Source organism: Vigna angularis, chromosome 5 (assembly GCF_016808095.1).
Source record: "Vigna angularis cultivar LongXiaoDou No.4 chromosome 5, ASM1680809v1, whole genome shotgun sequence".
Lineage (NCBI taxonomy): Eukaryota > Viridiplantae > Streptophyta > Magnoliopsida > Fabales > Fabaceae > Vigna > Vigna angularis.
Window position 1 is genome coordinate 1215159 of NC_068974.1, and position 72089 is coordinate 1287247.

At 32.9% G+C, this 72089-nt stretch overlaps 4 protein-coding genes across 6 annotated transcripts; 3 read left to right on the forward strand and 1 right to left on the reverse strand.

Annotated features, from left to right (window-relative positions):
- The first annotated feature begins 8943 nt into the window (after window positions 1–8943).
- On the forward strand, window positions 8944–16289 carry LOC108340063 (protein DETOXIFICATION 43). The gene is made up of 13 exons (XM_052877861.1): window positions 8944–9291; window positions 9462–9638; window positions 10072–10193; window positions 11219–11572; window positions 12335–12519; window positions 12669–12804; window positions 13864–13960; window positions 14041–14141; window positions 14386–14549; window positions 15153–15341; window positions 15433–15528; window positions 15690–15811; window positions 16073–16289. The coding sequence occupies exons 2-13, from the start codon at window positions 9562–9564 to the stop codon at window positions 16113–16115; spliced, it is 1686 nt and encodes a 561-aa protein (XP_052733821.1). The 5' UTR covers window positions 8944–9291; window positions 9462–9561; the 3' UTR covers window positions 16116–16289.
- Window positions 16290–25796: 9507 nt separating this feature from the next.
- Window positions 25797–32014, forward strand: LOC108339092 (protein DETOXIFICATION 43-like). 3 transcript variants are annotated; one of them, XM_052877886.1, is made up of 12 exons: window positions 25797–25970; window positions 26483–26604; window positions 27309–27602; window positions 28061–28245; window positions 28381–28516; window positions 29490–29586; window positions 29667–29767; window positions 30011–30174; window positions 30774–30962; window positions 31051–31146; window positions 31576–31697; window positions 31883–32014. In XM_052877886.1, exons 1-12 carry the CDS (start codon window positions 25894–25896, stop codon window positions 31935–31937), a joined length of 1638 nt encoding a protein of 545 aa, XP_052733846.1. In that variant the 5' UTR covers window positions 25797–25893; the 3' UTR covers window positions 31938–32014. The 3 variants fall into 3 exon arrangements, with proteins under 3 accessions (XP_052733846.1, XP_052733848.1, XP_052733849.1); XM_052877888.1 differs by having other exon boundaries at window positions 28064–28245; XM_052877889.1 differs by having other exon boundaries at window positions 28115–28245.
- A 14504-nt stretch (window positions 32015–46518) lies between these two features.
- On the forward strand, window positions 46519–52714 carry LOC108339093 (protein DETOXIFICATION 43-like). The gene is made up of 12 exons (XM_052877881.1): window positions 46519–46639; window positions 47216–47337; window positions 48069–48386; window positions 48579–48733; window positions 49049–49184; window positions 49470–49566; window positions 50219–50319; window positions 50408–50571; window positions 50891–51079; window positions 51600–51695; window positions 51791–51912; window positions 52594–52714. The coding sequence occupies exons 1-12, from the start codon at window positions 46557–46559 to the stop codon at window positions 52670–52672; spliced, it is 1662 nt and encodes a 553-aa protein (XP_052733841.1). The 5' UTR covers window positions 46519–46556; the 3' UTR covers window positions 52673–52714.
- An 11885-nt stretch (window positions 52715–64599) lies between these two features.
- On the reverse strand, window positions 64600–68152 carry LOC108340427 (zinc finger CCCH domain-containing protein 30). The gene is made up of 2 exons (XM_017577815.2): window positions 67912–68152; window positions 64600–67408 (listed from the first exon to the last, which is right to left on the reverse strand). Exon 2 carries the CDS (start codon window positions 67309–67311, stop codon window positions 65191–65193), a length of 2121 nt encoding a protein of 706 aa, XP_017433304.1. The 5' UTR covers window positions 67312–67408; window positions 67912–68152; the 3' UTR covers window positions 64600–65190.
- Between the last annotated feature and the right edge of the window lie 3937 nt (window positions 68153–72089).

Below are 72089 nucleotides of genomic sequence, written 5' to 3' on the forward strand. Positions count from 1 at the left end.
ATTCAAACCACCACAACATATATAATACATGAAAGCAGTGCTCGTTCATGACAGACAATTCCAAACCAGAAATCATATTCCATAACAGTGGTCGTCCATACAACTCAAACATCATACTTTTAATACACACAATCCAGATTACACAACATACAGTATAAATTAAACTTTTAAGCTTCCCTTACCCGGATTGGCAACCAAACTTGTCCTAGATGTAAAAGAGGCTTCGTTCAACAAGCTTTTCTTAGGTTCTTGACTCTTCCAAAACAAAATCTAACCACGGAATACAGAACACTTAGAATACAAACTTGCATGCAACTAAAAACCCTATTTTTCCAGAAACCTAAGGATGAACTACGGAAAGGGGACTCACCAGCTTAGATCAAATTCTGTTCGGTCCAAACTAACGTCCGCGTCTCTGGAAACGTTCCTATGGTTCTGAAATGGGATTTTGGAGAGGAAAATGAGAGGTTACAGTAGAGAGAAGTTTACTGGTTTTAGAGAGAAGTTGGAGAAGATGAATGGGTGTGTTTCGTGAGGAAGAAGATGAGTGATGCAGGTGAGAGAGTTTTCAGAAAAATCTGGTTTTGTTAAACTCCCGTTCGTTTGAACGAACGTGTCCCAGGCTGACACCTGCACACCCATCTCTGATTTAGAAGCCTCTACCGCAACACGTGGCGTGCTTGCATGCAAAAAGTGGTGCGTTTTTAATGTTGCAGAGAAATGATTGTGGCTCAGCTTTCCATGCACGGCAGAGGTGAAAATCAGAGTTGGAAGTGGGTTTTTAATTACCCGTAGCAGTGACGTGGTGTGTGTATTAGTGGTGATGTGTCAGAGAATTATTACTACTAATTATTCAGGGTTTTACATTCTCCCTAACTACAAAAATTTTCGTCCTCGAAAATTTAGAACTTACCCGTAAACAAGTGTGGATACAAGTCCCTTATTGCACTCTCCACTTCCCAAGTTGAGTCACCAGTCTTAGCGTCCCACACTATCTTCACCAAACGAACGTCCTTTCCTTTATGTAGCTTGGTGCGTTCATCTTCAATGCGGACTGGTTGTAACTCCAACGTTCGGTCTTGGCGCAGTTGAATATTCTCCAGCTCCAAGACATGAGAGGGATTAGCTATATACCTCCTAAGTTGAGACACATGGAAGACCGGATGTAGATTTGATAGTTGAGGAGGCAAGGCAAGCTCATAAGCTACTGGTCCAATCTTCTTCAAAATCTGGTACGGCCCTATGAACTTGGGAGACAGCTTCTTTGGACGAACCACTCTGCCTACTCCAGTGATCGGATTTAGTCTTAAGAACACGTGGTCTCCTGCAGCAAACTCCAATGGTCTTCTTCTTCTATCCGCATAGGATTTCTGCCTGCTCAAGGACGTCTTCAATCTATCTTGGATCAATTTAACTTTCTCGGTTGTTTGTTGGATGAGCTCAGGTCCGGTTAGCACGTTCTCTCCTTCCTGGAACCAACAAAGTGGCGTTCGACATTTCCTCCCATAGAGAGCTTCAAACGGCGCCATTCCAATGCTAGCTTGAAAACTATTGTTGTACGTGAACTCCACCAGTGGCAAGACTTCATCCCATGCGCCTAAGTGATCTAGGACGCACGTCCTCAGTAAATCTTCCAGCGTCTGGATGGTACGTTCAGACTGGCCGTCCGTTTGTGGATGATATGCTGAACTCATCTGCAGTCTGCTTCCTAATTCACCTTGTAACGATTGCCAAAACCGAGATGTGAATCTCGTGTCTCGGTCGGAAATGATACTTGAAGGCACTCCATGAAGACGAACGATCTCATTGATGTACAACTTAGCCAAATTTGTCATTGACATCTTCAAATTCACGGGCAGGAAGTGGGCGCTCTTCGTTAGTCTGTCCACGATCACCCAAATTGAGTCATGATTCCTAACCGTTCGTGGCAGATGAGTCACAAAATCCATGGAGATGCTATCCCACTTCCATTCGGGAATCTCCAATTGTTGAAGTAATCCACCTGGTCTCTGGTGTTCGGCCTTCGCCCGTTGGCACGTTAAGCAGGATGCCACAAAACGAGCGACATCACTCTTCATTCCAGGCCACCAGAACGAACGTCTAAGATCTTGATACATCTTAGTCATACCAGGGTGTATGCTAAGACGACTATGATGACCTTCCTCCAGAATAATTCTCTTCAGTTCGCCATCATTCGGAACGCACGTTCTGCCCATGTAACGCAACATGCCGTCCGTTCCCGTATTGAACCACTTAGCTTGATCCGTACCGAGCGCGCTTAAGATCTTTACCAGCTCTTCATCCTCGCGTTGCTTCATCCAAATCCGATCAAACACATCGCTAGATATGCTAAGGTTACAACACTTGATGCTTTTCGGTTCTAATTCGAACTGTAACCTTAGATCTCTGAAACTCTCCACTAAACTTAACTCTTTCACCATCATAACCGAGACATGCACTGCCTTCCTGCTTAGAGCGTCCGCCACTACATTGGCCTTCCCAGGATGATACAGCAACTCAAACTCATAGTCTTTTAAGAATTCTAACCAACGTCTCTGCCTCATGTTCAATTCCTTCTGATCAAATAAGTACTTGAGGCTCTTGTGATCACTAAAGACTTGGAATGTAGATCCGTACAAGTAGTGCCTCCAAATCTTTAGTGCAAAAACGACCGCTGCCAATTCCAGGTCGTGCGTTGGATAGTTGCGTTCGTGAACCTTCAACTGACGAGACGCGTACGCTACCGCTCGTCTCTCTTGCATAAGCACACAACCCAACCCTTGATGAGACGCGTCACAGTAGACTTCAAAAGGCTTGGACGTGTCCGGAATGATTAGTACAGGAGCGCTCGTCAACTTCACTTTCAACTCCTGGAAACGCTCTTCACACAGATCAATCCATGCGAACGGCTGATCCTTTCTAGTCAATTGGGTAAGCGGAGCCACTATCTTGGCGAATCCCTCTATGAAACGTCTATAGTAGCCCGCAAGTCCAACAAAGCTCCTCACTTCCGTAACCGAACGCGGGCTTTTCCAATCCAACACTGCTCTCACCTTAGATGGATCCACTGAAATACCTTCAGCCGAGATCACATGGCCCAAAAATTGTACCTCCTTCATCCAAAATTCACACTTGGACAGCTTTGCATACAACTCTTTTTCTCTCAACACGCTCAGCACTGCCCTCAAGTGTTCTTCATGTTCGGCTTGTGTCTTAGAGTAGATGAGAATATCATCTATAAAAACGACCACGAACTGGTCCAGGTACGGTCGGAAAATGCGGTTCATATAATCCATGAACACTACAGGAGCGTTTGTTACTCCAAATGGCATCACTACATACTCGTAGTGTCCATAACGCGACCTGAAAGCAGTCTTCTGGATGTCGTCCTCCTTCACCCTGATTTGGTGATATCCCGAACGCAAATCAATCTTAGAGAACACCGTTGCCCCATGCAGTTGATCCAACAAGTCATCAATCCTTGGCAACGGGTATTTGTTCTTGATGGTCAGCTTGTTCAATTGCCTGTAGTCTATACATAACCGAGAGCTGCCATCCTTCTTCTTTACTAAGAGCACAGGCGCTCCCCAGGGCGATACGCTCGGCCTTATGAATTGCTTCTCCATCAACTCTTCAATCTGATTTTTGAGTTCAACTAACTCTGCAGGTGCCATACGGTACGGTTGAACAGATATAGGGGCTGCTGTTGTCACCAGATCAATGGTGAATTCAATCTCACGCACAGGAGGTAACCCTGGTATTTCTTCTGGAAAGACATCCTGGAATTCGTCCACAATCGTTCGTCCTTCAGTGCACTTAATGGACGAACGCTCAAAACTCTCATCCGCACTCTCTCGGTCTTCATGCGTCATGATCAAGAAACAAGCTGCGCCCTCCATAATGTTTTCTCTCAATTGACCGAGCGTCACACTCAACTCCTCTTCATCTTCGTCCGGAAATACTAACTCCTTATTGCCACAATCTATGAGAATGTGGTTGACAGCCAACCAATCCATCCCTAGAATGATTTCCAAGTCCTTCAAAGGTAAACAGATTAAGTTCACCTTATAACTATGCCCCTCAACCACAATAGGACATCTAATGCATACGGTAGATGTCCTAAGCTCTCCAGCCGCTGGTGTTGATACCACCAAGTCGAACTGCATATCTCTCTCTACAATCCCCAGCTTTTCAACACACGCCTTCGAAATGAAGGAGTGCGTCGCCCCAGAATCAAATAACACACAGCAAGGTATTCCATGAACTAGGCAGGTACCAGTGACGAGCGTACCTGAGCTCGCTGCCTCCGCTCCAGTGATTGCATATACCCGTCCAGTAGCTTGGGCTCGACCACCTCTTCCCTGCTGATTTCTCCCAGCGTTCGGCGGCCTCATTACTGCGCGTCCGCCCATGTTGCACTCGTTCTCCAGATGGCCATTTCGCCTACACCGAGTGCAATATTTCACTCCAACCAGTTGAGGACATGACGATCGATAATGTGGCCCTCCACACTTGAAACATACAACGCTACCTTGCTGCCCAGACTGTCCAGCAGGGACCAAGGCTTGAGATCCACTCGCGTTAACTGCTGGACGAGCATAAGGGGATCCTCTCTGATTCACATTTCCCCTTGAGACAATCGACCCCCTTGCTGTTTGCTGTTTCTTGTGCCGTTCCGCTTCCGCCATGTTCTTCTCCAACACCTTGGCCCTCTCAACCATGGCAGGAAACGTTCTTATGCACAGGCTTGAAATCATCACCTTCAAATCACTCCTTAAACCGTTCTCAAACTTCCTACACTGCCACTCTCCACTGGTGGCCAGTGTATTAAACCGAATAAGGTGCTTGAACTTGTTGGTATATTCAGAAACTGACATTCCCCCTTGAACCAGCTGTAAAAACTCAACCTCCTTTGCAAAACGGACGCTGTCAGGGAAGTACTCTTCATAGAACTTGTTTCTGAACACTTCCCAAGTAATCTGCTGGTGAGCGTCCGTTAGAATAGCTCTGGCGCTCGCCCACCAGTGGCTTGCTTCCCCAGTCAGCAAGTACTCCGTATACGCCAAGTGGTTTTCATCCGGACATCTCTTGGCGTTGAAAATTCTCTCCATATCTCTCAGCCACTGATCCGCTTCATCCGGAAAACCTTTCCCACTGAACTTGACCGGATGATGTTGGAGAAAACTCTCCAAACTCCATTCAGCATTTGGTTGAGCAGCGTTTGAAGAGGATGCTCCAGACGCACCTCTAGTTGCCCATAACTCATTAAACACAATACAAGCACACAACGAAGGCATAGTGTACTCATAACCTACACGTCCTTTAAAGAACAAAACTGCTCTGATACCATCTGTAACGTCCCGGTAACTCACAGGGACCATCGACTGCCCCCACAGATCACCACCAGGCTTTCCAGTGTGCTTTGTCCTCACTCACACACTTTCCGGGAAAACTTCCCAGAAGGTCACCCATCCCAGAATTACTCCAAGCTAAGCACGCTTAACTATGAAGTTCTTATGAATCAGGCTACCGAAAAGCAAATGCATTTTGGTGATATGAGTAGTCAAATCAATTCCTTTAAGTTATCCTTCAACTGTATAGTCCCATACCTACACAGTCTCCAGATCCCTCTCATTCCGGTGTATGTTCGATTCGTCCATGTACCCCTTCCACCCGAAGCTGCCAGGAGCCGCTCCTTGTCTGTGCCCCCTGCACCATGCCTCTTGCACCGGCGTCACTCCCCGCCCTCGTCAGTGCCCGGATGTCACATGCCCACCAGCTTCCGTCTGGTTCGTCCTCGAACCACACCGTACTGGGAGAGGCTAGGCTCTGATACCACTAATGTAACATCCCAAAATACAGTAATTACTATAAATCAGAATTAATTACAGTTAACAGTAACATAAACAGTCTTTGCATTAACACAGGCTAAAAGAAGCCGAACGGCGTCAGTACAGAAGAACGTACGCTCAAAACATAATTCATCGATAAACAGGACGAACGGTTTTACAAAACATTTAACCGCACGTCCAACTATTCTACCATTTACATCACTATTCTAACGAGCGCTCTAAGGCTCGGCCTTGACTTCTACCTCAACCAGATTTGCATCTTCCAAATTTTCTTCTTCCAGCATTTCTTCAAGAGATGCTCCACCATCTGCTCACATCCACACGGATGATCATTGCAAGACAAGACGAACGTACATGGACAGTGGACAACACAATGGAAATGCAAGGGTAAGCTTATAATATTTAATTTATACAATTATCACATACATTTACATTCCGATTCACACATACAACATGTAACTTATCAAATAATAATCATAGAAATACGTATATAAGACAGACCGTCCGGACTGTATGAACCATGTAGTTACAAGCGTCCTTGCACCCGAGTGATGTAGTAACTGGGATACACCAAACAGCTGCCACTCGAGGTTAACCCTATCTGCCCAAAGTACTCAATAGGACTAGGGTCTCCTGCCATTCCCACACATGACTACCCCCTTCTATTTGAAGAGAAGTATCACGGAATTTTAGGATGGACAGCGAGGCTTAACTTATCCATGTTCATACCTTACCAAATTTCACACTTAATACATCTGAGTCGTTCCTCCTTGGAACGCTCGTTTAAATTCCAAAATCACAATTTCAGTTCTAATGGGGTTCTCACATCTTAATTCATCCTCTTAAATACATTTTCATTCTATGTTCCACTCTCTTAAAAAGACGAACGTTCACTCCTCTTCATAACGAGGACGAGCGTCGAGGCAAAACCGAGGAAGACTTCTTTGAATTAGTTAAATGGACTAACTCTGTTACGATCGGAAAGTAATAAGAATAATTTAAGTTCAATGACTCTGGAAAGAATCCAATGGATAGCTACCTCACAACTTGGTTGAGTAAAATAAACATAAACACAATTTAATTCAGGGAACAAACCGCCCGTCAATGACCGAACGTTCAATAATTAACTTTGGACGAACGCCAGTTACGTTCGCTCAGAATTCAATGATAAGGACGAGCGTTCAGTTATAAAACCGAACCCTGCTTTGGACGAACGCTAGGTAAATGACCGAGCACAAATCAGAACGAACGCTTGGTAAAACCCGAGCGCTATTTAGGACGAACGCTTCGGTATAAGACCGAACGCCAATTTGGGACGAACGTTCGGTATAAGGCCGAACGCCCTGTAGAACGAACGTTCGACATAAGGCCGAACGATATTAAGGACGAACGCTCGACATAAGGACGAACGTTATCAAGGACGAACGCTTCGATTAAAGACCGAGCGTTACGTATTCATAAAGTTTCAAATATTTATATACACTGAGCTGAACCGAACGCTCGGACATTCAAATGGGGACGCTCGTTCTCGAGCAGAATTCTTTCCAAATGAAAGAATTCCAATCTAAGTTATTTTAATGAAAACCGAACGGTCTAAGACCGTACAGTGACGAGCGTCATTTATCAAAGGGGATGATTTAAATTTCAGATTTTTCAACCTTAACAGAATTTTCCAGATTTCCAATTTATAAACTTTATAACTTTCATTCCAGATTTAATTCACCTTCAACATCATCATCATACAGATCTCAATCTTTTAATCATTCCAACTATACAATAACTATACTCCATTCATACATAATCAAATCAACATGCAATTCAAACCACCACAACATATATAATACATGAAAGCAGTGCTCGTTCATGACAGACAATTCCAAACCAGAAATCATATTCCATAACAGTGGTCGTCCATACAACTCAAACATCATACTTTTAATACATACAATCCAGATTACACAACATACAGTATAAATTAAACTTTTAAGCTTCCCTTACCCGGATTGGCAACCAAACTTGTCCTAGATGTAAAAGAGGCTTCGTTCAACAAGCTTTTCTTAGGTTCTTGACTCTTCCAAAACAAAATCTAACCACGGAATACAGAACACTTAGAATACAAACTTGCATGCAACTAAAAACCCTATTTTTCCAGAAACCTAAGGATGAACTACAGAAAGGGGACTCACCAGCTTAGATCAAATTCTGTTCGGTCCAAACTAACGTCCGCGTCTCTGGAAACGTTCCTATGGTTCTGAAATGGGATTTTGGAGAGGAAAATGAGAGGTTACAGTAGAGAGAAGTTTACTGGTTTTAGAGAGAAGTTGGAGAAGATGAATGGGTGTGTTTCGTGAGGAAGAAGATGAGTGATGCAGGTGAGAGAGTTTTCAGAAAAATCTGGTTTTGTTAAACTCCCGTTCGTTTGAACGAACGTGTCCCAGGCTGACACCTGCACACCCATCTCTGATTTAGAAGCCTCTACCGCAACACGTGGCGTGCTTGCATGCAAAGAGTGGTGCGTTTTTAATGTTGCAGAGAAATGATTGTGGCTCAGCTTTCCATGCACGGCAGAGGTGAAAATCAGAGTTGGAAGTGGGTTTTTAATTACCCGTAGCAGTGACGTGGTGTGTGTATTAGTGGTGATGTGTCAGAGAATTATTACTACTAATTATTCAGGGTTTTACAAATTCCAACTTAAAAAACTAAAATAAACTAATTAAAAAATCAAAACTAAAATTATGCAATAATAATAATAATAATAATAATAATAATAATAATAATAGTAAATAATATATAAATCTTAAATAGGAAGTTTCTTCTGCTATATGCACGTATGTGTATGGAGAGATCCAACTGAGGAAGGTGTTTGCTGTAATCTCACATTCTTAATTCAATTAATTATGGAATTCTATTCATCTTTCTAAAGTTTTTTAATCTTTTTTTTTTATCAATTCTAAAGTTCTATTCATCTTTTTTTATCAATTCTGAAATTATATAGCATCTCCAATGCACCGATTCCTCCACTATATATATATGTGATAACTGCTTAGTAAGAATTTATTTTAGTAATAACTAGGTTTTTTGTAGTACTAGGGTATGTTCTTTTTAAACACATTTTTTTGATTTGTTTTTTGTTCTTATTAGTTAAAATTGATTCAAAACCACAGAAATCGGGGAGAAAAGTATGAAATCCACGAAGTTTTATATATGATAACCATTACACATTAGATTATAGGGAAGAATATAAATTATTATGATTTGTGTGTGTTTATAATTGTCGGAGATGAAATATATAGTAGCATAGTTTAACTGAGGAAGGTTCCAACTGTGAACAAGACAAAACTATGATACTCGTAAATGCTTCATTATTTTGCTCTTGGATATCCCCAAACCACTCCTATAAAAACCATCACTTCTCCAGTCATCTTTCAACACCAAAAAGGTATCACATTTCTATCTTCTTACCATAAATTTCTTCTATTATTTCCATGCACTGTGATCATCGTCATATATATTTCTTCTCTGTTGTCATTATTAATGTCAACATTCAACATTAATATTATCGAATGATCTCAAACACAAATTATGATGTTATTATATATACTTCTGCAGATTCTTGTCGTTGAGGATTTTCTCCCTCTGAGATCAATTTCTTCAAACACTTCTTCTACTAGTTTTTTCACTTCTGCTGTGAGTTCATCAAAATTCATTAATGGAAGAGAATGGTAGTTCCAATGAACCAAACAACAACTCAAAGTGGCCTCTCTTCATTTTCTTCAAAGGTGCAAGGTATGCTAGTATATTCAGAATTTTTATATATATACAAGGTTCTGAAACTCTTCAATATACTAATCAGACACACTATTTTGTCGACTGAAGTTTATTATAAATATCTTAAAGAAATGTTGTGTTCTGCAATTTTATTATTTGTTTGAATAAGTTTTAGCGAGTGTTCTGTGAAAAAGTTAAAAGAGTTTCAACGAATAAAACAATATGATTAATAATAAAATATTAATATTATTGAAAGTTCATTTACTTTGCTATGCATGTAGCATGATATATTCGATATATGGGGAAAATTCTTTGACCTATAGTTACATTATTGCATTTACATTGTGAAAGCTCTTATCTGATAAGCATTAATGTACTTTTATAAATGAAGTATAATTAATACTAATATATTTTCTTGATTCTTCTAATTAATTAATTAATTTAAATGTAGGCATGTTTTCAAGCTGGATGAACTTTCTCGGGAGCTATTAGGGATTGCCTTTCCCTCAGCACTAGCCGTTGCAGCTGATCCACTTGCTTCTCTAATTGACACAGCATTCATAGGCCACTTAGGTATTTATTTATAATATATATATATATATATATATATATATATATATGTATGTATGTATTATAGCCTCTATGCACATTCAACCATCCATATATGGTTATGAAAATGGGTTAATAGGGAGTTAGGTCAAAAAATCATATTCAATTCAAATCTCTGAATAAATGTCAACTTTGTAAGAGTATTTTCTTTTTTTTCAATTTTCTTCGGATTAGTTCAATGAAATCAAAGGAGATTTTATTTTAATTTGGATTTAAATTTAACATATAAACGGGTTAGTTTTCAACTTATTTTATCAGCTCTTTACAAAATATTTATTTTTATATACACTTAGAAGGTAATCCTATTACAACTTCCATTTTACTTTCTTTTTTTTAAGGTTTAATAGCCAATTTAGTCCCCACTTTGGTTGAAAAATCTCAATTTAGTCCCTGGTTATAAAAGTGTTTTACATTAGTCCTAATTTTTAAAATAGTGGGTCAGATTGGTCCCTTTCGTTAAATATAAGTTAACGAAATTAATGGATGATGATGTGACACAGCTTAAAGCTGATGTGTTAGATTGGTCCCTCGTTAGCTTTAAGTTGTGTCATATCATCATCCATTAATTTTGTTAACTTATATTTAACAGAAAGGACCAATCTGACCCACTATTTTAAAAGTTAGGACTAATTCAAAACACTTTTATAACGAGGGACTAAATTGAGATTTTTCAACCAAAGTGAGGACTAAATTGGCTATTAAAACTTTTTTTAAATATTCCTAGAATTATAAAAGTTAAAACTACTTTTTTGTTTGAAAAAACTGTGAATAAATTTTTTTGCCGAATGTGATTCCTGAAAATTTAACTTCTTATATAAATTATTCCTGGTGATATATACCTTACTGTGGTAACTTAATTAATTAATCATGAGTTCATTACAAATATAACATAAAATCATAATCATAAGCTTAATTATTAATTCCTTATAATTTGAATCATTTGACTTTTTTTCTCTCTTGAAGCTAACATTTTGTTTTGATGTGTTCAGGACCTGTGGAACTTGCTGCTGCAGGAGTTTCCATTGCTTTGTTCAACCAAGCTTCAAGAATCACCATTTTTCCTCTTGTGAGCATCACCACTTCATTTGTGGCTGAGGAAGATACTCTTGAAAAGCTGAATGTTCAAAATGGTAACAAATTAAAGCTCAAAGAAGTGATTATGCCAGAAGATCAGATGCTTCAAGACTTGGAAAAAGATACCCTCAAAGAGAATATTAAAACTTCAGCAAAACCTGTGATTGGAAAACGTGAATTAAAGGATCTCGAAGTGAAAAGTTTTGGATCTCAAGCTGTGGAAAATAATAATGCTACAACGGACAACAAGGACATAGAAACTGGAGATGGTAATTTTTCTCTTTCCTCTCATAATGCCTTTTTTAATATTTTCAAATGTCAAGAAAATCTTTTAATTTTTATTTTATTATATATACCTCTCAGCAAATTTTGCTAGATTAAACTCTAACTATGATTCTGATATCATGTTAAAAAGTGAACTCTAAATTTAATTCAATCTTACAAAACCGATTTATAAAATAAGGTTTACACTTACTTATATATTATAAACTGACCTTACGAAACCTCCCGTTTATAAAGTAAGTTTTACGTCCACTTATATACTCTAAAGTGATCTTATCACATGTTGACATAAAACTTTCAACAAATAATAATATAAAATTATTAAAAATCTAGATTTCAAAACTATAAATTAATATAGATGATTACATTATATGTTTCATAAAATAACGAGTAAACGTATATGATAAAATAATTGATACTTGAAATGTTTAACTTATTTATGATTAGTTATGTAGTTTTTGAGTGAAAATTAAAAAATCAAAAACATATTTATCCTTTTCTATAATACACTAGTTCAACCTCTATATCCGTTTTTGAAAACAGTGAGCCCATACATAAGCAGAATCCTAGACATAGTACATGTTTTGTATTATGACCATCAACCATTTTTTGTTATGGTATGTTGTTTGTTGGTATTGCCGACATATATAAATGGAGAGAGATTGAATGCAGATAGCAGTGTTTTATTATGTTCCTATAATTTTTTCACTCAATGATAAATTGTATACATAATTTTTACTACTTTTCAGAAGGCAACAAAAGTATCTGCAAGTCTTCGTGGATTACTAAGAGTAAGGAGAAAGTTGTAAAGAAGAAGAGACGTATTGCTTCAGCATCAACAGCACTACTTTTTGGCACCATCCTTGGTATTATTCAAACTGCTGTTCTTATATTTGCAGCAAAACCTCTCTTACGCGTTATGGGTGTGAAACCAGTAAGATTCTTTCTTTATCTAATCTTCTATGTTATTATATGTGAAAAGGGTCTAATTTTTTTTTTCATGCGATGCATTTATAAGTTAAAAAAATGTATGATGTTCATCCTGTTCATGGTTAATCACAGTGAATTTGTTTGTTTGTTTAGGATTCTCCAATGCTAAATCCAGCAGAAAGGTACTTAAAACTGAGATCGATTGGAGCACCTGCCGTGCTTCTCTCCTTGGCCACGCAAGGAATCTTTAGAGGGTTTAAGGATACAAAAACTCCATTATATGTCATAGGTAGGTTGAAATTATACAAATGCATGCATATACATATTATACATGCTTTTTTTTTACTAAATCTGATACATAAATTAAGGAAATATGTAAATTTGAAAAAATTACAAAAATAAACGAGTAGTTCCTATAAGAATTCAAATGAAGTAGTCATATATGAAATACTCTGACAATGTTGAAAAATGAAAGTGGTCAGCCTATGCAACGACTTCAATTTGATGTAATCGATTATAATGCATATATAATCGATTACATTCATTATAAAAATTCAAACTAGTACTACACTTCATATTAACACAGATAGACATTCGGCCAAGGTCTAACATATCTTGACTAAGATATGATACAACACGGTCGAAGTATGACACAATCCAACCAAGGTCTAACATAGGTTGACCAAGGTTTGATATGGTTCGGCCAAGGTCTAGCACAGTTTGATCAAGGTCTGAAAGTGTAATATCACATGGAAACGGAGTGAATTTTTTTATTTTTTACATGAAAACAAGCTGATGACGACCTATCTAGCACACACAAGGCTGAAAAGGACTGAAACAGACTGTCATCTGGGTTATTTTAGATTTTGGCCGAGTTGTTTCATATATTGGTCGAGTTGTGTAAAACCTCAATCGAGTTGTGTCAAACCTTGACTGAGTTGTATCAGACCTTGGTCGAGCTGTATCATACTTCGACCGAGCTGTATTAGATCTTCACTAAATTGTGTCAGACTTTAACTAGACTGTCTAAGTGTATTAACATGAAGTGTGGTACGAGTTTGAATTATTATAAAAAATGAATGTAATCAATTACATAAGATTAAAGTTGTTAACAACTATCACTTTTCAATATACGACTTCTTCAGCTGAAGTGGTGTAAAGACCACCCGACTTGTCTATTTTTATATTTTTTTTAAAATTTGTTTATTTTTATAATTTATGTATCAAATTTGCTTATATAGATAAATATATATATATATATATATATATATATATATATATTTATATATTCATAAGTATACGATCTCCTGTATCCTAACTCGATTTATTATTGGTTGGTTTTATTTAGTTTTGGGATATACATTCAATGTCATCTTGGACCCAATTCTTATTTTCACATTGAAATTAGGCATCAACGGTGCAGCCATTTCACATGTTCTTTCTCAGTAAGTCTAATAGTTTGTTTGAATTTGAATACTAATTGTTCATCATATTTCATGTTCTTACAAAACTGTAACACTTGCAGGTACATGATGGCAATCACTCTCTTACTGATATTAATGAAAAAAGTGCATCTCCTACCTCCAAGCATCAAGGATTTACAGATTTTCAGATTTCTTAAAAATGGTAAGGCCATGTTTTTGCATATTCTTAATATTATTGGAGTAAAAAAAAAGCAAAACATTAAGAAAAATACATAGAAATTAAACAGAAAACAGCATGATATATATACCTGTGTCAGAATATAGGTTAATCTGATGAACAACCAACTGGTACTGCATAAAACTGTCATTTCTTTTTCTTCATATATTACATTATTGAATGATATAGTTTATAGGTTTTTATTATGTTTTGAATTTCTATGTTGCAGGAGGTTTGTTGATGCTGAGGGTGATAGCAGTGACATTTTGTGTTACCTTGGCAGCGTCATTAGCAGCAAGGCTTGGTTCAATTCCCATGGCTGCATTTCAGACATGCCTGCAAGTCTGGTTGACATCATCTCTTCTTGCAGATGGTTTAGCTGTTGCTGTTCAGGTAATAGTGTATAATAAATTTGTTTATAAATATAGATTGGGAACATTTCATCTTTATATTTTATTTTTGTTTTTTATTTATAATTACAAAATATTGTAGTATTTAAATTCTGTAAATCTTTGCCGTATTCACATGTATTCACATGGGCAATCTTGAAATTCAATGAACCTATCAAGTAAGCAGTTTAAATAAAAAACTAACAAAAAATAGAAAACTGGTGAAAAAAATAAGAACAATTATTAATTACTGGTTAAAATTGAACAAAAAACAGTTTTTTGTGAGTCAGGAAAAATGTTTGATAAAATATCATTTCTTTATTTGTCATTAGTTTTAAATATTAAACACATTATTATTAGTAAATATTTATTTTAAATCTTTCTGTACTTTATATATGTTAATAACGTATAAAGTTATAATTAATATTAGTTTTTAATATTATGAACTTTACTATTATTTAATTATTATCATTACTTTTTATTAATTATCCTGAACTATTAAATCATAAAACAATATTGGCTGGTTAATAACTAGTTCAAAAAAGTTAAATCTGTGCAATAAATTAAATTGAGATAAACAAGACTAATCAGTTTCCCTTCTTGACAGGCAATTCTAGCTTGTTCATTTGCTGAAAAGGAATATAAGAAAACAACAGCAGCTGCAGTAAGAACACTGCAAATGAGTTTTGTTTTAGGAACGGGTCTCTCTCTTGCTGTTGGACTTGGATTATACTTTGGAGCTGGAATATTCTCCAAAAATGTTCATGTTGTGCATTTAATTAAAATAGGCATCCCGGTAATAAATATTATTTAACAATAATTATCTATGATATATTTATGTTTCAATCATAATTGTCTAATTTCCTTCATATAATAATAATTCTCAGTTTGTGGCTGCTACTCAACCAATAAATTCTTTAGCCTTTGTGTTTGATGGAGTCAACTATGGAGCTTCTGATTTTGCATACTCAGCATGCTCTCTCGTAAGTTCACACATGCCATTTTTTCATTCTCTATGATATTTTGCATCTTTTTATCCAAATTTATTGATTCTTTGGTTATGTTGGATATTTATCGATTAGTTCATTTTTAAAATTAAATTAAAGATAAAGTAAATCTTTAATAAATTTCTTTGTTTGCCCAGGTGGTGGTTTCCATAGTAAGTGTAGCCATAGAATTTCTTCTCTACAGGACCAAACATTTCATTGGGATTTGGATTGCATTAACCATATATATGACTCTTCGAATGATGGCTGGTGTATGGAGGTAATTAAACTTGCATGTTATACACCATTTTCGTACTGCTCTAACTTTCATGATACTATAACTTTTCTTGCAGTAAACATAAGTATGCAAATTTAAAAAAAAAAAAATTAATCACACTTTGTGATATACAGAAGAACTGTTACACAAAAATAGAAGTAAAAAACTTCAATATTTTTTTAATAGTAATAATAGCATTATCTAAAATGTATATATATACAAAAACCTAATTGGTTGGATCGTGCTTCATAATTGCACATGCAGGATGGGAACTGGGACAGGACCATGGCGCTATCTCAGAGGTTGATCATTGACTAGGCACATATTATGTAATGACCAGACAAATTTTGTTGTCGAGATCTGATTTCATATCACGTTCTAACTTTCCCCTTATACATAGGAACTTTATTATATAGTTTTGTAATACATCTAGGTTTGCTTCATTCACACTTATTTTTTTACTTTTGTAATGCATCATTGCTTCATATACACGTTATATATATATCATGTTGTGGTTTTCAGAAGATTCCTAGTCATATGTTGTGTTTTTTCATTGCGTAAAATTTCAGAGTTATCGTTTACTTCAATTTTTTCAAGCCACGTTAAAACATGTAATTAAAATTTGTAAATTGTTATTGTAACCACACAAAAAAAAGAGAGTAAGGGTTGTTGATAACAAGGGTAATAAGTGTGTGAACAACTTAGAATTGCTGAATAATGATTAAATACCAAATAATAACTAATACAAGAGATTCTAGTCTCATAATACAAGAGCACTTACATCCATTACATATAAATTCATCAAACATATTATAACACGCAAACATATTCTTAGGAACAATCCTCACTCGATTCATATAGGTATGACTCTCAAGGTTCCTCACACCACACATTATCGATTTTCACCTCATTCATTATATGTTTCATTCTCCTCCGTTTGCTTACCCTATGAAAAAAAATCCATGTTCATATCCCCTCTTTCCAACCATTTCACTCTTAATTTTTGCTTCTTTACCACTTCAAATTTTGAATCAAATCTTTTTTATAATATGCAAACAATTGTTTTCTTTCCACCTTACCTTCTTCATCCAAACCAGTTTGCTAATATTTTATTGACTTCTATTAATATTATCAAACTCCTTATTCAATTTGAATTAGCTGGAGGCTTCTTCCATCAGTCCTTTTCTAGTCTCTTTAGTTTCTCCTTTAAACTTCACATTTCATTTCTGAATCATATTATTGTTTGGTCAATTTTAGACTAGATAATTCAAACGGTTACCTATATCACAAACACAACCACACTTTCTGATATTGAACGACTGTGACCAATAGACCAAATGGTCCATCTATAGAATGATTACCTCTAATACTAATCAATTTAAGACAAAATATAATTATTACCAATTAGATTATTAATTAGATCATCATAAATCCAGAATTTCATTCTCAAGTTTATAAATATAAGTTTGAGGTAAAGACGTAGATGATAACATTTAATACGTATTAATAGCTTGAACAGCTTAATCTTTATAATTTTGGCATTGGGATACCTGATGTTGAATAGAGACGAGAGAGGACGAGGAAGACTTGGAATTTTTTTTTCAATTAAATTGTTAATTCTTTATAACTTTTGATAATTATGTATGGATAATATTTTGAACAACTTTGTTTTATTTTCACATATTTAAATAATAAAGTATTTCTTTTATAATACCTGTTTTCACAATTTATTAGAAAGTTACAATATTTCGATTTATCACATCTCGTGAAAATTAGAAATGTACAATAATGTTCAATTTACCTACAGATTTTCATTTGTAATTAATAGATAAATCTTAATTTTTTTATAATAAAAACTTATATTAAAAGATAAAACATTTTTAAGCGTGAACATCAATAGATTTATTTAGCCTAAAGAAGAAAACACATAAATATTTCTCTCTCTCTCTCTCTCTCTCTCTCTCTCTCTCTCTATATATATATATATATATATATATATATATATATATATATATATATATTATTTAACACATTAATTTTGAGTTTTTGTTATAAAAATGATAAGTTTATTTATACTTATGGTAGGGTGCAGCCAGGGCTTCCTTACCTGAGGAGGATTTACGCAGCAAATTATATGCTGTCGAGTAGAGTTGTCAAAATAAGTAACCTGATCCGATCCAATCTGACTCATCACGGATTGGCCACTTAGTGAGTCAACCCAACTCGGCTTATTTATTAGCGAATCGAAAAAATTTGAATTCGATCGACCCACCACAGGTTGGTGGGTTAAACGAGTTAGTTCATTGGCTTACTTAACTTTTTTTCACCCTCTTCTTCTGATATTCTTATAACATGTTACTTTGGTCGATCAAATTGAAATAGTAATAATTAGACCAATTGATATAAAAGAAAATTAAAGAAAAGAACTCTATTGTTGTATATTCTAAACTATCAAACATAAAATTTTGCCAATTCAATTTAATGAGATGTTTGACCAAGAAATTATATATAGCCGTGAGTCGGGTTCTTAGCGAACTGCATTAACTCACGGTTTCAACCCATTTTTAAGGCACTACTGTCGAGAGTTGCTTAGATAAGATATACTTGGAAGCATCCTTAATTTGCTTTCTTAAATCATGCAAACTGCATTTCTATTCGTTCCATTTATTCTTCCAACAAAGCAAAAAGCGCTTTTCTTTTCTTTTGAAACAAATCAATGTACAACTTTTTTAATAAAAATGAATGTTTAAGGAATAATCATCGTATACATACGTAACCTAATGGAATTTAAGAGTTATTTTAATCCTCATCAAATAATTTGCGATTTCTTCTATACTCATAATTCATTTTATATTTACACTTTCGTTTCCTTAAAAATGCTGCTCATATCTTATATTTATATCTTAAATCTTAAAACGTTGTATCAAATCAAGATAAGATAACATTTTAGATTATTGTAATTTAATCAAGCAAATTAGTTGTATTTCCAATTTTGACTACATGTTTTTAATACATTGAATTTGATACTTTTGTTCGTAATTTTCTCCTTAAAATTTTAAATATTCTGTTCATGATTTATTCCGATATAAATATAATATTTATTGTTAATAATCAATATTTACATTATTCTATTGAATTACTTCATCTTTATTTAGAATTTTGTTTAAATTTAAAAATCCATGCAATAGAATACTACTTGTTAATAATAATTTTTTTTTCTCAAATTTTTAAAATCTCTGTGTATAAATCATTGTCATGATATGTATAATAAGGGTGGCTAAATTAATTAATACTTAAAATCTAACGATAACGTTCATATGAGTTAGTTAGACAACGTACGTTAATATCGCATTATGATTGATATGGTCATGTAATTTCTATAAACACTTTTATAAGAAAAAAAAATGAGATATAAGATTGATATTTCGCTTGTTTGTTTAAGGTGAAATCTAAAATTTAAAAATCCATGCAATAGAAAACTACTTGTTAATAATAAAATATTTTTTTCTCAAATTTGAAAAATCTTTGTGTATAATCATTGTCGCGTATGATATATATATATATATATATATATATATATATATATATATATATATATATATATATATATATATATATATATATATATATAAGCATTTCTATAAAAGATGAGTTAGTTAGACAAGTTAATATCGTATTATGATTGATATGGTCATGTAATTTTTTATAAACATTTTTATAAGAAAAAAAAATTAGATATTAGATTGATATTTTGCTGTTTAAGGTGAAATGTAATATATATATTGAATATTCATTGATTTTATTCTTAAAATTAAAACCAAATAAATATTGTAATGTAACTTAGAGCCGGGCGGTCTTGTCCCAGGGGACGGACGCCCATGTTCACACAACACAATTACTGAACTAAGCCTATCATCCAAATAACTAACTCGCCATATGGGCTGGCTGGCCGTTATTGTAATTAACCAAAATAAAGGTTAAGACTAAGGTAAGGAGCTGTTAAAAGTTATTAGACTAAACTTGGGTCATGATTAACTTTTTATTAATGTCGGGTTCATAACAAAAACTATAAATACAGGTCAAAGGTGAGTGGTAGATAGGTTGCATTTATTGTACATTTATTATTGTTCTATTGAAAACACCTATATTCTCAGACTGATTTTAGCATCGGAGAATATTTGACAGGTTCTCCAGACGATTAAAGAGAAAGACTAAGGAGGAGCGATCGGACGGTGGTAGAGAAGAAGACCCTGTAGAGACAGCAAGTAACTTAGTACTAAAATACCCGAAACAAATATATTTATACGCGAGTGATGAATATTTCATGGTTTGTCTGAAAGAGTTAATTATGTTTTCTCATACCATAAATATCTTATGAAAGAACTTTAAGTTTTGATATAATTGAGTTATATGTATATAGTTTACTTTTAGCTTACTTTAATGACATCCATAGGATAACCATACGATAACATAATAAATTTAAATCAAACACGTCTTTACATGCTAGCTAGGTTAATAGTAAATATTATATATATATATATATATATATATATATATATATGTTAATTATTTTATCAGTTTGGATTGTGCATGTTTTTACAATATCTCAAAGTTATCTTAACAATTCATGTTTTCTCTATTTATTAAAGTTAAAATATGAATATAGTTTTCTCAACAAATTTGTCATATAAACCCTCAAACTTTTAGTTTCTGTTCAAATAATAAGATATAATAGCAAACTTGGGCATTGAAATAATAATTTTAAAATTTTGGAAATAGAAATAGTAAAAATACGATGAACTTGAAATATTTAATTACGGTATGAAGAGAGTAAATTTTGATATTTTTTAGCATAGACGAAATAAAATTTTAGTAAGTGAGTTTTAATGAAATATAATAATAATAATAATAATAATGTTGTATAGCTTTTGAATAAATGAATTTGCTCAAAAAAAGAAAACTTACAATAAAATTTACTAAATAATAAATTGGATTCTCCTCATACTGTTTTTCAGTTTTTTTTTCTAACATAAATATTCTTGAATCGAAGATTATATTTATTCGTAGTACAATGATAATCACTAACCTAACTAGTTTTTACGTGTAATAAAAAGCAAGCACATATTTCTTTAAAATAAACCATTCCCGCGAAATATAAACTCGTGACATTTAACCATTAATTAATCTCTCAAGTTGCATCATCTTAATTATTTATTACAAAATAAGAATTAAAAATAGCATTTACATCTTTATTGTCCTTTACAATACCATGAAAAGGCCCAAAAGCTTTACCTAACCATGACATATTCCTAATCGTACTTTTGTGAGTACTTTTTTTTTCATATGCCGTTGTCTTGTTCACAACACTTATCGCAATTATAGTGAAAAACTAATTAATTAATTAGCTTACACATTGAATCTAGGGTTTGGAAACTTTCTTAACCACCAACTTTTCTGACCTAAATTTTATTTTTGCATAACCGAGGAAGGTCCAACTATTCTATCGAGATTGACAAAAAAATGTTACCATCTCGCACCTGTATTCAGAAAATTTGTCAGAATTTAATTTTCAATTTCACCATTCAATAGAACCCGTAACTAATATAATTAATTTTTATAAACCGTTTCAGTATAAATGTTTTTCGGTGTCTTTATTGCTTCTAAATGTCCAGAGCGCTCTCTTCTTTTTTATTGTTGTTGTTCGCCCTCCTTCAGCTCGTATCGCTCGTCTACTTTTGCCAACGGAGGGGGTACCTGCGAAGATATTCCGACGCTCAAGTCAGATGTGAGTTATGGAGCCTCAGCTCTCAAGAAAGTGATTATATTATCACTGTAGAATATTATCTAGAGTTCCTCTGGCATAAGTGGAACGTAGAGAAAACATACCTGTGTTTTGCCCTGTCATTGTATTTATAGGCCAATAAAAATAACCTTACCTAAAAATCTGGTTAGTTACTCATAAATATCTTAACCGCTCAAAATATCTAAGATATTTTATCTAATAAATATCCTATGATACATGCCCCCAAGTCCGAGTTAACTGTTCTGTTTTATGGACGTGGTAACTATAGGACTTATGGGTTTGAGGGAAGCTGTATTCGCTGTGTTAGGGAGCGTGTTCCCGGTCGTTGCCCTATGCTGAGCGTTTTAACACCTGAGGACAAGGATGACCGAGCGGTGGAGGTCAAAGGACCAAAATGTGAGGCCGAATGGCTGAGCATCAGTGGGGTCGAATGGCCGAGCGCTTGAGCGCTCGTAGCCATGGATGGTCGAGCGGTTGAAACCACAAGGCGAATACCTTTGAGGCCGAACGGCCGAATATCAGTGGGGTCGAACGGCCAAATGCTTGAGCGCTCGTGGCCATGGATGGTCGAGCGGTTGAAACCAAAGGGCGAATACCTTTGAGGCTGAACGGTCGAATATCAGTGGGGTCGAACAGCCGAATGCTTGAGCGCTCGTGGCCATGGATGGCCGAGCGGTTGAAACCAAAGGGCGAATACCTTTGAGGTCGAACGGCCGAATGCTTGAAAATTTGATGTTCTGGGTGTTTTAGGGCGAACATCTACCAGCGGGAGTGTATCCCTTTATTCAATGCACCTGGGTGTTCTAGGGCGAACATCTACCAGGTCTAGGAGTGTTTCCCCAATTTTTAGTGCTTCAGTATGAACGGCTCTCTAGCGTCCGCCTTTATGTACAAGATGTGCTTATCTGCATTGTAGAACGAGAAAAAGAGTAGCCAAACAAATTAATGCATTTATAGGATTTAGAAAATTAGCGTAGAAAATAGATTATGTTATAAGGTCAATCGGTTGAGAGAGTAAGATCGCTCGGTCTTCGGTTGATTGTTTCTTGTGACCTGTAAGATACATAATATTAAACATATAGGTGAGACCGTTCGATCGAGATGTAAACCTGGCGGTCGAACGTCAGTTAGGCCGAATGGCCGAACATCAGTAGGGCCGAATGCTGAAGCGCTAGTGTCGATGTATGGTCGAGCAGTAGAGGCCGAAAGGCATGTGAGGCCAAATGCTGAACGCTTGAGGACAAGTGACCGAACGTCCGTGAGACCTAATGGCCGAACGATTGAAGCCAAGAGGGCGAACGTCATTGAGGTCGGATGGCAGAATATCAGTTGGGTCAAACGGCCGTGGCGCTCGAATGCTGGAACACTTGAGATACGGATGGCCTAGCGGTAGAGGCCAAGTGGCCGAATGTCAATGAGACCTATGGCCGAACGATTGAGGCAAGCGGATGAACGTTATTGAGGCCGACTGGCCGAACATCAGTAGGGCCGAACGTCCGTGAGACCGAATTCTGGAACGCTTGAGATATGGATGGCCTAGCAGTAGAGGCCGAGTGGTCGAACGTCAATGAGACCTATGGCCGAACGATTGAAGCAAGCGGACGAACGTTATTGAGGCCGACTAGCCGAACATCAGTAGGGCCGAACGTCCGTGAGACCGAATTCTGAAACGCTTGAGATACGGATGGCCTAGCGGTAGAGACCGAGTGGTCGAACGTCAATGAGACCTATGGCCGAACGATTGAGGCAAGCGGATGAACGTTATTGAGGCCGACTGGCCGAACATCAGTAGGGCCGAACGTCCGTGAGACCGAATTCTGGAACGCTTGAGATACGGATGGCCTAGCGGTAGAGGCCGAGTGGCCGAACGTCAATGAGACCTATGGCCGAACGATTGAGGCAAGCGGACAAACGTTATTAAGGCCGACTGGCCGAACATCAGTGGGTCGTTCGGTCGAGTGTTGTAGCGCTTGTGGTCACTGATGGCCGCTTTCTCACGAGCTGAAGCAGACCAAGCAGCTTCGTCTCTAGGGGGCACAGGAAGCTGGTGAAAACCGGACGGTTACCTCTTTGCTCAAGGTTGCACGTGCTGGGAACGGCCGAACGGGCTCTCTCGTCGTCAAGTCTTGATTGTATTATAGTGGACTTAGTGAGGGACGGTCGTGACGGCCGGTCAGCAAGGCGTTCGGCCAAGGATGTCAATCCCTGGTTGGCAGCCACTCGGTTCTGTCGATCGGTCACGATGGACACTCGGTCTTGTCAGTCGACCTGGATGGACGACCTTGGGGAGCTGTTCGTTCTTAATGTTCTACCTAGATAGACGACCTTGGAGGATCGTTGAGTCTATGTGTCGGACGGATCGGACGGTTCAGTATCTAATCCGTAAAAATAGGGTTCAGGCTAAGTTAGTTGTCGCGTTCACAATGGATGGCGGCAGATTTTGGCAACTCCGGCCGAGGCCCTATAGAGGAGAGATTGGATGAAACCCTCCACGACAGAGAAGGAATCATTTGTTCAGAGATTCACTCGCGAACCCTAAATTGTCGATGATGTTGGTGATTAGGTAATGATAACCGGAGTTTGACATATGGGGAATAGAAATCTGGACGACGTGGAGGCATAACCGAACGACGCGTGGATGTCGTGGATGCTGCGGAAGACGCGGAGGATGGGTCGGACAATGCGGCGGACTTGGAGGTGCCGAAAGGGTTTGTCTCTGGGCTGGGTCTGACCCGCAAAGGGGTGCGATTTCTCAAAGGTACTCACGGGCGCGATTTGGCAGAGGTGCTCGCGGTGGAGTCAATGGCTCACGGAGGAGAATCCTAGCGGTGATGCGGCAGCTTTATCTTGTTGGAGTAGCCTTATCCGAAGAAGTGATTCATCGAGGCCGAGCGCTCCTCTTGTGGCTTCTGTGGGATGACACTCGACCCCACGGTGGGCGCCAAAATGTTTCGGTGTAAATGTTTTCCGATGTGTCTTTGTTGCTTCTAAATGTCCGGGGCGCTCTCTTCTCCTCCATTGTTGTCGTTCGCGCTCCTTCAGCTCGTACCGCTCGTCTACTTTTGCCAACGAAGGGGGTACCTGCGAAGATTCTCCGACGCTCAAGTCATATGTGAGTTATGGAGTCTCAGCTCTCAAGAAAGTGATTATATTATCACTGTAGAATATTATCTAGAGTTCCTCTGGCATAAGTGGAACGTAGAGAAAACGTACATGGTGTTTTGTCTTATCATTGTATTTATCGGCCAATAAAAATAACTTTACCTAAAAATCTGGTTAGTTACTCATAAATATCTTAATCGCTCAAATTATCTAAGATATTTTATCTAATAAATATCTAACATGTGAACAAAATATATCTGAAAATATCTTTGATTTCTAGCAGAAAAAACAAATCAGAAATATTGGTTTGTTAGAAAACTGGATGCATGATAAGAATTGAAACACAAAATCACATTTTCATATCTACACGACCCTGGAATAATTCCAACTTAAAAAACTAAAATAAACTAATTTAAAAATCAAAACTAAAATTATGCAATAATAATAATAAATAATATTATTAGAAAGTGACTTTGAACTTAACTCAATCTCATAAATAAACCGATTTATAAGGTGAGGTTTATACCTCATTTTATAGGTTTATATCTAGTTGACGTGTGAATTCCAACAAATACATAAATCTTAATTAGGAAGTTTCTTCTGCTATAATATATAAAACATTAGATTGTGAGGGCAAATATATAAATTATTATGATTTGTGTGTGTTTATAATCGTAGGAGATGAAATATATATATATATATATATATATATATATATATATATATATATATATATATATATATATATATATATATAGTAGCATAGTTTAACTGAGGAAGGTTCCAGCTGTGAACAAGACAAAACTATGATGCTTGTAAATGGTTCATTATTTTGCTCTTGCATATCCCAAAACCACTCCTATAAAAACCATCACTTCTCTAGTTATCTTTCAAACACCATAAAGGTATCTCATTACTATCTTCTTACCTTAAATTTCTTCTATTATTTCCATGCACAGTAGTCATCGTCATACATATATATTTCTTCTCTGTTGTCATTATTAATGTCAACATTTAACATTAATATTATCGAATGATGTCAAACACAAATTATGATGTTATTATATATACTTCTGCAGATTCTTGTCGTTGAGGATTTTCTCCCTCTGAGATCAATTTGTTCAAACACTTCTTCTGCATAGTTTTTTCACTTCTGCTGTGAGTTCATCAAAATTCATTAATGGAAGAGAATGGTAGTTCCAATGAACCAAACAACAACTCAAAGTGGCCTCTCTTCATTTTCTTCAAAGGTGCAAGGTATGATATTATATTCAGAATTTAAATATATATATATATATATATATATATGACATCACTTATTTTTCTTGTAAGAGAAGATTTGCTGTCTAAAATACAGAAAGAAAGTTCTGAAAACAAACTCTTCAATATAGTCATCAGGCACACTATTTTGTTGACTGAAGTTTATTATAAATATCTTAAAGAAATGTTGTGTTCTGAATTTTTATTATTTGTTTGAATAAGTTTTAGCGAGTGTTCTGTGAAAAAGTTAAAAGAGTTTCAACGAATAAAACAATATGATTAATAATAAAATATTAATATTATTGAAAGTTCATTTACTTTGCTATGCATGTATAATGACATATTCGATATATGGGGAAAATTCTTTGACCTATAGTTACATTATTGCATTTACATTGTGAAAGCTCTTATCTGATAAGCATTAATGTAGTTTTATAAATGAAGTATAATTAATAATAATATATTTTCTTGATTCTTCTAATTAATTAAATTAACTAATTTAAATGTAGGCATGTTTTCAAGCTGGATGCACTTTCTCGGGAGATATTAGGGATTGCCTTTCCCGCAGCACTAGCCGTTGCAGCTGATCCAATTGTTTCTCTAATTGACACAGCTTTCATAGGCCACTTAGGTATTTATTTATAATATATATATATATATATATATATATATATATATATATATATATATATATATATATATTATAGCCTCTTCCATGCACATTCAACCATCCATGGTTATGAGTAGCCCCAAATGGGTTAATAGGGAGTTAGGTCAAAAAATCATATTCAATTCAAATCTCTAAATAAATAATGTTAACTTTGTAAGAGTTTTTTTAAAAAATAAAATAAAATTCCTCGGATTAGTTTAATGAAATTAAAGGAGATTTTAAATTTAACATATAAACGGGTTAGTTTTTAACTTATTTTATCAGCTCTTTACAAAATCTTTATTTTTATATACACTTAGAAGGTGTGAAAAGTATACATTCTCATATATGTGAGGAGTTATTTTCTAATCCTATTACAACTTCCATTTTATCCTCTTTTTTTTTTTAATATTCCTAGAATTATAAAAGTTAGACAACTACTTTTTTTTTTGAAAAAAATTTGAATAATATTTTTTGTAGAATGTGATTCCTGAAAATTTAACTTACACAAATTATTCCTGGTGATATATACCTTACTGTGGTAACTTAATTAATTAATCAGGAGTTCATTAGAAATATAGCATAAAATCATAATCATAAGCTTAATTATTAATTCCTTATAATTTGAATCATCTGACTTATTTTTTTTCTCAGTTGAAGCTAACATTTTGTTTTGATGTGTTCAGGACCTGTGGAACTTGCTGGTGCAGGAGTTTCCATTTCTTTGCTCAACCAAGTTTCAAGAATCGCCATTTTTCCTCTTGTGAGCATCACCACTTCATTTGTGGCTGAGGAAGATACTCTTGAAAAGCTGAATGCTCAAAATGGTAACAAATCAAAGCTCAAAGAAGTGACTATGCCAGAAGATCAGATGCTTCAAGACTTGGAAAAAGATACCCTCAAAGAGAATATTATCACTTCAGCAAAACCTGTGGAAAATAATAATGCTACAAGGGACAACGACACAGAAACTGGAGATGGTAATTTTTCTCTCATAATCCCTTTTTTTATTATTTTCAAATATCAAGAAAATCTTTTAATTTTTATTTTATCATCTCTTTTTTTACATATTTGAATTTATTTAGATCAAGTTTTATATTTTTTCTTATACTCTTACAAATATTTTAAAATAGACTAGGTGGAAATAATGGTTTGACTTTCGTTCAACTGATAATGATTAAATTGTATATTAAATGCTAAATAATATTTTAAGTAGTAAATAAAATTATTAAAAATCTGGATTTTAAACTATAAACTAATGTAGATGATTACATTATATGTTTCATATATAAAATAACGAGTAAACGTATATGATAAAATAATTGATACTTGAAATGTTTAACTTATTTATGATTAGTTATATATGTCTATAGTCTTTAAATATAAGTCTCATTATATTTAAAATAATTGATACTTGAAATGTTTCACTACTTTTCAGAAGGCAACAAAAGTATCTGCAAGTCTTCATGGATTACTAAGAGTAAGAAGAAAGTTGTAAAGAAGAAGAGACGTATTGCTTCAGCATCAACAGCACTACTTTTTGGCACCATCCTTGGTCTTATTCAAACTGCTCTTCTTATATTTGCAGCAAAACCTCTCTTACGCGTTATGGGTGTGAAACCAGTAAGATTCTTTCTTTATATAATTTCTATGTTATATTTGAAAAGGGTTTAATATTTTAATTATGTGATGCTTTTACAAGTTAAAAAATTGTATGATGTTCATGGTTAATCACAGTGAATTTGTTCCTTCGTTTAGGATTCTCCAATGCTAAATCCAGCAGAAAAGTACTTAAAACTGAGAGCCATTGGAGCACCTGCAGCGCTTCTCTCCTTGGCCATGCAAGGAATCTTTAGAGGGTTTAAGGATACAACAACTCCACTATATGTCATTGGTAGGTTGAAATTATATAGATACATAATAGGATGGCAAAAAGAGTCAAATTCAACGGATCAATCCAACATTCTCACCAAAAAGAGTGAGTTCAAACAGTGTTTTCAATCTAGGAGTCCAAACTAACAACCTCACGTGCTAATCCGACAGTCCAACTTCATTACATTAATACAGTCCGATTCTTTTTTTTGAAACACCTAAATTTTTTACATTTATTTGACACTATCCTTACTTATTTTTTATTCTCTTCTTTCTTAAAACAATACAAAAATTTACACTTTTATAACCATTTTACTCTTGTAGTCTGTGTCAAGTGAATGTAAAAGTGTGTCATAGTATCATTACTCTCTCTTATATCCAGACCCATCAGGCCTGTCCTTTACTTTTTTCCATTTTGTCATTTGTTTATAGAGTAAAAATATTATGACACACATTGACATTCATTTGACACACCTAACAAGTGTAATAGTCTTAAAAGAGTAAATTTTTGTAGTTTTACAAGAAAGAAAAAAGTAAAAAATAAGAAAAAATAGTATCAAATGAATGTAAAAAAATTATGTATGTAAAAGTATGATTTTTCTTATTTATATTGAATTGAAGAATCCCTATTATTTTGTGTTTTGTCTCTCTATTATGTGACTTCAGCTACTGTTTTATCTCCTTCCAAGTTTTTAAATTCCCTCTATTTTTGGCAATCCGACATCAGTGTGTTTTTAGCTCATTTTCATATGAAAAATAAAAAATTTATTCCATTTTCATGTGATATTAAATTTTCGATTACAGAGTAAAGTTTAATCCGTTTTTAGTTGAAGGATCAATATCGAGTAAAACTTAAACAGATTGGATTAATCCGTTTTACAACTCTATAGATATAAATATATATATATATATATATATATATATATATATATATATATATATTCAAAAAAGGTCTACTTTTTATCCTAACGCGGTTCATTATTTGTTGGTTTTAGTTTCGGGATCTATATTCAATGTCATCTTGGACCCAATTCTTATTTTCACATTGAAATTAGGCATCAAAGGTGCAGCCATTTCACATGTTCTTTCTCAGTAAGTCTAATAGTTTGTTTGAATTTGAATACTAATTGTTCAACATATTTCATGTTCTTACAAAACTGTAACACTTGCAGGTACATGATGGCAATCACTCTCTTACTGATATTAATGAAAAAAGTGCATCTCCTACCTCCAAGCATAAAGGATTTGCAGATTTTTAGATTTCTTAAAAATGGTAAGGCCATGTTGAGATTGCATATTCTTAATATTATTGGAGTAAAAAAAAGTAAAACATTAAGAAAAAATACATAGAAATTAAACAGAAAACAGCATGATATATACCTGTGTCAGAATATAGGTTAATCTGAAGAAGAACCAACTGGTACTGCATAAAACTGTCACTTATTTTTCTTCATATATTACATTATTGAATGATATAGCTGATATGTTTTTTTTTTTTTGAATTTCTATGTTGCAGGAGGATTGTTGATGCTGAGGGTGATAGCAGTGACATTTTGTGTTACCTTGGCAGCGTCATTAGCAACAAGGCTTGGTTCAATTCCCATGGCTGCATTTCAGACATGCCAGCAAGTCTGGTTTACATCATCTCTTCTTGCAGATGGTTTAGCTGTTGCTGTTCAGGTAATGCCGTATAATAAATTTGTTTATAAATTATATATATATATATATATAGTTTGGAAACATTTCATCTTTAATTTTTGTTTTTGTTTTTTATTTATAATTACAAAAATATTATATATTTTAGTTATGTTGGAAGTATTCACATGGCCAATGTTGAAATTCAATTGAAAAAAACTAAAAAAAAAAGCATTTAAATAAAAAAAAACTAAAAAAAAAGAAACCTGGTGAAAAAAATTAGAACAGTGACAAAAAAGAGTCAGGAAAAATGTTTGATAAAATATCAATAGTTTATTTGTCATTCGTTTTAAATATTAAACACATTATTATTAGTAAATATTTATTTTAAATTTTTCTGTACTTTATATATGTATAGAGTTATAATTAATATTGGTTTTTAATATTAGAATTAGAATTATAATATTATGAACTTTACTATTATTTATATATTATTTAATTATTATCATTAATTTTTATTAATTATCCTGAACTATTAAATCATAAAACTATATCGACTGGTAGTAACTAGTTCAAATAAATGAAATTTGTGCAATAAATTAAAATGAAATAAAATAACACTAATGAGTTTCCCTTCTTGACAGGCAATTCTAGCTTGTTCATTTGCTGAAAAGGAATATAAGAAAACAACAGCAGCTGCAGTAAGAACACTGCAAATGGGTTTTGTTTTAGGAACGGGTCTCTCTCTTGCTGTTGGACTTGGATTATACTTTGGAGCTGGAATATTCTCCCAAAATATTCATGTTGTGCACTTAATTAAAATAGGCCTCCCGGTAATAAATATTATTTAGCAACAAATCAACAATCAAAACCATGATAATCATAATTATCTAATTTCCTTCATATAATAATAATTCTCAGTTTGTGGCTGCTACTCAACCAATAAATTCTTTAGCCTTTGTGTTTGATGGAGTCAACTATGGAGCTTCTGATTTTGCATACTCAGCATGCTCTCTGGTAAATTCACACATGCCATTTTTTCATTCTTTATGATATTTTGCATCTTTAATTATCCCAATTTATTGATTCTTTGGTTATGGATATTTATTAGATAATTTTAAATTAAGTAAATAAATAAATACAAACTTCATTTTGTAAATCATTTTTTTATGATTCAGTTTAAAATTTACTTTTAACAGTGGTATTATAACGTATTATAAGAAACATTTCGTATTTATAAGGTTTATTCTACCTGTTTTCTGAAGACCATTTACAAATATTTAATGTTATGTTATATGTATGTTTTTACGTGAAAGAGTTTGAAAAATATCATGTAGATAAAATTAATCATAGATTTATATAAGAGAAAATCTTATTTTATCCATCGATTTTGTAAGATCAAATTAAAAATAAGATTTACTTTTAATAAATTACTTTGTTATGCAGGTAGTGGTTTCCATAATAAGTGTAGCCATAGAGTTTGTTCTCTACAGGGCCAAACATTTCATTGGGATTTGGATTGCATTAACCATATATATGACTCTTCGAATGATGGCTGGTGTATGGAGGTAATTAAACTTTGCATGTTAAAAAAAAGGAATTTAATCACACTTTGTGATATACAGAAGAACTGCTACACAAAATAGAAGTAAAAAACTTCAATATTTTTTAATAGTAATAATAGCATTATCTAAAATGTATATATATACAAAAGCCTAATTGGTTGGATCGTGCTTCATAATTGCACATGCAGGATGGGAACTGGGACAGGACCATGGCGCTATCTCAGAGGTTGTTCATTGACTTAGCACATATTATGTAATGACCAGACAAATTTTGTTGTCGAGATCTGATTTCATATCACGTTCTCACTTTCCCCTTATACATAGCAACTTTATTATATATTTTTGTAATACATCTAGGTTTGCTTCATTCACACTTATTTTTTTACTTTTTGTAATACATCATTGTTTCATATACACGTTATATATATCATGTTGTGGTTTTCAGAAGATTCATAGTCATATGTTGTGTTTTTTCATTGCGTAAAATTTCAGGTTATCATTTACTTCAATTTTTTCAAGCCACGTTAAAGCATGCAATTAAAATTTGTAAATTATTATTGGAACCACACAAAAAAAAAAAAAAGAGTAAGGGTTGTTGATAACAAGGGTATATATTACCAATTTGTTGTAATATTTGATTGACTTCTATTAATATTACCAAACTCTTATTCAATACCTTGGTGTCCTTTTCTAACTATTCATTTCTCCTTTATACTCCACATTTCATTTCTTATTACTGCTTGGTCAACCTTGAAATAGATCGTCAAAACGATTAATCATACCACAAACACAATTAAGCACTATTTCTGAAACTGAATGACTATAATCAATAAACTAAACAGTCAGCTTATAAAACGATTATCTTTAATGTTGATCAATTTACGAGAAAATATGATTATTATCAATTAAACCATTGATTAGGTCATCACTAGTTCAGAACTCTTCTGAAGTTAATAAATACAAGTTTGAAAAAATAAGAAAACATAAGACGACTGAGAACGAGCATTTGGACCGTTAAGAGCTTGTGTAACAAATTGACCTCAATACAATTCTTCTTAACTAAATCCAAGAAGCTTCTCATGCCACACATCTAGACACCTAAATTTCACGTACTCATTATCATTTAAGGTTTTATATTAGAAGTGACATTTTATTCTCAAGCTATTCTTCTCCTTGTTAGCTAGTATTAGTCATTTGATTGACTTGCTCGTTACTATTACATCATGAAGACATTTAATGTAAACAAAAAAGTTATAATAATAGTGAGCAAATACATAGAGTCTTTAAAGACCATTTTCAATCTCAACAACCTTCACTATAGCTAATTTTAGTTATTAATAATTAATATATTTTAAAACTCTATAAAACGATACGACAAGGTGATGACTTAAGGCAGGGACCCATTACTAGAAGTATGGCTAGAAGAATCCAAGAAGAGCTTGAAGATATGGATACAACAGGGCAAGTTCTCTTCCTTCATTTTAAGTGGAATTTGGGAGATACCAAGAGAAGGGGCAAATTTGTCCATATGAATGTCCAAGTTGCTAGCTGCACCACCACGCTTTGTTAAGCACACCACCGTCCCTCAACACCACCAGATCACGTGTTGCTTTAGTTTTATCACAGTTTTCATAAGTCTTTCACATTTTACACATGGGTCATTACCTTTCTTACTCGTTGCAGCTCCATGAATCACCTATAAATTCATGGTAGCCACCTTTGTAAAGATACTTTTGAGAATATTGAATTTTAATCTGCTGATGCATTTTCCAGCACCTAAAACTCTGCCCAAAAGTCATCCCAATGAGTTTCCCTTCTCCATCTAGCTTCCTTCCAGTGGAAGGCCGCCTGAGCTAGTTCTCCACCTCCCAAACAGCTCCTCAACCATCACTTACGCTACTGCCTTTTCACTCTGCATCTTCGCTGCCATCTCTGGATTCTCCTTCCCGCTGCATCCAATCTGTCACTCTTGCTGGAGCAACTTCATCAAGTGGTATCAGAGCTTTGGTTCTGCATCACGCTCCAGCTAAGTCAATTGTTACTTCATTCTGTCATCACCATTTCATTCGTGTTCTTCATTTTGTGCACACTGTTTCATTGCAACTTTAATTCCAGTAGTTTTCATTTACATCGTTTCTTTGTTCCAGCTTTTACTTGATTTATTTCATCATTTTAATCGGTTCAATCTTTATCTTGAGTATTTTAATTTTGCAATCTTATTCAGTCATGTCCAGTCATGTGCATTTGTTGTAATTTTGTCAAAATTCTGAGTAAGTTTGGTGCCTGGGTGAATCTGCATATCTGGAATGGTTTTTCAATAGATGCACATCACAAGAGCAATAATGAATGAGCTTAGTGCATCTTGAATTCCATCACAGTGCAGTTCCAGTTAACGCAGAATTCAAATCTGTTTTGAATTTGATTTAAAATTTGTTTTCTGAAATGCACCGTGTGAAATTAAAATTGGCGATGTTTGAGTTGCTGTAATGTATGTGTGCATACCATAAGAACAATGAATTGTCCAAGACAATCAATCTGGTTGCACCATTCTGCAGAATCCATAACTCATTCAAGCAGCTTGATCGAACTGCACCTCTCTTTGATTGTTGCTTCTGAATTTTTTTTTTTGTTTTTGAATCTGTCCAATTTAGAAATCCCCGTTGGACATCTTTTCAGTCATTCCTAGTGTATTGTTCAACTTTCAATCACTGTCCTAAAGTCATAAAAGTTGTTTTCAGCTCAATTTGAATCTTCTGTGAAAATTTGGTTGGTGAATTGGACCAATTTTGGTATTAAAGAGCAACTCATACAGTGAAATTTTGAGTTACAAGTGTTTAGCCTCGGCTGGCAGCTTATACAAGTTCCATTTGATAAAACAAAGTTGCTCAAGTCATAAAATTAAGTGTTCAAGCTTGTTTGTGCAAAATTGTTATCCAAACCACCAAATTTTCAACACTTTTTTGAAAACAAGTTGCTCTATTCTGCATAAATGTTTGCTGGTTTGGTACATCTATAATTGCGTGAGAATTGGTAGCAAAAGCTTGATCAAATTGCCATAAAAGGGATCTCAAATGTAAAGAAAGAAAATGAGAACAAGCACTCTTAAAAAGCTGATCAAAACAAGTGCCAATTCTGAATTACCAATTATGTACCAGTATCAAAATTTCTCTTAGGCATTTCATCGAACAATTTTGCCTATTTTGAAACTGAGCTCGATTTAGTTGTATATGCAACTTGTATTCGTTTATTTGCTTTTTAAATGCACTCTAGAGCCTTTCCTAAGATCATTTTGAGTGCCACCCGTTATTGCTAACCTTTAATTGCTTGATTTGAATTGTTTGAAAATTCTGCACATAAGTTGTTTGATAAAATCACAGTTGTGCTTCTAGTTCTGTAATTTTTGGCAGCAGCAGAGTTGTGTCTTTTCTACACTCGAAACTGATTGATGGTGGTTCTTTTGAGCTCTTTGTTGGGTGCATAAGTATCTCAGGTGGTCCTACAACACTGATAGCATCTTAGGCAGTGGATTGGAGCAAGGAAAGATCAACTTTGGAGTTGATTTTTGGTGCAGCAGGACCACGTTTTTTTTCACTGATCTGCATAACTTCTGGTGGCTGCAAACAACAACATATTTTCACTCTGCAGTTGAAAGATTTGCATGAATCACTTCTGATTCATTTCTTGTTTGAGAGCAACCAAAGCTGCCACATTAAACTACCTTTGTGTTCTTCCAAATTTTTTTGTTGTTTCCATTGTATTGCTTTTTGAATTTTCTTTTCCATTCTTGTAAGTTGGTCATTTCAAGCAAGTGAAGTGGAAGAGCTCATAAGTGTTCTTCCCTCATTTGCTAACTTGACTTAAAGTCTCATCATTTTAAAATTGGTAGACGGTGAGTGTGTCTTAGATCCAAAAATTCTAAGCCTCACCTAGGATACCTCATCTTAAATTTCTTTTATTTTTTGCAAAGTTTCGCATAGGAAGTCTTAGAGTCCGGCTTTAGAGTCTAAGGTTTTATTTCTTTGTGTTTGTTTTGTCTCCATATATTTAGTGAATTTAGAAGTGATTTTGATTTAAAGACTTTTAGTAAGTACCTAAGGATATATTTGGCAAGGCAAGACTTGGTACTTAAGCGACCTACAAGGTCCACCTCTCTTACCTGGAATATTATCCTCAAGTGAATTCTCTTAGTCTTTACTTCAAGAAAATTTTTAAGTTCATAAAATGTCTGGAAGACACTCCCCTAGAATTAATGAGGAGCCTAAAGATCAATTTTGTTTTCAAACTCTTGTCAATCAACTCAAAGAAATTGAAAGGAAAATAGGGCAAGAAAAGATTCAAAGAGAACTACATAGTGCCATGGTTGAAAATGAGTTGAAACCTTTGAGAGAGGAACAAGTCCAAAATAGGGAGAGAAATTATAGTGGAGAGTCCCAATATGAACAAGAGGCCTTAAGAGTAGGAGAATATTATCAGCAACCATCTTCATCAAGAAGACACAGGCGGGAATTTGAAAATCCTCCTCCTCCTAAGGAAGTTAATGTGGTATTGCCTCATTTTCATGGGAAAGATAATGTTGAGGCTTACCTAGATTGGGAAATGAAGGTAGAACAAATTTTTGCTTTCCATCAAGTAGGAGAAGAAAGAAAATTCTCTCTTGCTACCCTAAGTTTTCAAGGGTATGCAATGTACTGGTGGACTGCTACAGTCCAAGAGAGACTAAGGCAGCGACTTCCTCTAATAAAATATTGGAATGAGCTTACAAATGCCCTTCGGAAAAGGCACATACCCTCCTACTACAAAAGAGAACTCATGGATAAGCTCCAAAGATTGCAACAACAGTCTATGTCTGTTGAAGAATACAGACAAAAGATTGAGCTATACATGATGAGGGCAGGAATAACAGAGGGCGAGGAAACTACCTTGGCCAGATTTTTGAGTGGGTTAAATCTTGATATCAGGGATAGGGTTGAACTACTACCTTATAGAGATTTGAATGATCTTGTTCAAATGTGTATAAAGGTAGAACAACAAAATTTGCGAAAAGCTTCTGTTAAAAGATTTCAATCCCCCTTTGAACAGAAGATTGTAAAAGAAAAAGAACCCCTCAAACCTCTAGCCAATATAGTTGAAAAACCCAAACAGGAATCCTCTTCACACCCTCGCACTAGTGAGATCAAGTGTTTTAAATGTTTGGGTAGGGGTCACATAGCTGCTCAATGTCCTACCAAAAGAACAATCATTTTAAGAGGTAGTGACATATATAGCAGTGAAAGTGAAACCCCTAGTGAAAGTGAGAAAGAGCAAGAAAGAGGTAATGAAGAGAAAGTATATCCTTGTGAGGGCATGGTGAGAAGGGTGCTTAATAGTCAACCAAGTCCAGAACACTTATCTCAAAGAGAGAACATCTTTCACACAAGATGTCAAATTGCAGAAAAATATTGTTCTCTCATTATTGATGGTGGATCTTGTTGTAACTGTTGTAGCACAAGGCTGGTTGAAAAACTGAATCTTACTGTGATACCCCATCCAAAACCTTACAAACTTTATTGGCTAAATCAAGATGGGGATATAACAGTCAAGAATCAAGTTAAATTAGCAATTTCCATAGGAAACTTCAAAGATGATGTTATTTGTGATGTAGTTCCTATGGAAGCTTGCCATGTACTATTGGGAAGACCATGGCAATTTGATAATGACACTACACACCATGGTCTCACCAATACCATAACTGTTCACAAAAATGATAAGAAATTTGTGCTTCATCCTCTGTCACCTAACCAGGTGGCCAAAGATCAAACACAAATGAAGCTCAACAAGGAGCAAGAAAAAGAAGAAATAGGGAGAAGAAATAGAGAGAAGAAAAAGAGAGCAAGAGAAAAGAAAAGAAGAAGAGAAAAGAGAGCAAGAAAAAAGAGAGCAAGAGCAAAGAGAAGAGAAAAGAAGAAAAGAAGGGAGAATAGAACCTCTGTCCACACTCCTCATAGAACCAAGACTCTTAAGGGGAGGTTTTCTAGCCTTTAATTTTCTTTCATTTATCCTTAAGTTTTCAAAATTCTACTTTTCTTTCCAAGAATTTACCACTCAATCTTTAACAATGTTACAACTTGAAAAATGTGGCAATTCACTTGAGTTATTGTTACCTTTGTGGTTACAACTACCTCAAGACAAAAATAAAATTTCAAAAGAAGTAAGGTTTCTTTATTGTATCGAAATTGAAATTTTCAAAACTAGGAAACCTTCTTCTAAACATATTTTTTTATGTATCTTATTGGGTCAAATAAATCTAATTCAAGCTATGTTTGATGATTATGGCAGATTCATATTTTACCCGAGAGGAACTTTGATGGATTGATAAGTGCCAAGAATTGCATATCCTAAGCACTTATTTTAATCTCCTTTGATGCATTATGGAGTAAAATCTCATGAAAAGTTGTATAATATGTATATATTGTTGATTTTGTATCAGTTTGAGTGTTTTTGTGTGTTTATTTTGCAGTTAAATAAGGATTGGAGAAGAAAATAAAGAGTCACTATTCACGCGTTGACCGGCACTATTCATCCGTTGACTTTACTGTTCACGCGTTGACTTTACTGTTTGACTCGCCCAGCGAGTTGACTCTGCTCGCCCAGCGAGCCAGCTCGCCCAGCGACCGACGCTCGCCCAGCGAGCGTACGTTCGTCGCCCAGCGAAAAATCACTTAAGGTCCTTTCTTTAAAAACGCGATCCAGAGGCAGAAACCAGTCAGTTCTGGAGGGGAGAAGCCAGGGGGAACTCTGCAGCTTGTGTCCATGCTCGTTTTGGGTGCTCCGGAGTGGAATTTCACCACTTTCTACCATCCAATCCATCCTTTATCGCTTCTATGATGTATATGTGTAGCTAGAACTCCATTTCACTGGGGTTGAGAGTACATTTCTGAAACTCTTTGTAATTTCTATATTAATGCATGATCTTGTATGAATTTTGTGTTCTATCTTTATTATTCATGCCTATGATGAGAATCTGAGCTATTTGAACGGTTAAATCATTGAGAAATGTATATGACCGCGGACCTAGGATAGAACTGCTAAAGGATTTCGAGTCCTAGACATAGGAGGAAATTCTTAGTCATCTGTGACATTGTGATTAAGGCAAATCTGATAACTGAATTATCTAAGAGATTAGGATTTAGTTTGAATGATTCTGAACGGTCATCTGAGAGATCAGGACTGCATGCGCCTAGGATGTTGATGCTTAATTTTGAGGAATTGTGTTAGTAGAAAAATTACTTGAGTGATGAACTTGAAAATCAACCCCAGTGAACTTTAATTCATCTGTTTTTACCACTTTAATTTCATCTGTATGCAAATCTTACTTGTGTTGTAAATTTAATCGCTAAATTAGTAAACTTTAATCATTCTGTGAATCAAAACAAATCTCTTGGGAAAACGATTTCCGGACTTACCGGTTTATTACTTGTACGATTCGGTACACTTGCCGAGGTCCCAACATGGATCCTACACAAATAAGTCCTCACAAAGACAAACCAACAGATTTGAGGACAAATCCTCTTCAAGGGGAAGGAGATGATGACTTAAGGCAGGGACCCATTACTAGAAGTATGGCTAGAAGAATCCAAGAAGAGCTTGAAGATATGGATACAACAGGGCAAGTTCTCTTCCTTCATTTTAAGTGGAATTTAGGAGATACCAAGAGAAGGGGCAAATCTGTCCATATGAATGTCCAAGTTGCTAGCTGCACCACCACGCTTTGTTAAGCACACCACCGTCCCTCAACACCACCAGATCACGTGTTGCTTTAGTTTTATCACATTTTTCATAAGTCTTTCACATTTTACACATGGGTCATTACCTTTCTTACTCATTGCAGCTCCATGAATCACCTATCAATTCATGGTAGCCACCCTTGTAAAGATATTTTTGAGAATATTGAATTTTAATCTGCTGATGCATTTTCCAGCACCTAAAACTCTGCCCAAAAGTCATCCCAATGAGCTTCCCTTCTCCATCTAGCTTCCTTCCAGTGGAAGGCCGCCTGAGCTAGTTCTCCACCTCCCAAACAGCTCCTCAACCATCACTTACGCTACTGCCTTTTCACTCTGCATCTCCGTTACCATCTCTGGATTCTCCTTCCAGCTGCATCCAATCTGTCACTCTTGCTGGAGAAACTTCATCACAAGGGTTTTGTTCTGAGAAATTTACTAACATTTATTGTAAAAAGGTTTTGAAGTTTCTGTATATGATTACAAAATAATAGGTATATATGCAGCACTAGTAAGGAGGATATATCTCTCAAAAAAACCAGTCCAATCTTTATAATTAAGTAATTCTTATAATTAAGTTAATTCTTATAACTAATAAATCAATGTATATTTGGTAATTTATTACACAGTGAAACAATTAAAAATCTCAACAACATGATTAGATTTTGAAGACCAATTAAAATTTCATTCATCTTATTACAAAGTCTCAAATATGGTCACAAATATTTAAAGTAGTTATTGATGTGCTTTGAATCACAACGAAAGAGAAAAAAAAAACTAAAGAAAGTTGTATGATAAAACAATAAAAACTAAAGAAAGTTGTATGATAAAACAATAAGTTGCAAGGAAATACTTAAAGGTAAAAAGATAAATACTTTAAAGATTTTCATATGTATCTTTTTTTAACTCTACATACTTATTTGAGTCTGGGTACAATAACTATTCGGATTTTTAGAATAAAATCGAGTTTACTCAACCACTCGACATCTTAAAGTAGCCTAATAATTTTCTACTTGGCCACTCAACTACTTGACACCTTAGTGTTGTTTGACAACATTATGCAAGATCAATTAACCACTTAACACCTCAACATAGTCTAACAACATTTTACATGATCACTCGACCACTCAGTACCTTGACGTTGCTTGACACAATTCTACAAGGTCATTTAACCACTCCACACATCCACGTTGCTTGACAACATTCTACACTGTTATTCGACATTTGATACATCAACTATTCAACACATGACTACTCGACCACTCAGTCCCTTAGCAAAAGAAACCAATTCTTCTAACCAAGAAAATCTCGACATAAATACATTTTCAACCTCAAGAACATTGTTATTGCACTCTCTCAACCTACATGACCAAAAATCTTAACATAACTAAATGGGAAATAAATATAAAGAAAAACCTAAATTATGATTAAGTCATGATATATAACCCTCATTAATCACCCCTCATTAACCACTTGAAGGGTAAAAGTCCAATAAAAAATGTTATAAATAAATAGATATGAGATAGAACTCGTGAATCAACCCGATTCACCATAAGTTCAGACAGGTTGAGTTTAAAAATTAAAATTTTTATCGATTATGGATTAAAACAGAATCATCTCACTTAATCCAAAAGTTATACGAGTTCAAGCTAGGTTATAATGAATTGACTCATAAACCACCTTTTTTATAAAAAAAAAAAAAATACCCTAACTTCAATCAGAACTGGAAATCAATTTTCCTCTTTCTAAAATCTAACAAAAACCCTAAATAATTTTTTCGGGCCCACAGTACACAAACATAGAGTTTCATCTTCATTATTGTTGTTCGTCGGTACTCCTCCGATTCATGTCGTCAATGCTCCTCTGAGTCACTTTCGTCGGTGCTCCTCTTATTCACGTTCGTCGGTGCTCCTCTGATTCATGTTCGTCGATGTCCTTTGCATCACTGCCCTTCTGCGTCTTTTCTTGTCCACATCATACGTGTGTCAATTTGATTTCCAAAGGTTTCGAGAACTTGTTCTAGTTTTTTAAAATGATGATGTCTTGTTCTCAATTTAATGCAGGGGAAAAGCTTTGTAAGTTCATATGTATGTAGTAAACTAGAATTTTGACCCGAGATTCATTTTTAGGACAAATGTTTTTTTCTTCTATAAGAACAATTGAAATCAGGTTATAATTTGTAACCCACCATTACTCGGATGATAGACCCTCCAATTTAATTTTTTTTACCGTCAAATATAATTAATGTCATCAGTTTTACTGAGTTGTTATATCTGGTCTAGATGATCAATTTAGTCATTTTAGAATGAGCTTGTTTGATATGATCTAATCCATGTCGAGTTGGTCTAGCTTAGTATGGAGCACTACCAAGTTATTAGTGTCACGATCGTTGAGTTGTTTTATGGATAATGATACACAACATTTTTTCGATAATATCTTAACATCATCTACGTGTCATCCTGTGATTGGTCCAAAATTACTCCACAATCAATAATAATAATAATCATAAACACTAACATAAACCAATCACAGAATAACACATAGATGATATTAAAATGTTGTCAAAAAATGTTCTCAGAGTATCATTATTCTTGATATATTCTTAGATGATTGAGTTTTAATATCATGACTTTCAGGTTATTCTAGATGAAAAAAAATAGTAGTAATTGTGTAACACTAGCTTAATACTAATCACTTAGACTAGTGTTATAAGAAAATTAAAAGAGTATTTTAAAAAAAAACATAAATTAATAGTAATTGTGTGTTAATTATTTAAAGGAAATTAACATAAAAGATCAAATTTAATAATGTCACGCCCCATTAATTTCTCTGCTGAGTCACCACTGTGCTTCCATTAATGCACCGTGACACGCACGCCCTTCCATTAAAACGCACTCACGTTCACATTGCATGCATGCTGACAAGTGTCACTTTGGAACGTTCCAAGTAGTTAGTGGGATCCAAGTGGCAGCACGCGAATGGACGTTCGTCCTACGAGGGAAGAGAAAATTAATTTCTCTGAAAAACTCTTCCCTTTCCGTCTGCACACTTCATCTTCTTCCCCAAAACTCTTGCTTCCAAACTCTCTGCCTTCTCTCTAGAGACCTTTCTTCTTCTCTCTTCTGTAACTCATCATTCTTCACTCCGATCACGTTTCAGAGCCGTGAGGACGATCACTGCACCGAGAGCTCCAGATTGAACCGAACAACTTACAGTTCTGGTAAGTTTTCTTTGGACGCTCGTTTCTGGAAGTTCCTGCAAACCCTATCCCGTTGCATGCAATGGCGTGGACTAAGTCCTTCCAATTTTCTTTGGTTAGTTTAGTTGGAAAGCGTAAGTGAAACGTTGAGAGAGTCTCGGTTAGACGAATCAAGATCCCCTCAGTTTAGGGCGTTCACTGCAATCCGGGTAAGGGGAGCTTATTAAATTTAATTCTTGAGTTATGCTGTGTTGCATGAACGATCTGTGATGTTGCACTGTGTTAAATGCATGTTCTGTAAATATTATTGAGTATGAATTAGGATATCAGATTGTACTATATGATTTTGATGAGGGAATATGCTATGGTTTGATTTATTGGAAACATGAACTGTATGATGAGATGATGCAAATGAAAATGTTTGATTTGTACTATGATAGGAGTGAATTAATGCATGAAAGTGTTGCTGGAAAATATGGTTACTGTATGTGGAATTTAAATATGAGAATCCTATGAAAATGAACGTTCGTTATCGAAACGGTCTTTGACCGTTCGGTATTCGTAGTAAATTCTTTGAATGAGTCGAACCCTTTCATTTGGAAAGGATTATCCTCGAGGACGAACGCCCTCTTATATAGCTTTACGTTGTGCGTTCGGCCAGACGTAAACATCGCGAGTGTTGTGTGAGCATTGAGAAGCCTGATAATATCCCTTTGAACTCTTAGTCAAATTATTAAAACATAAACTTTAAATATCTCATCTTGTATAAATCCCAATTTTCTATGATTTTGAATTTAGCTAAGAGCCTCGACCTGAAAACGTACGTCCTAAGTGGCGCTCGGTCTTATACCGAACGCTCGTCCCAACAGTGTAAATGATAAGTAGCGCTCGGTCCTTTACCGAACGTTCGTTCCTTCCGTAATTATTAACGAGCGGTAATAGCGTTCGTCCTAAATTGAAATAGCGTTCGTCCATAAATTTAAATAGCGTTCGTCCAATAGTTCTATTGATGTTCGTCCAAACTTCATTAAATGCCTAATTTTGCGCTCGGTCATTGACTAGCGATTTGTCTCCTGAATTAACTCGTGTTCGGTTTATTTATCTAAACAAGTTTGTGATATTTCTATCCATTGGATTCGTTCCAGAGTTATTGAACTAAAATTATTCTAAGTATTATTTGGATCGTACTAGAGTCAGTTAATCTAACTGATTCAAAGGAGTCTTTTCTCGGTCTCACTCTGAACGTTCGTCCTCATTATGAAGGGGGCTGAACGTTCGTCTTTTTAAGAAAGTGGAACATGAATGAAAATGTATTCAAGGAGATAAATTAAGATGTGCGACCACTATGAGAACTGAAATTGTGATTTTTGATTTTGAACGAGCGTTCCAGGGTGGAACGACTCTTGGTTGGAAATTGAGATTTGTGAAGTATGAATGTGGCAAGCTTAGCTGGCGGGTCATCCTGATATTCCGTGAATGGCAGGAGGTCTTAGTCCATAACTGTAACTTGGACAGAACGGACTAACCTCAGGTGGCTGCTGATGAGTATTCCAGCTATTCCACCTGGGTGCATGGACGTCGTAGCTACACAGAATTCATACAGTCCGGACAGTCGTCTAGTATCAGGATTTTTGGATGAAACTTACGTATGGATGGAATGAATATGTTGTGAAATTACTTGCTGTAGTTGATATAGATATATGAAATGTATGTATTGACTTGAACTAAATTCAATAAGCTTACCCTGTGTCTTTTATTGTGTTGTCGTTCGTCCTTGAACCTTCGTCTTGTCTATGCAATGATCATCCTTGTGGATGTGAGCAGATGGGGAGGCGCTACTTGAAGAAACACTGGAAGAAGAAAATTTGGAGGACGCCAACCTCGTAGACGTGGAAGTGAAGGCCGAACAGTAGAAGCGTTCGGTTTTTATTTAGAGTAGCGAGTGGCTGTGAGCGAGCACTCTTTTGATTGTAAATAGTTGGACGTGCGGTCATTATTTTTGTACACCGTTCGTCCTTGCCTTTTTGTAAACGCTAGTTAATTTATATATATGAAAGGCCGTTCGGCCATTTTCGTCTTTTAATTTCTTTTCTTTTAAAACTGTTTGGAATTATTGATACGTGTAATTATTCTAAGTATATAGTTGATGACTGTATAATTTTGGGTTGTTACAAATAAAATTGACAAAAATTAGAAAAAAATATTAAAACCGAATTATAAATAAACTAAAAAAAATAAAGACTAAATTAGTATTTAAGTAAAAAAAATTTATATATTAAAAAACGTTACAAAAGAAAGATAAAGTTTGTGTTTAATTATAATTTTTCATAAAAAGGACGTTACAAAAGGAATATAAGGAAACATAAAGTTTGTGTTTAATTGTAAAGTTTCATAAGAAAAACGTTACAAAAGGAAGATGAAGTTTGTTTTAACTTTTAATTATGAGAATGCGTAATAAGAATAAGAATGTATGTGTATTTAATTATAAAATTTCATATAAAAAACGTTACAAAAGGAAAAAAAACTTATGTTTAATTACAAAATTTCATAAAATGTTATAAAAGGAAGACAAAGTTTGTGTTTAATTATAAAATTTTATAAAAAAGCTGTTACGGAAGGAAGATAAAGTTTTTGTTTAATTACAAAATTTCATAACCAAACGTTACAAAAAGAAGATAAAGTTTGTGTTTAATTATAAAAGTTTAAAAGAAAAACGTTATAAAGGAATATAAGGAAGATAACGTGTGGTATAATGTAATTTTAAATAAAACTCGGGACTCGAGGTTTAATCATTAAATTTTATAGGAATAATTAAAATTAAACCATATGTTTTTTTTAAATAATTTAAAAATACTATAGTTTTTATATTCTTTTGAATCTTTTGTGATCGATTTTTAATTTTGAAGATCGTATTTATTGAAATATTGCCTCTTTGTATTTGTACAATATTTTTGAGTGAATATTTTATATAATTTTGAAGAACCTATTGTATTGAAATATTGCATCTTTGCTATGATTTTGGATAGTCAATATACCATATTCTTATATATTTCATTTAAATTTCTATAGCTTCCTAATAATTAATTAAGATCAATTTTAATATAATTATTATAAAATATAAAAATCTTTATATATATATATATATTAATTTATTATTATATAATAATATAGAAAAAATTATATTTTTTTATTAAGAAATAAACTTTAAACTTATATAATCTCACAAAATCATTTTTTTAAGATAATATTTGCATTTACTTCTAAATAAACTTCCAAATGCTGAGTTATATATATATATTTATTATTTATTTATTTTGTAAGTGTAAGACTAGAGATTAATGATGATTCAACGGTTCATATATTACATCCATTCATGTCTTCTATGCATTGTTTTTCTCTTGTATCATTGTTCTCCAAATTTTCATTTAGTGGTCCATTATTTTTGTTGATTATTTTATAGCAATAAATGAATCACGCAGTAGTGTCAATTATTTGCGAGTTCTAGGGCTTCTGCATGCCGTGTTTAATTATCTTGCATGTAACTGATTAATTCATTAATAAAGGCCTTCCCTATCGTGTTCTCTTTTTTATATTTTAAGAAAAGTACAACTTTAATTCAACTAAACTATATAGACAAGAAATATAATAATGTTATAAACTTGTATAGAGTACTATAAATACGTCACTTCCTTGTATTGTGATCTTTCAACGCCAAAAGGTTAACTTTATTACTTTCCTTTCATTCATTTGTTAGAAGAAAAACAAAAGATTATTACTTCAATAATCTCTAATATTTTTCATGCCTTAACCTTTATAATTTTAATCATAACTATGTTCGTTTGAAACTTGTCAGATTGAACAAGAATATTGTGTGGATCTGTGATTATTTGAGAGTACAAGACCATGGAGAACAACAATGGCAATTCTCAAGAACTTAGCAACAACAAACGAGGAATTCCATTCATGGTTTTCTTCAAAGACGCAAGGTATTATGTATGCTTTCAAGGTCCACATAATTTTTTAAAGTTTTACAATGTTTTAATATTCATGATGCTTTTTTTTTGTTCTTAAAAACTTAGAATGATTTTGCTTTCCTAAATTTACTTTTTAAAATTATTTATATCATGCTTTTTAACATGTTACGTCAATTTCATTCAAAAAGTGAGTTAAATTTTTTATATATTTATTACATATGATAACAGATATATAGTTGACTCTTGTATTGACTCAATACACCGTTCGGCTGTGTTGATTAATTACATCGTTCGGTTATATTGTTGTGATGATCGTTCTTGTATTGACTCAATGCACCGGGTACAATACAAAAGCGAACGGTATATTTGTTATCAACATACTAGGATGCATATGTTTTTTAAAACATAAATGGGAATATTATAACAAATCCCATATATATTACGATGTTAATTTTAAATATTTAAAATAGATTAATATATCTTAAGAAGGAAAAGTAATATATAATTTGCATTTATATGAAGTTTCGTAAGCAAAAGCATAGAAATGTAATTTTGGAAGAGCTAACACTTTGTAATGTGAAAATGTAGACATATTTTGAAGCTGGATTCCCTCTCTAGAGAGATATTAGGGATTGCATTCCCTGCTGCTCTTGCTGTTGTTGCTGATCCCATTGCTTCTTTGATAGACACAACATTCATAGGCCACTTGGGTATTCATTCATTTCTCTCTTCCTTTTTCCAACATTATTTTATAATTTCACAAATATTCATTCATACATCCTTCAAATAAAACACACATATTTTACTCAAATTATCTCTCACATGTTTTCTGTCAATGAATGAGCTTTAAACTTAGCGAATAGATGTATAATAATGAGTTAAATATATTTTTAGTCCCTAAATTTTAATTTAAAATTATAATTGGTTTAAGTTTCAAAATTTTGATACAATTTGATTTTTAAATTTTTTAAATAATTAGATATAATTTTTTTAATCTAATGTGATGAATTATTTTAATGTGTCAAACACATTTCGAGACTAATATATAAGTTGTTTATATTATATAATACTTTTTATATCAAATGTTAATCTGATACGTCATTTAACATATAAAAGAATTTTATATTGTTAAAATAAAATAACTAAATTAACTTATTTTAAAATTAAAAACTAAATGTATTATAACTTTGAACATAGATGGATCCCAATTTTATTTACAAATTTAGAGAATAAAAAAATATTTAATCTGAAAATAATTAAAACAATAATACTTGATCTCATTCTAAACATTAAAGCAACAAGTAATATACATACATATCTCCCCTAATATATAAAGCATCACACTTATCATATATAATTTCAATCTACCTTTAGAATTTAATTTTGACATATAAACTTTCTTTCATGTGTTTTTGTTCCTTTTTGTCTTGTATATGTATAGGACCACTTGAACTTGCTGCTGCAGGAGTTTCCATTGCTGTGTTCAACCAAGCTTCAAGAATTACAATTTTTCCTCTCGTTAGTATCACAACTTCCTTTGTGGCTGAGGAAGATACCATCAAAAGCTTGGCCACCACACAGACAGAAAATGATAACACTAAGCTAGACAGACCAATTGTGTCTAAGGATCATATGCTTCCACAAACAGATAACGTTGATACTCCAAAAGAATTAACAGATGAATCAAACAATGTTGAAACAAAGAGTTCTAATGTGGAACAAGTTGGCACAGGAAACATGGACATGAATAATGGAAATGGTGCGTTTTAATTTATGCATAGATTAATTTTATGGAAAAAATAAAAATAATAATATAATTATTAAAAGGATTGTGTGTTTGTCCACATGAATTTGTCTGTAATACATTATTACATGAGCTATTTAGGTCCAAATATTCTTCAGTTTCATGGTTTTCTAGCAATCAATTTATACATTTTGGTTTAATTTTCAGAAAACGTTATGAGTAAGAGGAAGAAAAAAGTTGGCAAGAAGGTTATTGCTTCAGCATCAACAGCCTTAATTTTTGGAACAATCCTTGGCCTCCTTCAAACTGCAATCCTTTCATTTGCAGCCAAACCTCTTCTGTATGCAATGGGTCTAAAACATGTAAGGGGTTTTTAAATTTTATAAGTTAGTTTTTGTTCTAATTATCGACTAGAGATAAGGTCAAATTATAATATATATATATATATATATATATATATATATATATATATATATAAAAGTAGAGTATAAATCTTTCTTTACAAACCAATTTTGTAGGATTGAGTTAAGTTTAAAACTACTTTCTAATAGTTTTGATAGATTGTAAATTAATTTTTTAAGATTAAATTAGATTTAAAATTTATTTATTAATAATAATTTTAATTAATTAATTTTTTTAGTTTTAGATTAATAGTAAGTTACTTTTGTTGTATTTAGGATTCTCCAATGCTAAATCCAGCAGAGAAATACCTAAGATTAAGATCAATTGGGTCTCCTGCTGTTCTACTCTCTTTGGCCATGCAAGGAATCTTTAGAGGTTTCAAAGACACAACAACTCCTTTATATGTCATTGGTAGGTTCAAATTAATTTTGTGTTATATGTGAATATTTACTCACACACTTTATTAAATTAATTGAATTAAATGTGTGATATTTATTATACTTCCAATAAAAAATTTGATTTTATTATACTTCCAATCAAAATTGATTTTTTTTCCTTAATATATTGATTTGATAAATTTTTAGTTTTCCAATATATTTATTCCTTTTTTAATTATTTTTTGTCATTAAATAATCTTTTATTGTATATTGAAATGTTTTTCCTAAGTAGGGTTTGTTTTTTTTTTTTTTGACTTAGTTTCGGGATATGCTTTCAATGTTCTATTGGACCCAATTCTTATCTTTTATATGAAATTGGGCCTCAAAGGTGCAGCCATGGCCCATGTTATCTCCCAGTAAGTCTTATTACTTTGTCATATTTCATAACAATGAAGCTTCTTCCTGCAGCTCAATAAATTTTCCCCTGCACCTCCATAAAAATTAAATCCGTTTATGTCATTTTTAAATTGCCTCATTTGACAATTAAAAATAACTTTTAGATCGAAAAATTTACAAGTCATTTTAAAAAAAAAATTCAGATTGCATATATAATATAGAAACCAAATATTTCTGATCATAAAATCTAGAAGTGAAAAATGATCTTCAAATGTTGAAGACTATTTAGAAAAAATAAATAACTTCTAAATTATACAATTCGAAAATCATTTGACTTTCAGATTACATAATTGGAAAGTCATATTTTATTTTTGGGTTACTCATTCTAAAAATCATTTTTGACTTTTGGATTACACTAAAATTATTTTTTTGTTTTAGATTACATACCAAAAGTATTGTTGACTTTCTAATTGAACTATGCATTACACTATTTAAAAGTCACTTTTTACTTCCATAAATAACTTCTAGATTGTATAATTAAAAAATAATAATTGATTATTATTTTTTATATGAGGATGCACGGAAAATTTATGGATATGCAGGAAGAAACTGTGTGGTAACTATAGGTTATTTATTTTTGTTTACATACAAAATTGATGGGTATCCTTATAGGTACATTATGGCAACCACCCTCCTTATATTGTTAATGAAAAGAGTGCACCTCCTACCTCCAAGCATGAAGGATTTGCAGATTTTCAGATTTCTCAAAAATGGTGAATGCTTATAATTAATTAATTAATTTAAAAAAGAAATATAAAAATGTTAGGGATTAATTAAAGTAATTATTAATATGTTGTACAGGGAGTCTATTGTTGATAAGGGTAGTTTCAGTGACATTTTGTATGACCTTAGCATCATCACTGGCAGCAAGGCTTGGTTCCATTCCCATGGCTGCCTTTCAACCAGGCCTTCAGATCTGGTTGGCATCATCCCTTCTTGCTGATGGTTTAGCAGTTGCAGTACAGGTTCACTTTTTTCTAACCCTAATTTCGTTCGATTTCATTAAATACAAAAAATTATTTTCACATTTTAAATACAAAAAATTATTTTTTTATGATATTTTACTCTATGCTGTGTGTTAAGTTAATCTAAAAGTTTGTCACCCTAACATTTTATAACATTATATCAATCTTGTTCTTTCAAAGTTAGTGATTATGCGTATAGATCTATTTTGTAATCCTTAAATTAACTCAACTTAATTAAATTGAGTGTAGTTTGTTGTAGTTTAGGGTTATATATGCAAGAAAAATGAAAGTATAACCGGTGAGTTTCCATGGTTGACAGACAATTCTTGCTTGTTCCTTTGCTGAAAAAGACTACCACAAAGCTACTGCTGCTGCAACAAGGACCCTACAAATGACTTTTCTTTTGGGATTTGGACTCTCTCTCGCAGTTGCTCTTGGATTATTCTTTGGAGCTCCAATCTTTTCCAAAAATGCTACTGTTGTGCAATTAATCAAAATTAGCATGCCGGTATGCATCCTTTATAACACCAAATCAACCTCAAAGGAAAATTTATTGCATGCTAGGATAGCACGTGATGTGGTATGGATCAATCTCAATGTCATGCATAGATATTATCTCACATGGGAAAATGAGACTCACATCTAAACCCTAAAACTAATCACATGTTTTGAGCCATGGGAAAATGTCATAACTATTATTTGCTTTTGCTATGTTTTGAAATTATTGATTTTTAATTAACACATCAATCACCAACATTAGTTATCTATGAACTGATTTTTAAACCTAACTCATCCTCACAAAAGCAGTTTGTAAGGTGAAGTTTGCACTCTACTTATATACTCCAACCATGACTCTAATACCATATTAAGAAATGGTTTTTAAGCCTAACTCATTCCCACATAACTAGTTTGTAAGATGAAATTTGTTTATATATTATAATTTGGCCTTATTTCTATTTGACGTGAGACTTCAAACCATCTGAACAAAATTTCAGCTTGCTGAGTTTTTGATATCATTTATTTCTCAGTTTGTTGCAGCTACTCAACCAATTAATTCATTGGCCTTTGTCTTTGACGGTGTCAATTATGGGGCTTCAGATTTTGCTTATTCTGCTTATTCTTTGGCAAGTTCACATGCTTTATTTCTTTTCTTCCTTTTCATAATATGTCACTTTAACAAAATTTATTAACTTTTTTTTTCTGTTCTTCTATTGTTTAGGTTTTGGTGTCATTAGTGAGTATTCCTATAGAAATCTTTCTCTTCAGAAGCAAACAATTTATTGGAATATGGATTGCATTAAGTATATACATGATTCTTCGTATGGTAGTTGGTATATGGAGGTAAACTTCTCCTTCTCATTCAATCTTCTAATACTTTCAATGCAATCTTTCTCAATTTTTAAGAACATCAAAACAATATATAATGCATCTTCAACCTTAAAAATATATTAAAAAATAATAATTTCTTTTAAAATATTAAAATCAGTGTCAATTAATATATTTTGAAAATCCAGCAGAAGAACGGTATCAAAAAATTTAGCATAAAATCTGAATTTGGATATGAAACCAAAAGGATTATATATACATTGAGTTTCCAATTATATATTGGCTTGTTTTAAGAATAAAGGCTTTTTAATAAAATGTCATTTGTATATTAACTATTTTTACATATTTGAATGAACTTAATTAAAAGGAAAACACACAAGCAGAATAAAATCATTAATTAAACTTTTTTTTGTCTATTTATATTTTTTGTTCAGCACAAACATGTAAGATCTACTCTATTAAATATACGGAATAGAAAAAAAAATCTAGAAAACCTATTCTATTTAATGATTTACATATTAACAGTATAACTGAGTTTTACATTAATTATGAGTAAATAAAAAGTATTACTATCATATATGGTTTTCAAGATAACTATAAAAAGTTATCAAACTTATAATAAGATTATTTACAATAAATAAAAAAACATATTACGCCAAACAACATTGGTTTAATTTGTAAATTTTTTATATGCAGGATGGGAACTGGAACAGGACCATGGTACTATCTTAGAAAAGAACCATGGTGTTACATGAGAGGCCACTTGTTACCATAGAAACATCAATCTTATCAACAAGGAGCATCACTTTTTTTTATCATTTTTTAAGACATAGATCTCTATATAGAGTTCCTATTTTAATAATTTCCATTAATTTTGGTGATAAGTTATCTTGAACTGCTCCACATGTGTTTTGTTATGCATCGTATTCTGTTTCGTCACTTTGAGGAATTACAAATCTGTTCTGTTCGTATAAAACTTCCTCACGTGACTTTTACAAGATTCTCTTTTCCATTACAAAGCTTGAGTATCTTATCTTTTGTATTTAAATCATATTTAAAAGTATTAGAAATCCTAGTCACTAATAATAAACACAATTTAAAATATATAAATAATCTAAATTTTATTTTACAAATTAATTTTGTAAAATTAAGTTAGGTTTAAAGTTTATTTTATAACATAGTATTAGAGTTTATTCTAACGAGATCTCTTATTTACTTAGTCTATTGTGTAATTTGTTATCAAGATATTTCTTATTTGTTGAATATATTATTTCATTTGCTATCAGGTTATTATTAGATCGTTCATCAATGTCTAGTCTTATGTATGAGATATATATATATATATTTCAGCTTGAAAAGGTGTGTTAGAAGTCCTACATATCTGTGATTTATTTTAAACATTCAAATAATTGTGGTTTTTTCTTAAGAATAATATAGTTATAAAAAAATAAACTTTCTTATTTAGTTATAAAAAAACAATGAGAGAATAAGATCGTAAGTCAACTTGAATTTTTCTTTGAAGGTGTTAAAATATTATAATTCATTTACATAATATTATAACTCTTTAAAAAATAATTATAAACATGTGATGCTAATCTAGGAAATATTATTGTAGTTAGTGGTATAATATGTACCCTACCCTCACTTGAAAACTTATTCTTGATAAAAGTTGGATTTTTTTTTTATTTGTGTATGAAGGAAATTGATTTGATTTATTTTGTTCATGGTGATCAAGAATCTTACCACCAACAAATGGAATATAACTTTTCTTCGTATTCTTGTGTTTAATGGCTTGCTAGATATGGAATTTTACATGCGAATACTTTTTTTTAATATATATGTTTCACAAACTTTGCCACCTTTATATTTGTTCTTTATTATACCCTGTCCAGTACAAACAAAAATAATATTGATTATATATATAGAATCTAATCTATTATTTTTCACCTTGTATTTATCTTTATATGTTTGCTCCTCGACTTTTGTCAAATCGATTAAATTATACATCTTTTAAAACCTCTTTATCCTTATATTTTCTATCTACGTTAATTAAAAATTAAATTTTAGTTTTTGACTATTTTCAACTTATTTGTTTTCTACTTTCAATTCAATTTTATCTTGTATATAGTTTTTCTAACTAATTTATTCTCTATATTTATTTCTTCTAAATCAAAGACACTCTTAAAAGATACACTCTCTCTATAACTTTAGGTAACATCTAACCATAATTATTTTCCTTGATTTTAATTATTTGTTTGTCTCATGTTAACTTCTACCAATTTAACCTTAAGCTTAGGAGAAAATAAAAACAAAGCCTAATCTTTCATAAGCAAACTATTATGTAAGTTAAAAAAGAAAACTATACCAACTAATTAATGTTAAATGCAGACAAAAAAAGTAACTTATGAATTCAAGGAAGGAATAATGATAAAATAAAATAAAAGTTTTGTTTAACTTAGAAATTAAAATATGTTTTTTTTTCATATTGTGTGAATTATGTCACCAGAAAAATCTTTTTATACTAATTAAAAAATGTTTTTATAACAGTTTATAAAAATAAAATAATAAAAAATATTAAACTTTCTGTACTTGTTCTAAAACAAGCATAGAAAGTCATCTTTTTGTACCTATTTTAAAATTGGTATAGAACTCTACTTATAAAGGTAAAGGAAACATGTCTTTTGCGACACTTACACATTTTTCTTCCAATATTTGCATCATGAATTAAACAACAATGCCCATTGTTTTTATGATTCTTTAGATACAAAAAATCAGGAATGTTGATGGACATGAAAGATAGAAAAAAAAAATTCTTTGAGAACGCTTATAAATTAAAACAAAAGACAAAAAAAAATATTTTTCTATACTAATTTTAACTAGAACAGATATAAAATAATATCTTCTTTATTACAAAATTTGCACAACAACTACTTTTAATAATTAGTATAAATAGAACAGAATTTTTTTTTATTTATTACAAAATTATCATCATCTCATTTTTTGTATAGTAGTTCTAGCTCCAACTAATATAAAAATTTTGCATTATTTACAAAATTTTCACTATGTTACTTTCTATAGAATCAATATAATATATAGTTATAAAAATGTTTTTTTATATAATATTTAGATTGATTTATCTCGTCCTGTACGTAACCAGTCAATAAACTAAAATACTTAGTTTGTTTCATGCTTTTTTTTCTTACAATGTTAGCGAGTTTGTCTTAATGACTTGCCCACATTGTCATTCATACTGATACTTTCAATGATATTAAAGTAGTCTATACTATAAAAAATAAACAGAGAAATTTTTATGTGACATGAAAATAGGTCCAAATCATATTATCAGTATAATTCTTTCATTATTTTTTTGTGACTTATTTTTATATGGGTTGAACAATCCACCAGTCTCATTTAATTATATTTGTTCTTACTAATAAAAAATATTAGGATTTTATATGTGTTATATATATATTTATATATATATATATATAATACATATATCACAACATGAATTTAAATTTAACTATTATCAACTGAGATGAAAGATTTTTCAACTACATCTTAATAAAACATTATAATCTGTTACACTAAATAATTTTTTGGATTACTCGTATTACATGTTCCTCCATGGATTTTTGATGTCACAGTATAGTAAAAACTTTTTCATGATAGTTAAAATAGATTTCTTTATATATATATATATATATATATATATATATATATATATATATATATATATATATATATATATATATATATATATATATATATATATATATATTAGTTCTAGTTAACATAGAAGAAACAAATTTACATATGACTCACTTTAGTTTATTTGCTTATTCCCTTTAATATCTTATTGCTTAAAATAAAAAATAACAAATAAGAAAAATAAGAATATTTAGTGAGACCAAATCATTCCGGTTTTTTTTAAATGAGGTTAATTTATTTCGAAAATTATGCATAAGGATCTCGTTTAAAAGAAGTATAAAGAAAGATTAATTCATTATATGTAATGGCAACATTGTTGTGAAGAAAGATCTTCATGAGTTTGGACCATCTGTAACGAAATCGTAGGATGTAATGACAACGTTTGTGCAATGTCAAACATAGTCTCTTCGCCCATAATTAAATTAAAATGCTAAATTTGATTAAATAATAATTAATAAGAAGAAATCATACTTGGGAGTGATGATTTCAGTTAAAAATTTTCATAAGAGAATTCGTCTAATCTACTAACGATTTCAAGTTTAACTTAAGTCGTACTCACTTTTGACAACATTAGTATCAAATATTTTGAACTGAAGTCATCATACTCTTTGACGACTTCAATGTTAATTGGTTTTGAGCTAAATTCATGAACTTCTCTAACGAGTTCAAAACAATTAGTTTTGAATTGAAGTTATCATCCTCTCTAACGACATTAGAGTAATTTGGTTATAAACTAAAATCGTCATTACATGTGACAACTTCAGTGTATTTTAAAATTTTTGAAGAATACTTAAGTTACTTAGTCTATAATAGAAAATTTCTAGAATTATAATTATTAATTCTGAATGTTATAATATTAGAATGAAATGAAAGCATTATGTTAATTATGCAAACTACAAGTGAAGCACATGATTATGATCAGACAATTGCATCTATTATGGCTTTCATTTCGACAATAAGAACATTTTTTTAATTTGTTTAAAATTGACTCATCCATTTTGTTACCAATACGATTGTTTATTGGTTTTCCTGGTTAATGACGTCTAATTGTGGGGTTAGGTATGAAACGTGGTTCAGTATAAGTAAACCAATAGCTCTAATTTTAACCTAGATGAAATTGGAGCTTATAAGCCTTGAAAATAAATTAGAGGTTGTACATAGGGAAACAAATGTCGCTAAATGTAAATGAAAAAAATGAACAAATGGCGAAAATAAAAGGACAAGAAGAGTTTGGAACTCACCAAAATCACACCATCATTCATTTAATTTAACAATGTATGACATAGGGTAGCGTCCAAGTTAAGGAGTGACGATCTCTTGAACAACAAATTATGAATTTTGTCGATCGATCTTTGCACATGACACATAGTTGATTGTTGTTCATTTTTTTCTCAATATAGCAATAAGATCTTCAGGATATTGATGTCCTACTTGTAACATGCCTTCGGTCTTTGTTCCTCGTTCAACAAATCAGGCTATTATTCTTTCAAATGTGGCCTTTACTAGAGCAGAAATCAATAAACATCGTGCACCCTTCAAAAATAAATTCATGCATTCATCTAGGTTTCTTGTCATGCGTTCATAACTCTTATCGTTGTCATATGCCTAAGTCTATTTTTCTAGTGGAATTTGACCAATTGAATACATTGTTTAGCAAAATCATGCTCTCATAGCCATTAAATTTGCATATAGAGTTGGTTGTTTCATCTTGTACCTTGTGAAAAGTAACAATCACTAATTACATTTGGGGTTTTGTCGTCTTGGCCTGCTTACATCGTGCTCTTGATCATGGAGTTCACCTTAACCGATTAAACATAAGGACAAGGAAACCAAAGAGTTTGGAACACACCACAATCACACCACCATTCATTTAATTTAACAATGTATGACATCGGGTGTCATCCAAGTTAAGGAGTGATAATCTCTTGAACAAAAAATTCTGAATTTTGTCGATTGAATCTTTGCACATGACACATAGTTGATTGTTGTTCATTTTTTTCTCAATATAGCAATAATATCTTCAGGATATTAATGTCTTATTTGTAACATGCCTTCAATCTTTGTTCCTCATTCAACAAATCAGGCTATTGTTCTTTCAAATGTGACCTTTACTATAGCAAACATCTATAAGCATCGTGCACCCTTCAAAATTGAATTCATGCATTCATCTAGGTTTGTTGTCATGCTGTCATAACTCTTACCGTCGTCATATGCCTAAGTCCATTTTTCTAGTTTAATTTGACAATTCAAGACATTGGTTGGCGGAATTATGCTTTCATACCCATTAACCTTGTCGTAGAGTTGGTTGTTTCATCTACGTAAAGTAGTAGTCACTAATTATAGTTGGGGTTTCGCCGTCTTGGCCTGCTTACATCATGCTCTTGATTATTGAGTTCACCTTAATCGAGTAAACATTAGAGGGTGCATGCTTCTTCTGTAGTTTTGGGCTTAAGAACGCATTAAGAATCTTTCTCCATTCAATGGAAAAATTTATTTCACTTCTTTAAAATATTTTTTTCTAATAGTTATGAACATTATTGCAGTTCCTCTAGACTCCATATACCAGCTTGGAAACTGCTTCATTTTGTAGTTAGTTAAGCATGTGTTCCGCTAATATGTTTTGTCATAGTTGAATTCCATCAAATTGATCGAGTGATGCGTCAATTCAGCTTCTGACAAATTATTCTAGTTCAACCTTTAAATTTAGATCAAGTTCACAAAGAAGATATGAGAAAAAGAGGCGACACATGTTGACTGGATCATCATCAAAGATGTATAGTTAATTGAAATGATCGATTGTCTCATTCAAGGTACATCATTAATCGGTAATGGCCATTTTCATGACACCATACCTTATATACAATGGTACATTACCCATACAATTCATTATATATCGCCTCCCCAACCAACATCTAATGGCAATGTAAGTTTAATTCCTAAAACATTTATTCATGCGTTTCTTTTTTATTTATGACCAATTTTCATTCTTCCCAAAAGTATGACATTCCACCATATCCTCAATCTAAGTATCAACATGTTAGGTCTTCTTCCTATGTCATCAGTTTCATGATCACATAATTGGTCAGTCTATTCTTTTGGTCTACAACAACCTATGATGTCCACGCACATGGATCATTAGCAACCTATGTCTTTTCAATCACCATACTAAGGGGTTCCATACACTTATAACATTTTTCCCACTCAACCTGATCCTATTTTTGGTCTGCCAAATATGATCGAAACTTTTGCATTCACCCCTCATTCTACATACAATCCCACATCATCCATGGAGTATTATCGTCCCACAATATCGTTTCAAGACATGGTTGATAAAGGTGACAACACTGATAATGAAAATAACAATGATGATCAGCTGCCAACTCCTTCCTCTCATCACCCGAATAAAGGCCTAAAAGATAAACATGAAGACCATGTTGTGCAACTTTGCCTCATGGATGAATTCTCCTACATTATTTTTCAATCATGAAACAATATTTATATTAACATGTATATGTTTAATTGTTTTCTTGTTATAATTTTCTAAATGAATTTTTTTTCTACCAACAATCCAACACTACTAATTAAATTTTCCAAAATTTTCAACTTTAATAAAAAAATTAATTTAATTTTCCATAATAGACTATGCAACTTAAATATTCTTCAAATTTTTCATAATAAACTGAAATCACCACATATAATATAATTTTCGCTCATAACTAAATTACTTTGAATTCATCTAAAGAGATTATGACTTGGGTTCTAAACTCGTAAGAAGAGTGGATGAATTCAGCTCAAAACCAATTAACATTAAAGTCACCAAAAAGTATGACAACTTCAGTTCAAAATAGTTTATACTTGTTAGAAGTAAGCAAGACTTCAGTTAAACTTGAAGTCGTCACTAATTTGCACAAGTTCTCTTACGAAAATTTTAACTAAAATCATCAATCTCAAATACAACTTGTTATTAATTATGATTTATCTTAATTATGTTTTAATTTAATTATGAGAAAAAAAATTGATTTTAACACTAAACAAAAATCGTCATCACATCCTTCAATTTCGTTACGATAATCCAAACTCGTGAAAGTTTTGACAAATTTTTATCAAAGTTTTTACAACAACTCGTGAAAATCTTGACGAATTCTTTACCACAATGTCACCATCACGTATGATGACTTAACCCCTCTTGTAATATTTTTAAAACGAGTATTATATGCATAGTATTCGAAATAAATACTCATTTCACGCTTACCCTACCACAAATATTCTCCATTATTATGAACATTGTAACATCCCAAAAATACAGCAATAAACTATATATTAGAATAATCACATTAATAATAATCCAGAATCAGTCTTACACTAGAGTCGAGCGTACGCTCATGGCCGAACGGCCTTACAAAAAGAGTTACAATTTAAAACCGTACCTCACTACCCAAACTATGCGACCGGTTTACAAAAATAACAATACCGATCGTTCATACTTAAACAAAAGGAAAGGTGAGCGGACGTCCACCTTACTACAATTAGACTATTGCCCGAACGTCCTACTCTCCGGTCTTGACTTCGATTTCTTCCAAATTTTCTTCTTCCAGCGCCTCTTCCAGCCGCTCGTCTCCTTCTGCTCACATCCACACGGATGATCATTGCAATGACAAAGACGGACGTACAAAACCAGACACGACAGGAAACGTAGGGTAAGCTTATGTAATTTAATTCAAGTATAAACATGCATTTCAAATAATCCAACAAAACAAGGTATATTTCGTCAAACATATCATTCAAAGCCTATTACTAGACTGACTGTCCGGACTGTATGAAATCTGTGTAGCTACAGGCGTTCGTGCACCCGGATGATGTAGTAACTGGAATACTCTCATCAGCTGCCACCCAAGGTTAGTCCTATTCATCCAAAGTACCCCTAAGGACGGGACCTCCTGCCGTTTCCACACATGACCTACCCTCCTCTACGTGAGGACGAGTACCCACGAAACATCAGGATGAACAGCCAGCACTAGCATGCCCAAGTCATACTTTACAAAAATCCAAGATTCATACGTGAGACGTTCCTCCCCGGAACGCTCGTTCATAATCCACAACATATCCAAATCACATTTTCTTCATCTTTCATTAATAATTATCTCGGTGAACTATCTCATTCAAAGATTTCAACAAACTTCAAAATGACGAATGTTCAACCCAAACTGAAAAACGAGGGTCGAACACATAGAGAGAAACCGGAGGATCTTCGACTGTGAGAGTGGATTTAGATCAAGAATTAACAACGGATTTTAAGAAAAACGACGAGCGTAATAATATATTCCAAGAGACAAATGGGACGAACGTCAATTTCTACATTTAGTCAACTAGATGAACTGACTCTTGAGAACTCACTCAGAATATTCACAGACTAACCAAAAACGTGGACTCTAGAGTGAAACAAATGAATAAGAATATTTTCAAACATCCAAGGACCGATACTTAGAGTGATTCACATGAGGAAAACCGAAAACTTGGGTTTAATAGAATTTAGTATCAATAAATCAGAATGTCAGTCAAAGACTGAATGTGCTAGAGGGTGAACACCAGAAGGCTTAAACTAGCACTCGTATTAAAATTGACTTAAAGAGGTGGGACGAGTGTCTGGTGTAAGACCGAGCACTAATAAACTTAACATAGAAGATTTGATAATCATAGTACGATAATATTGAATTAGTGTTGACGAACAATAAAATATATATATATACAATTACATATATACTTAGATTTACAACCGAACGTTAATACTCAACTATGCTTGACCGAACGCTCAAGCATAGTATTACCACCCCAGGACGCTCGTCCTCAACTAGGATTCTCTTCAAATGAAAGAATCCTGTTTCAACTAGGTTCACCAGGAAAACCGAACGGTCAATGACCGTTCAGTAACGAACGTATACTTTTATATGAGAAATTTCATACCATACTTGTTTATTTTCAAACTCATTTCTTAACGTATAGTTTCACAACTTTATACATTTATATCATTCTCAGCTTTCATACTTCATACCACCCATATCATATAAATTTCATATTTTTCATACATCAGACAGGGCAACCATCATATATCATATAGTCAAATATCACAATACTCATACTTCACTTTAATTTAGTAACTCAGCGAACATTCATTCAACCCAATCACAGCATTCATCATGCATCAAAATCGTTCAATTAACTAAACGAACGTTCAATCATTTCAACAGCATACAAATTAAATTAAATAAGCTTCCCTTACCTGGATGCGTGATTGAAAGTCCTAAATGTAAATTCTTGGTTTGTCCAATTACAACTTTCTACCCTCAACGATCAACAATTCTCCAAACTAAACCGAACAACATAAAGAACCAAAAATAACTTAGACTATACCCCTCCATGCAACCAGAACTTGGTTTGCATGTTGACAAGAATGAACGGTTAAGGAGGAGAAAATTTACCAGTTTCAGAACTCGGAAAATGATTGGTTCAAAATGAAGCTTATGACGCCGGGAACACTTCTACGGTTTCTGAAATGATGATCGGAGAAGAGAAAGATGAGTTACAGTAGAGAGAAGGGAGAGTTTCTAGAGAGAAGTAGGAGAAGATGAAAAGGTCAGAGTTTTGGGGAAGAAGGGTGCATGAAGAGAGTGGAGTAGATTTTCTGAAAATTCAAGTTTTACTTCACACGTCAAAACGAACGTCCCCTCTTCAGTTGACACCTGTTTTCCACTAACTGATTTTCGGATCTCTTCGCTTGACACCTAACGTCCGTTCAGAGAAGTTTTTGGTATGTTTTTAATGAGATCTCACAGGTGAAGTTTTGGTGCGTTTTTCCGAGGTCTAACAAACATTGTTCACACTATGCAAATACTTTGTTTTGTAAAGTAATGAAGTGCAGGTTATGATTTTTATTTTATTTATCATCACTATTATTATTTCCCTTTTTACTTTTCTTGTTTTGGTTTTGGAAAGTCAGAAGCATGAGATTTGGTTGGATAAAGTTGGAGAGTGCACATGATATCACTCATCGTCAAAAGAAAATAAAAGCACGTGTCATCAAAAGTCCACATGCTCCATTTTCTTTTCACACACTTTCTTAAACTTTGGTCAAGGGTTTTTCATTTCCAGCCGAAAGAGATCAGTAAAAAACTCCCCTTTTACAAACCAAAATTAAAATAGTTGTTTGGAATTGAAAATAAATAAATATATTAAAACCATCTTCGTATATAAACAATTCTTTTACATAATGAATAATTTTTATCAAGTTTAGGTAAATGTTTTTTTTAAAATAAAATAGGTTTTTAAAAGACAAAGTTTATGTCTATTTATATATTATAATTTTTTAATTGAGATAGAAACCTAATTTTTTAATCTAGGATCTCAATATTAACTAAAGTTGTTTATGTAAACAATTATATTATATACACTTATCCAGGTTAATGTTTCTTAGAATTAATTAACACAATTAAGTCACTACCTTAGACGATGCAGTGCTCTAATGTAGAATTTACATTCACATTTTCATTTCATTAAAATTTAAGAGGTATTTGAATTTAGATTTCAGGATCCTACCACTCGAATTACAAAACACTACACGTATAAAAATTTCACTAATTATATTTGTTAAGAAAACCCTTTTCTCTCTCAATTCGACCTTATTGTATTACCAATAACAAAAGAAAATTCTGCAGAAAAGAAATTTAGTTGGAAAAACTAATGGAGAAAAGATAAAAGAGAGTCTCATTTGATTTTTGAAGAATGAAAAAAATATGATATTTAGAAAAATAAAATAATTAAAATCCTGTGTTATCCTCTTATTACAATATGACCTCCTGATCAATCATATACCGAATAATTAAAAATCATTTTAATCTCATTGAAACTATTGGTCGGTTATACTTATATTTAAATTAAATTAGATCATTACTATATAGACAGTAATGAATTCAACATTAATAAAAGATATATCTCAGAATTTATAAATACAAGTTTTTTTTAGAAAAAGACTTAACCTCAACATAATCTTTAAATTGCTCGAATTTGATTCGTTTAAAGATATATGCCCAAAATGATCTTTAACGAAAAATATAATTATATTTACAAAATATTTAATTCAAATCAACAGTAATTAAATTAAATTTATTACTGTAACACTCCCATTAAAAGTATTGCCAAGGTTTTAACATCTTTGACAGAAAAAAAGTGGAGAAATTTTAAACACCCCTCTCACTCGGTCATCATCCTGTCTTTCTTTTCTCTCCAAAATTTTAGTCCATAACAATTTAAACACCAAATTCTAGCTGTCTGAGATTCGAAATTATTTAAGAACTGAAAAATGTAAATATTTTCTAAAATATTTCTCAAAAAATTCAATTATAATATATTATTTATTATATATAGTCCTTTTACTAAGTGACAGAGTAACCTTAAAATGATCGATTGCAAAGTAGCTGGAACGGAGTGGTTTGTTACAGTGAGTGCTGATAGGTTAACACAATTTCTGAGTACGTGGGAGTGGTTTGATGAAGTGGTGAAAGATTCAGTGATTTTATTCAACTATTTGGTATACGAAGTTTGCAAAACTAAAAACAATGCATATATTTGTGATCACAGGTCATCAAGTAGGTGCAACCATAAACACCAACTATCAGTTGGGGCACAGAAGAATCACCCAATAAAAAACCCCAACTACCACTTTCATAACACTAGAGTCCACTTTCTGCAGTGTTGCCAAGCAACATAATTAACACCATCCCCAGATCTTGAATTTTATCATTCAAAGCAGCACAAAAGCCAAAAAGATATTCCTTCAGTGGTTTCACAGTTAAAAAATGATCTCAAGCTTTCAGAGCAGGACCACAAAATCATTCCACGTAACCACAGCCATTAATGACACTTTGCAGGCAATAGGATGAAATCAAAGCATAGGTAGTTGCACAAATTTAATGTAAGTGGATACAAAATGATAAGATATAGGATAACGGAAACATTGCATTTGAATTTAAAATAAAATGATAAACAGTACAATTCAACGTAAATATTCAACAGTGCAGATCATCTCTAATTATTCCATTACAGACCAACACCTTGTTCTTTGGGAACAGCAAATCACTGACTTGGCTTAACTTGGTGAACTTTCAGAAAAAACTTGTAAACAATGGCATGCTAGTGGTTTTTGTTGCATTATAAACCATCTAGCTTGCAAGATAGTGAACTCAGAACTTGAGTAAAATGGAAAAGGGCAGAATCCTGTGACAATGGCCGTTTTGGAAGAAAAATAGATAACCTCGACAGGATTTCTCTCCTATGGATGTAAGCCCCAAGAGAGAGCTTCTTCAGCTCTCCCTGAAGCTCTGTAGTAAAATAATGAATGACAATTATTAAAGAAAGAAAAAAAGAGAAAAAATAGAATATCCTTCAGGTAACTTTGCAGCCAACCCCCACCTCCTTTACTACAATTCCTCCTCTCCTTGTCGTCTTTCCAAAAAATTTCACCAAAAGAATATGTACCTTACGAAAATTAAATACCTATCTCAACAAGATAATGTAAAGGGGTCAATTTTACTAGACTACAAGCTGATCCAGTTGCATTTGCTCAAGCCAGGCTCCTAAAACGGAATGATCAATGGATTCAATTTGAGGATTAGAATTTGGTCCATCCGCTGATGGTGCTGTGGGCAGAGGAGAAGCAAACCTCTCTTTCATCATCTCAGGTGGGGATTCCTTTACCAGAGACTGGACCCATGACAGGTCAGGCTCTTCGCCATTGTGCTTAAGCTCGAATGAGGACGACCTTCGCATCTTACCACCAAGCTCGTCTCCATTTACTGACCAATCAGCTTTTCCATTAGGAGATCCCCACTTGGACCAACCGATTACAGGGGAGCCAACAATTGAGGCAGGACTGTTGGCACCAAGGTCCCTCGAACTGAAACTTCGCAGCTGTAGCTGCTGCTGCTGCTGCTGTTTCTCACGCTGAGCAAACGCCGACATGCGCGTGCTCATCGGTGAGATTGGTTCCACACTTCTTGGTGACATCCTTCCAGACGAAGAGACACCAAAGGAGGCCTGTAAAAGAGGATGGTCAACGCTCTTAGGAGAAAGCAAATTAGTATTAATTGGCGATAACATGCTCTGTATCTGTTGAAACTGATTGAGAACAGCTGATTTGTGGGTTGGAGAAAACACAGACGCGGCTGCTGGATCCGAATACCGGGGAGACGATGAAATTTCAGCAGAAAAGAGCTCTTCCAGATTTGCTGGAGTTAGGGTCTTGGACCGACCAGATCGACTCACAGAGCCAGTACCAGGGCGAGGCTGTAAGTAACAGCTCAAGTCATTTAAAGGGTGCTGGTGGCCATCAAGATCAAGCATTCCGTTCAAGTCTTCGGGTGGAATGTCTCGTGCACTAAGGGAAGACCTCAATCGGCTAGATTGAAGATTGCTTCCTGGTAAATGAAGAGCAGGCACGTTTGGCTGTGCCCAAGCACCAGAGGAAAGTGACATGCCATTGGCAGATGGGGACATCGGTTGCCCAAAGTGAGATGGCGACATGGAAGATACAGACGAAGGCGAACCCGGCAGAAGGCTCATCGCAGCAGCCATGTCCATGACATTAGCAGCCGAGGCCGATGACCGTGGTGAAGGAACAGCAGATCCAGTGGATACATACAGTGGACGCAGCTCCTCTGCAGTGTGAGCGAAAAAACAAACCCTACGATTGCAGCTAGTACCATCTTTGCAAAGCCGTGTCCGATACTGAGCCGGGTGAAGCCAGCACTCAAACACCCCATGAGCATATTCACACATGTCTCCTCGCCTACAAGCCCCTTTCCTAAAATCAGGGCACGGCACACAGCTGTAATGAAACTTCCTAGGGTCTCTCCTCCTTGCGTTCTCTCCAGGGTGAACAAATGGGCACTCCGTCCAATCATGAGAGTAGGCCCGGGAACAAGGCCTAACCTTGAAGGAGAACATCCGAAACTCGTCGGTGGCGTATATGCTGTTCTTTATATCAGGCAGAGATGGATCTACGGGATACTCCTTCTTCTCTGACAAAGACCCAATAGCTGCTTCAGTAAACTTTGCCACCACCGGAGATGGTGGCGAGGCTGACGGAGAGTATGGCAAACCATTCGGTGAACCAGGGCTTGATGAATTGACAGACACAGGAACAGATAATTCACCAATGGACCCACCAATAGACCCGTCCGAAGCACTGTCGGATAATAGCTCCTCAAGCACAGGTTTCATTTCTTGCAGCTTAGGAGGGACAACAATCACATCTACTGGGCGATTTCCATAGGCATCCATGCAACTCGCATCAGCACCTGCGGATAAAAGCAGCTTCACAGTTTCAACAGCATTGGCAGAACCACCAGAAGCAGCACAGTGAAGGGCAGTGGTTTTATTCGCCCCACATGCGAAATTCACATCAGCCTCAGGGCACATCAGAATAAGCTTGAGAACATCATTGCTACCGTAAGTAGCAGCGACCATCAAAGGAGTACGGTGCTCAAGAACAATTTGCTTTGATCCGTTTTGACGTCCATACCAGAATCCAACCTCGTTGATCGCAGAAGGATCCTTCTCTAAAAGAACCTTAAAACCTTCAATATCATTGTTAGAGGCAAGCTCTAGCAGACTGGAAAAAGAATCTTCGGTGTTAACAGTTAGCGTTTTCATTTCTCTGAAGTTAGTCGTATGGATTTTACACCTAAAGAAAGAAGAAGTTGGAACAGATTTTGATTTCTCTGGACCACTTTCACATGCCTTCAATTAACTGGACAAAACAATCACAAAAGAAAACAATAAATCAACAATTATGAAAAAATAAATAAAATTTAGCATGTCAGAAATTGACACAATTCTAACAAAAAAAAACTAGGCAGACATCATGCTTAGTTAGAGAATATACATAATCCATAACATCACTTAAATAATAAAAACAAAACACAAGAACAGCCTAACAAGTGATGAAATATTCTTGTCACAGCAAGATTTGCTGAAAATGCCAATAAAATATAAAAATGTATAATTTAAATGTAATGAAACACACTCACTACACAGATCTGATGGAAACATAAAAACCTAACATCAACACATTTGCAAAAAGAAAAAGAAGAACCAACAAAAGCTATTCTAACTAAGATTAAAAATCAATCTACGATCGTGCAAATTCATCGTCTGGTAAAAGAAAATGAAAGCCACACAGGTTAACAAAGAATTAAAATCTAAGAGAAAATAGAAGGAAAAAATATAAGCTGAAAGGAGAGAGAAATTCACCTTGCCGATCAAGTTTGGAAAACGAAAGAATGAGCAAATGCAAAATGAGAAAGAGCGAAGAATGAAGAAATGGCGAGATCTGAGAGAGTGGGAAAAAGTTCAAGGCTTCACTCTCCATCGATGGAACTGAGGGAACATGAGAGAGTAAAGAAGAGAGGGAAAGTGTGTGTGAATGTGTGTGTAGAGAGAGAAGGTAACGTCTAGAAAGAACAGAAGAGAGAAATTGAAATGTAAATGAAATGGGGAAATTAAGGGTGAATTTATCCCAGAGGGATGTGAAATGGTGGTGAAATGCACGCCAAATGCAAGTCCAAATGAAGTCTCTGGAGAGAGTTTCAGGGAACCGGGACTGCCGGTGGGAGGGAAAGTGGAGATGGGAGAAAGTGGGAGGGAGAGGGGAAGGGCTAAACCGGTTACAGGTAGTGGTGGATTTGATTCGAACATTGAAGAAGAATGAAACTGAGTTTGGAATCCGCCAATAAGAGAGTGACTCATGCGCCAATGATGGCAAAGTGAGGACAGTGGTCAATTGTGTTAATTGTGGAGTCAAATCGAAGCACTCCAAAAAAAAATCTTCCCTTTTTCATGCTAAAAACCCTCACAAATAATAAATATTAAATTACGTATATTAAAATTAATATATTATCTATAAATATTTAGATGAGACTGTTATAAATATAAAAAAAAAAGAGTAATTTACTCAATTGTTCCTATTTTTATCATTGACACTTTTTCAAATTATAGATATAAGAAAATAAAATATTAACAAATTTATTCAATTATATATTCATATATACACATATACAAAATTATATAAAATCTCTTTTAAATACATAACTAAAATTTTTAATACATACAAAAAAAGAAAGTAAAACCACTCAAACTATTTTTTTATTTTTTTATGTGACTGAAAGAGAAATTTGATATTTATAACTAAAATAAATTTAATCTCATAGTACATGTTTAACAATGAGTTTTGTTCGTTTATACACATAATTATTCAATAAAAAAAAAGAAAAACAAAAATAACATAGTCATGGTTAGTAATACCACAGTTATTAATTGTATATTCATAATAAAATATAAACTTTATATTTATCAGAATCTTAGAAAATATTAATTTTTCTCAGCTGAATAGAATCAAGCATCATCCAGATGTCCAATTTCTCATGCTATATACATGCTTAAAACTTCAAGATTTATTAATCATGAGTTTTAAGATTCATAGATATTCATGGGAATATTAATTTTTTATCTTATATCAATAACTAATTGATGGATCGTGCACACATATATATATATATATATATATATATATATATATATATATATATATATATATATATATATATATATATGTACATGTGTCCATTTTTTTTTTGTAATAATAAAAATAAACATATAATTAAAAACTTATTATTATAATAAAATTAAACGAAATATGTTGCTAAACTTTATATTAAAGTTATACAAAACTGTATCTAATGATTATAATTATATTTTTCATTAATGTTATAATAATATAATCATATAATAAATATTTATAAGTTTAAATCAAAATAAATAAAATGTATAAAAAATAGTTATAAAATACTTTAATGTTTACTTCTATAATAAAAACATTTTTAATTTTTATTATGAATTTTTTGAAATAATATAAATTAGAAATAACTATGAAATTTATAAAAATAACTTATGCCTAAAAGCAATTTAGTTTTTTCTTTCTTTCAATCATAAAATAACACATACATATATGTGTTCATAATAAATACTAGTAAGATTGAAAAGTATTTTATATCTTTTTATCTTATCTTATGGTCTCATTTATTGCATCTAAAATCTTTTTTATATCTCTAAATTATATTTATATAGAATAATTATCGTAATATAATATCTTAAGCTCTTGTGATTATAAATGGTAATAGGTTACGTGGGATATAATTTTATTTTCTATAACAAAAAAATTATTCATTATCTGTCTTGTTTTTTTTTCAATACTTATTTAAAAAATATTTGTAAATATTTCAAAACTCATGAATATCTATTAATATATATGAATATTTAAAAAATTATATTTTATAAATTTTTAAAATGAAATTTAAAAAACATGAAAAATATAATATAAATTAAATTAAACGTAAATATAACTAAAATTTAATTTTAATTAAACTTAACTTAATAAAATATAAATTAATTTTAATTTTAATTAAATTTAACTTAATAAAACATAGATTAAATTTTAATTTTTTGTGGATAATGGATATTCGCATGTGCAAGTAGTATGATGTTTGCATCTGACATGTTTATAAACGGGTTTTAAAATACTCATTATCCTCCGTGAATAATAAATACATGTTGGTATCAACTATTTGTCGTAGATTTTATATGTGAATACTTGCAAACATATTTTTTTTTTCATCCCTAGGTGTGATTCATATATTTAAACACATCATTAATATTTTCTAATCAACTAAAGATTCAATTTAACTATATTGTTGAATTAGTTTTTTATCATGTGCAGATAATGATTTATTTTAATTTTGACTCTTATTTTGGTGACAAGTGTCTAAAATAATGAATATTTTTTGTCAAATTTTCTCTACAAATACTATTTCAATGGTTATTCGAGGTCAAAGACATCATGGAGCAAGAAATTCAAATTAAACCATTGTATGAAAAATTGCCTCACACAAAGGGTTTAGTTTGTCTCTAAATTCATCTTTTCCACCACATATTTGTACTCTATGAACTGCAAAAATCAAAGAAAGGTTGTTAATGGCTTTTCAATCTTATGGATTAACATTATTTTTTTTCTTTTCCTGTGGATAGTGTTTTTTTATGTTGTAATGCAAGTTTCCTACTCGTAAATTTTACTTTGTGCAAGATAAAAATCAGAACTAATGTTGGTTTTTGAATGTTAGAGGTATGTGTTATATTGAACCATAAACAATGTTTGATTTTGATTTTAGTTTAATTTCTTTTATTTACTAGGTTTTCTTCTTCTTATTAACTTCATCGATTTTGATTTAATTTGTGATCAGCTATGATGCATCGATACATCAATTTGGACCATGTATCCATGTTCGACACATATCTATGTCTGATACTTTAGGATACTTTACCAATATTTATTAATGAAATATCTAATATATAGCAATAGTATTTTTATGATGACAATAATTTATAATTTTTTATGTTGACATCATTTAACATTTGATTTTAATTTTGATTTAGACAATATCAATCATATATTTATCATGTTTTTAAGAATTATTATACATTTTTTAATATACATATATTGCATATTATATCCTATTATTTTCAAATAAATGTATCATTATATTGAATACATGTTGTATCTAATACACCTATTATATTTGTGCATCATAGGTGATCAAACAACATACTGGACAAGGTTTGCTATACTTTTATAAAATTTTGAGTTTTATTTCTTCATTTTTAATGTCCATTTGTGAACATTTTAATATCCATTGTGTAATTTGTTTGTCTGAAGCTGAATCTGGCCAAATATAATAGATTTTTTATTTCATTTCAATTTTGATTTGTTTATTTTTTTCTTACTTCCTTTATTTGCTGTGTTTGTCTTTCTAATAATTCATGAATATTTTGATGTTTGTTGTCTATTATGTCTACGTGAAGTTGAATAGGGCCAAACATAATAGTGCTTAGATTTTATTTTAGGTTTGTTTTGTTTAATATGTTTTCTTACTCGTTTTATTATGGTAATTGTCTTTCTAATAATGTTGTTTTTGATTTGTTTATAGTAGTGGTTATTTTCGACATTTGGCAGCAATTTTCAAACCGATTTGGCCATATTATATATCTATTTGGGGTAGAAAAAAATTTCCAACATCGTGACAGCCCGTGTAGTTGATTATTCCTTCTAGATTTTAAAAAGAAAAAAATCATTTTCTATTTTTTGTTAATTTATTTGTTTTTTTCAAACTTTGCAAAAATATTTCACATACTTATACTTTGAATTTTGATTCTTTTTTGGGAACTTTTCATGGTATTTTGGTGCTTTGAACAAATTTTCAAGTCATTGGGATATATTTTTAGTTTTACCATATAGTGTATAAACAACAAACAAGCTCAAAAATAGAAAACGAAAGTTCATCAAAACCTAAAACGAAACTAACCATGAATGAATGTGTGTT

Bases quoted from the DNA above. Each gene is read 5' to 3' on its own strand.
- LOC108340063 (XM_052877861.1), top strand. From the start codon at position 9,562: ATGGAAGAGAATGGTAGTTCCAATGAACCAAACAACAACTCAAAGTGG. The intron at 12,520-12,668 runs GTAAGATTCTTT...TTGTTTGTTTAG, and splicing joins GCGTTATGGGTGTGAAACCA to GATTCTCCAATGCTAAATCC. The intron at 15,529-15,689 runs GTAAGTTCACAC...TTGTTTGCCCAG, and splicing joins CATACTCAGCATGCTCTCTC to GTGGTGGTTTCCATAGTAAG.
- LOC108339092 (XM_052877886.1), top strand. From the start codon at position 25,894: ATGGAAGAGAATGGTAGTTCCAATGAACCAAACAACAACTCAAAGTGG. The intron at 25,971-26,482 runs GTATGATATTAT...ATTTAAATGTAG, and splicing joins ATTTTCTTCAAAGGTGCAAG to GCATGTTTTCAAGCTGGATG. The intron at 30,175-30,773 runs GTAATGCCGTAT...CCTTCTTGACAG, and splicing joins GTTTAGCTGTTGCTGTTCAG to GCAATTCTAGCTTGTTCATT.
- LOC108339093 (XM_052877881.1), top strand. From the start codon at position 46,557: ATGGAGAACAACAATGGCAATTCTCAAGAACTTAGCAACAACAAACGA. The intron at 51,080-51,599 runs GTATGCATCCTT...TTTATTTCTCAG, and splicing joins TAATCAAAATTAGCATGCCG to TTTGTTGCAGCTACTCAACC. The intron at 51,913-52,593 runs GTAAACTTCTCC...TTTTATATGCAG, and splicing joins ATGGTAGTTGGTATATGGAG to GATGGGAACTGGAACAGGAC.
- LOC108340427 (XM_017577815.2), bottom strand. From the start codon at position 67,311: ATGAAAACGCTAACTGTTAACACCGAAGATTCTTTTTCCAGTCTGCTA.